General features: G+C 44.2%; 1 protein-coding gene across 1 annotated transcript; it reads left to right on the top strand.

The window, feature by feature from the left end:
* Positions 1-19385: 19385 nt before the first annotated feature.
* Positions 19386-69008, top strand: EEF2KMT (eukaryotic elongation factor 2 lysine methyltransferase). The gene is made up of 10 exons (XM_068246830.1): positions 19386-19522; positions 27507-27565; positions 32963-33056; positions 35114-35170; positions 38325-38405; positions 41155-41256; positions 43148-43281; positions 51310-51599; positions 66152-66301; positions 68893-69008. The coding sequence occupies exons 3-10, from the start codon at positions 32973-32975 to the stop codon at positions 68997-68999; spliced, it is 1005 nt and encodes a 334-aa protein (XP_068102931.1). The 5' UTR covers positions 19386-19522; positions 27507-27565; positions 32963-32972; the 3' UTR covers positions 69000-69008.
* Positions 69009-72089: the final 3081 nt, after the last annotated feature.

Genomic DNA, 72089 nt, shown 5'->3' with positions numbered 1-72089 from the left:
AATGTGACTGCACACCACGCTGAACAAGTATGGCCAGTGACGCACCCCTCATTGAATGTCTGTCATGTAGATCATCCCCAGTTCCTTCTCAGCAAATGGTCACTTTAAAGTGGAGCAAGGTGAAGGTTTTTTCTGTACATGTTCCATGTCATATTTTCTCCCTGATTTCCTTTTCTCTGACTTTCTTTTTTAATGATGAGCGCTGCAGCGCCACATTCTTTCTGCCTCCCCCAGTGTAAAGGTGGCCACGCACCATACAATGTTTTAAAATATCTTTTCAGTTAAATAATTGCAATACATTTTGCTGACTGATTGTAACATTTGAAAAAACTGAACCAATGTACCACACACATGTTCAAATTTCCCCTAATGATGAAAAATATGATTGAAAACTAATTTAAAGAGAGTCTGAAGCGAGAATAGATCTCGCTTCAGACCTCATAGCTAGCAGGGGCATCCGTGCCCCTGCTAAAACGCCGCTATAGCGCGGCTTAACGGGGGTCCCTGTCCCCCCAAACCCCCTCCGAGCAGCGGGGGAGCGCTTCCTGGTTGGGGCAGGGCTAACCGCCGCAGCCCTGCCCCATGTGCGTCTGTCAGACGCGTACCTCCGCCTCTCCCCCGCCCCTCTCAGTCTTCCTTCACTGAGAGGGGCGGGGGAGAGGCGGCGATGCGCGTCTGATAGACACGACTGGAGGCAGGGCTGCAGCCGTTAGCCCTGCCTCCAGGAAGATCAGCTCCAGCGACACACGTGCCCCTGCTATATATAAGACCTGAAGCGAGATTTAGTCTCGCTTCAGTGTCTCTTTAAAAATTGCTTGGGTTTGTAAGTAAATGGCAATCTACACTACACCATTACATTTTCATATTAATTGATCCGAAAAATCCAACAGTCCCGATTTTCTTTTATCGAATAAAAATATGAAATTTAATCAGATTTCTCAAATGAATGAAAAGAAAGCTTTCAATGTTTTTGCACAACCTATAGTTTTTATCGAATTGCTGTAAAATTGGATCATGTTATTGTATGGTGTGTGGCCACCTTAATGCAGAGCATTAGGCTCTCCCCTAGCAGGACCAGTTCTCCTCTTATACCACAGAACCGCATGTGTGACCAGTTGTGATTTCTTTGCACAACATTTCCCACACTCAGCAAATGAATAGGGAGTCTCACCAGAGTGAGTTCTCTCATGTTTTACAAGGTTTCCTTTATTGACAAAATATTTCCCACACTCTGAACATTTGCACAAAGACTTCAATTGAAATAAAAACGCAACCATTAAAGGGAACCAGAGACATTGGGGATTGCTCCCACGCCGCCATCCTCTGCTGCCTGGATCCACGGGTTCTGGGTCCAGTCATTTCCACGAGTCGGTCAGTCGGCCGGCAGACGCGGCCAAATGTCCGCATCACACGGGGCTCCCTCCATATATGTACGCATAAGGCTGCCTACTGCGCAGCCTCATGCGTACGGGTATTGAGGGAGCCCCTGTGATGCGGACAATTGGCCGCGTCTGCCGGAAGTGACGAGACCCGGTACCGCCAATACAGGAAGCGGAGGATGGCGGCGTGGGAGCGACCCAGGCTTATGGGGCTGGAAGAAGCTCCAGGTATGTATAAAAGATTGTTCTATTTTTTCTTAACGTTCCTCTCTGGTTCCCTTTAAAAAGTCATTGAATTTTCTTAATTACCTTTCATTACTTCAATGTTAAATGCAAACTTTTACTACAAAAATTTGCGGTAAAATGCAAACGGTTGTTATTTACCAGAGACTGTTCACTTGGCAAACTGTTCTGCCAACCCTAAGGCTGCATTTCCACTTGTGCGGTGCGGAATCGCCGGGAAATCACCGCAGACGAAATCGCATGCGGGTGCGATTTTGCATGCGTTTTTTCACGCGATTTCGCATGCGATTTCGCATAGGGTAGTAGGTGGGCGATTTTAACCATGTCACTGCCTGTGTAAATTAACATCACCTCCTATGCGAAATCGCATGCGAAATCGCGGGGAAAAACGCATGCCAAAATCGCATGCGATTTCCCTATTAGATACATTGTATGCGATTCGCTTTGCGGTGTGCGGAGAGCGAATTCTGACGGCTCTGCCATGCAGATTTTCCCCGCACACAAAAAACGCTCCGTACAACGCACAAGTGGAAACAGGCCCATGCACTTGTATTGGCTGTGCGAATCCGCATGCGGACAACGCATGCGGATTCGCTATAGTGGAAATGAGCCCTAACCATAAAGAGCCGATAATCATACCGGATGTGGTTTGGAGAAAATTCTGTACTACTTGATGATGAAAATTGTTCTGTACTATGAATCACATGTTGGTGGTTGCTTTTTAACATATTTGTAATATGTCCCCTTTTCTCCTTCTAACCTGACTGGCATTCAATTTCCCCAGGATTTCTGTGCAAAATGTAATCTAATTAATTTTCATAACCTTTTTTTCCTGTAACTTGCCAAAATGTGTCAAGCAAGGGTCTAGTGTAGGAGAGTATTAATGTGTATGCACGTCAATACTGTTCACAGCATGTTTTGTATTGACGTGTATATCCGTCAATACTGCCAGGGAGGCTAAAATGTGTAATAAAAACGTGTGGTGTCAATGTTCACCCATGACGTGACTTTCCTTTCTGACTATTGTGATACCATTCGTAGACCTGTAAACTCCCACAGATCCTCAGACTATAAATATCTATGTTCCTATAATCAAAAAGAGGGGAATCCTTACTTTAATATGTTCTCTACATACAAGTGCGAATCCTTATTGGGTCTGAATGGAAAGTTGTGCGCATGGACGTGCCAGACAACTGCAGTGTGTGGAAGCTGAGCTCACTGGGCTCCTGAAAGGTAAGTGGGTGTGTCTGCAGGTGGCTGCTCCAGACTGTAAGCATGCAGCTTCTGGGGTGCCATTCACTAACTAGTGTGCTATTAGCATATCAACGTGCTGATAACCACAGCCTGAGATAGAGTAAAGGGGCCCATACACTGGTCGATTTCAGCCAGTCGATTTTGTAAAGGGCTTTAATAAGAGCTTTTTCAGAGCGATTGCAATTTCTCACTCCCTGACGCAAGTCAGGAAGTGAACTCTTTGACCCGGGTAAAAACGCTAACGCAATCGCTGTACAAAGTGATTTTGTGAGCGTTTTGCGTGTACCTTCCATTGAGGCGCAATCACCTCAACAATGGTCCATGCACCGCTTTGCTGACCGCACAGCGCACGACCCGCGCAGATATGAACATTCTCATAGACATTCATTGCACAAGCGTTTGCCAGGTGATTTTTGAAAAGAGGATGAAAACGCCTCCAGTGTGAATGAGCCCTTAAAAAATGAGAAAAACGCCTCTAGTGTGAGCGAGCCCCCATGTGTCCCCCCCTTAGAGTGCCTTTATATGTTATGCCCAGTTATAGTGGTCTCTGCACTGTCTTCCCTCTATGCTGTGCCCTCTTATAACTGCTACTGTGCTGTGACCCCCTGTAGAGCCCCGTGTCTTGTGTCCCCATATAGTGGTTCTTACACTGTATTCCCTATATCACCCTTTACTAGCCACTGTGCCCTCTTATTGTGGCTATCCTTACTCTATTCTGTGGTAGTTAAGTGCTTCCCTTATGTTTTCCCCTGGTGGTCCACGTGACCAAGCGTCGCATAGATGCGAAACGGCCGTCGCCCCACCACTCTTAGCCGGACACCCACCTCCAGCACCAGCTACCCGGTCACCGCCGGTCACGTAAGAGTTGCCTGGCAACACTTGCTACTTTATGCAAACCAATTTATGAAATGCTGTCATCGCTTGCACAATAATATAGACTGTCTGCTTTGCCATTAAACCACGATTTTGGACGGAAGGTGCACGCTATCTGCCTTTTCTTATATACTGGTCCCCTTCTTTTTCCCTATAGGTTTTCTAGGCAGTCTTGTGGTGCCTTTCACCTATACAGATTCCCCTAGTGGTCTGGTTGTCCCTCTTCCCCCTTGTATACATTTCCTGGTAGTCTGCCGTATATATTTCTCTGATAGTTTAGTGATCCCACCTCCCGCTTTTATAGACTTCTGAGGTAGTCTTATGCCCCGCCCCCTCACTGACATACTTTAAATCCCACCTGAAGTGTGTAAAAAACATTTAAATAAGAAATATGGGGTGCCAGAGTACGGTGGAACCTTGGTTTGCGTGCATAATTCATTCTGAAAACATGCTTGTTACCCAAAGCGCTCTTATATCAAAGCAAAAATCCCATTAGGATTAATGGAAGCTCAGATAATTTGTTCCACAATCCAAAAACATTTATAGAAAAATATTTAATACCTGGTACTGTACTGTATAAAGTACAAGTTATTTTAACCACTTAAGCCCACATGGTTGAAATTTTTTTGCATCTGAGCAACTTTCACCTCACATTCATTTGCCAAAAACTTTATCACTGCTCGGCACAATGAATGAATCTACATCTTCTTTTTCCGCCACCAATTAGTTTTTATGTGGGTGATACATTTTGCTGAAAATTAATTTATTCTAAATCAATTTTAACAGGAATACTAAGAAAGAAATGGAAAAAAATTCATTATTTCTCATTTTGGCCATTATAGTTTGAAATTCATACATGCTACCGTAATTAAAACCCATGTACTTTATTTGACAATTTGTCCTGCTTATTACACCATTTAAATTATGTCCCTATCACAATGTATGGCGCCGATATTTTATTTGGAAGTAAAGGTGCAATTTTTCAATTTGCATCCATCACTATTTACAAGCCCATCATTTTTAAAAAATATATTAACCTTCTTGGCGGTTACGTTCGGGGTAAGCTGCGCAGGAGGTTTTCTCCGGCCCTGCTCGGCGGATTTTCTTAATTTGTGCGCCAGCACACCGATCGCCGCTATCCGTTGCGGCGCGCGCCCCCCCCCAGACCCCGTGCGCTGCCTGGCCAATGAGTGCCAGGCAGCGCCGAGGGGTGGATCGGGACTCCCAATGACGTCAGGACGTCGGTAATGTCATCCCGCCCCGTTGCCATGGCGACGGGGGAAGCCCTCCAGGAAGTCCCGTTCTTCGAACGGGATTTCCTGATCGGAGAAGCGGGCGGGGGGATGCCGCTGAGCAGCGGCTATCATGTAGCGAGCCCTGGGCTCGCTACATGATTTAACAAAAAAAAAAAAAAAACTGCCGCGCTGCCTCCTGGCGGAATTTTTCATACCGCCAGGAGGGTTAATATACTCCTTTGACATGCATATTTATAAAGTTCAGACCCTTAGGTAACTATTTATGTTTTTCTTTTATTTTTATTATTGTACATTTTTTTTTTTAAATTAAAAATTGTATGTGGGTAATTTTTGGTGTGGGAGGTAAACAGGTAATTTTTAATGTAAAAAGTGTGTATGTGTAATGTAAAATGTATGTGGGTGTAGTTTTACTATTTGGCCACAAGATGGCCACAGTCAAAAAGTCCTGGGAGTGATCGAGGTGATGAAGAGACGCTGTTGGCTTTTCTCCGGGGGGGGGTCCGATCTGTGAAAGGGATTTAAAATCCCTTTCACTGATCGATGGGCTAACGGCCAGCAGCGGGGGGGCGCACGGGGGGGCCCGCGGGAGCACGCGCGACCCGCGGGAGTGCGTGCAGCCTAACTGGACGAGAAATTTCGTCCAGTTAGGCTAAAGTGGTTAAAGGAGTCATCAGGCGATTATAAGGAAAATAAGTGCTACTTACGCGGGGCTTCCTCCATCCCCAAGCTCCCAGCATGTCCCTCGCTGCACCTCCACAGTGAGCCATTCACCTGTGAACCTTCCCGGTCCCCGGCGATGCCTTCAGGCCGACCTGTACTGTGCCTGCGCGAGCAGCGCTGTCAATCACCGCCATGTGGTTCGGAGCGTACTGTGCAGGTGCAGTAGTTTGGTACTCTCCGGTCCACGTGGCGGTGATTGACATCACCGCTTGTGCAGGCGCAGTACAGGCCAACCTTCAGGTCGGCCTGGCATCATCGCTGGGGACCGGGAAGCTTCACAGGCAAACGGCTCACCACGGAGCTGCAACGAGGGACATGCTGGGGGCTTGGGGCTGGAGGAAGCCCCGGGTAAGTAGCACTTATTTTCCTTATAATCGCCGGATGACTCCTTTAACTATAACAGAATCATTGCTATCTCTTGGCTCTCCTCAACCTCTTTTGTGTGTGACTTTAACAAGGACTTAATCAATGACAGTTGCATTTGCCTACTTCTGAGGATTTCATGAAAATGTGACGGCACACCACGCTGAACAAGTATGGCCAGTGACCCCCCCTCCCCATTCATCCATTCATGGCTCGTTCACACTAGGGCCATTTTTGTGCAATAATTTTCTATGAGAAACTACACATCTGATCAGTTTGTCTCCGATCCGCTCAAAAAAGCGGTGCATGGGCCATTTTTGAGGCGATTCCGTCTCAATAGTAGGTATAGGAAAACGCAAATCAAAGAGTTCACTTCCTGACTGACGTCAGGGAGTGAAAAAAACGCAATCGTTCAGCAAAAGCTCTTAGAAAAGCGTCCAACGCACACGTCCAAAACATCCAAAAACTTCCAACGCACATAAATCAAAAAACAAAAACGTGTCAAAAAACAGCCAATGCGTGATTGGAGCGCAATGTGAATGAGGCCTGAATGTCTGTCAAGTATAACATCCCCACCCCTCCTTCTCAGCAAATGATCACTTTAAAGTGGAGCAAGGCGAAGGTTTTTTCTGCACATGTTCCATGTCATATTTTCTCCCTGATTTCCTTTTTTCTGACTTCTTTTTTTTTTTTTTTTTAAAGATAAGCGCAGCAGCGCCACATTCTTTCTGCCTCCCCCAGTGTAAAGGTGGCCACTCACCATACAATTTTTTAAAATATCTTTTCAATTCAATAATTGCAATCAATTTTGCTGACTGATTGTAACATCTCAAAAAACTGACCAATGTACCACACACATGTTCAAATTTCCCCTAATGATGAAAAATATGATTGAAAACGAATTAAAAAATTGCTTGGGTTTGTAAGTAAATGGCAATCTACCCTACACCATTCAATTTTTATATAAATTGATCAGAAAAATCCAACACTCCCGATCTTCTTTTATCAAAAAAAACATGAAATTCAATCAGAATTCTCGAATGAATGAAAAGAAAGCTTTCAATGTTTTTGTACAACCAATAGTTTTTATTGAATTGCTGTAAAATTGGATCATGTTATTGTATGGTGTGTGGCCACCTTAATGCATAGCATTTCCCACACTCAGCAGAGGAATAGGGAGTGTCACCGGTGTGAGTTCTCTCATGTTTACCAAGGTTTCCTTTATCGGCACAATATTTCCTACACTCTGAACATTTCCACAAAGACTTTGTAAAGGATTGCGGAGATGCCACTGCGCGGTCTGGCGGCGGGGCGACTGTCTCCGCGTTCAGACCGGCGGTTTCCGCACAGCAGCATGCGTCTGGTTTGTCTGAGCCTTCTAGTGCACACAGATGGAGAGCTACGCGTGGGGAGGCAGGACCTTTATGCCAGGAGGAGAGGGATCAGCTCATCAGGTTGGTCAGCTGATCCCAGCGCAGACTGTCATTGGCTGAGCAGCGCTGGGTGGCGCTGAGGAGCGCTGCACTATATATAGATCTCGCTGGTCAGTCTCAGGTTGTCTGCCGTTGCGAATACATACGTGTGAGCACTCAGACCATAGTCAGATCCCACAGTGTGTTAGAACCAGGTGGACCTGGGAATTCACACTTAGCCAGATTACGCTTGTGTTATTAATGTGTTATACTTTAGACCAGTTCCAGGGTGTTGTGACCAAGGACCTTTCACCCAAGCTTAGGAATATTGTATTATTAATGTGTTATACTTTAGACCAGTTCCAGGGTGTTGTGACCAAGGACCTCACACCCAAGCTTAGGAATACTGTGTCATTGCTGTGTTATACTTTAGACCAGTTCCAGGGTGTTGTGACCAAGGACCTCACACCCAAGCTTAGGAATACTGTGTCATTGCTGTGTTATACTTTAGACTAGTTCCTGGGTGTTGAGACCACGGACCTCACACTCTCGACTAGGCCTTTGCTTTATCTGTTATGACCAATTGCTCTCCCGACCTCTCTCCTGCTTTCTGATTCGGTACCTATGCATATCTGTCTACCTGTTGCCAAACCCTGCCTGTACCTGGTTATCGAATCAGCCTTCTGTCTCTGCACCTTATCTGCTCGTGTGTTGCCGACCTGGCCTGGCCGACCCTTCTGGCTGTCACTCATACCTTGAGTGTTCAGTCTGTCTGTACTACCTGTGACACTACCACGCCAAATGTCAGGTAGCTGCAGAGACCTCCTGTTCCTCAGAGAGGCCTCTCTGCAGTCCAGTCAGGGTCTCTATCCCTTAGGAGACCTTTGGCTGCAGTATAGTCTGATTCCCAGTACTGCAGGGAATCACTGGCTCGCAGGTTATCTCTATCCCCTTTCCTAGGAGATAGTTCACACACAGCCAAGGGTCACCTGCTCCTCAGGTGGTCCATGCTCATTGTTATCAGCGTCCCCCGCCCCACGGGAGACAGCCTACTGTTGCACCAAAACACTTACACTTTATCAGGTGTCCAGAGGTTAGTCATACTTGTATTATTGGTACAGTTCTGCAGATCATCAATAATCGGGTATATATCTGTATTGTTGGTGATACTGCAGATCATCAATGATCAGATTCTCTCTGTGTGCTGACACCAATCGTTACAGAACGGCAGTCCTGAAAAACAAAATGGACGCACTCCACAGCCATCTTGATGCACTCACCACCTCGGTGGAGAATTTCATCAGAGTGCTGGACGGTCATCAGACCCAGATCACTGCCTTGTCTGGGTCCATACAGGTCCTTCAGACGGCTGTGAATTCAGTGAGATCTCCTCCAGTTACAGACTTACGTATGTCTGTACCCGAAAGGTTTTCTGGTCATAGATCTGACTTTCAGAATTTTAAAAATCAAGTAATGTCGTATTTTGAGTTGAGACCCAACTTGTCAGGAACTGAGGCACAGAGAATTACATTTATTAAGACCCTGTTGTCAGAGGATTCTCAAACATGGGCATATAGCCTTCAGGCAGGGCATGAGGCTTTGACGTCAGTCGAGGAATTTTTTAAGGCCATGGCCATAATTTATGATGATCCGGACATTGCCTCCACTGCTGAGCGGAAGCTCAAAACTTTGCGTCAAGGCAAGTATCCAGTAGAAGTCTACGCAGCTGAGTTCAGGAAGTGGTCTGTGTCAGCTAGGTGGGGGACATTTGCATTGTTAGACTGCTATTTTTCAGGGTTGTCAGACGCAGTCTCAGATTTGATGTTGGGACACCCTGAACCTAAGTCTATCGATGAGGCATTCGCCTTAGCAGTACGGGTTGATCGGCGTTTACGCTATCAGAAACAGACCCGGGGAAAGAACACTGTGAGATATGTCTCCTATGCCTCGCCTCCACCCGTGTCACCTCCACGAGAGCCAATGCAAATTGGGCAGTCAAAATCGCAGGAGAACAGAACAGCTCTGTTTATACTGTGCAGAGGTGGGTCATAAGGTGCAGAATTGTCCCAAGAAGTCGGGAAACGCTGCTGCCTAGGTGTAGTCAGAGGTAATACCCTAGGCGCGCAGTCTTTACCTCTAAATGATAATCGCTTGCTCCTTCCCTGTTCTGTCACATGGGAAGGTCAGACTGTTTCCACTGAAGCTTTCTTAGACTCTGGCTCAGCAGCCAATTTTATGGATTACGAGTTTGCAAAAAAGTTGGGGATTTCCATACTTCCATTGGACCAGCAGGTTTTGGTCACTGTAGTAGATGACTCTCCTCTGCAAAGTAGACATCCCCTGTCTAGGACCCCGGAGTTGGGGTTCAGTGTTGGGATACTACATAAAGAGAGTCTACAGTTTCTGGTCTTGCGTATGGCAACCTCCACCGTTATTCTTGGCATGCCATGGTTATAGCTTCACTTACCTCAGATAGACTGGGTTTCAGGTCAGCTAACGAGCTGGTCTACCCATTGTTATCACTGTTTAGCGAAAGTAACCGTGGGTAACACCAAGATTCAGGTTAAAGGTGTGCCAAGCCAATACGCAGAATTTGCAGACGTGTTTTGTCCCAAATCAGCTGATAAACTTCCCCCCCCCACTGTACATTTGACTGTCCCATCGATTTAAGATCTGGTTGTATGCCTCCCAGAGGTCACCTTTATAATCTATCTGGGCCTGAGAAACTGGCAATGCAGGAGTATATCAAAGAAAATTTGGCTAAAGGGTTCATCCGCCCCTCTCGGTCACCAGCAGGGGCAGGATTCTTTTTTGTAAAAAAGAAAGATGGAGGCCTTCGTCCTTGCATTGATTATCGAGGTTTAAACAAGATTACAGTGAAAAATCGTTATCCTCTGCCCTTGATTGACGATTTGTTCACTCAGGTTACTAACACCAAGATTTTTTCGAAATTAGATTTAAGAGGTGCTTACAACCTAGTTCGTATCAGGGATGGTGATGAATGGAAGACGGCCTTCAACACACCCGACGGGCACTACGAGTACCTGGTGATGCCCTTCGGGTTGTGTAACGCCCAGGCCGTCTTCCAGGAGTTGATTAATAAGGTGTTCAGGAAGGTGTTGGGGAAGTTTGTCCTAGTATATCTGGAGGATATTCTGATCTTTTCGCCTAATCTCTCGGAACACCGAAAGCATGTCAAGTTTGTCCTAGGGAAGTTAAGACAGAATCTGCTTTACGCTAAACTTGAGAAATGTCTTTTCGAAGTGACCTCTGTTGCCTTCCTGGGGTACATTATCTCTACGTCTGGTCTCTCTATGGATCCTGGTAAGGTTTCTGCTGTCTTGGAGTGGCCTCAGCCTGTGGGACTGAAGGCGCTCCAAAGGTTTTTGGGCTTTGCCAACTACTACAGGAGGTTTATAAAGGGGTACTCTACAGTGGTCTCGCCCCTCACCAATCTCACCAAAAAGGGGGCTTATACTTACCACTGGTCAGCAGAGGCACATGCGGCTTTTTCCACACTGAAAAAACTGTTCTGTTCTGCACCCATATTGAGACATGTGGATGTCGCCTTCCCCTTCATCGTGGAGGTGGATGCTTCAGAGGTGGGAGTGGGGGCTGTATTGTCTCAGCGTTCGGGTTTACAGGGTAAACTCCACCCATGTGCCTACTTCTCTCGTAGGTTTTCACCTGCAGAGAAAAACTACGATATAGGCAACCGGGAGCTTTAGGCCATCAAGTTGGCCTTTGAGGAGTGACGACATTGGCTGGAAGGTACAGAACACACTATCACAGTTTAAACTGATCATAAAAATTTGGAGTATATAGAGGGTGCCAAGAGACTTAGCCCCCGTCAGGCCCGATGGTCTTTGTTCTTCTCGAGATTCAGATTTGTAATTACGTATACCCCTGGTAGTAAAAACGTCAAGGCCGACGCCTTGTCCAGGTGTTTCGAGCCCGAGACGGTACAGCCCTCAGCCCTCTGAGACCATTCTACCTCAGAAGGTGGTTTTTGCAGCCGCTGAGACCTGGAAAGATTGGACAGTCACTCTGAGCCCTTATCAACAGGATGTCCCAGAGGGGAAGCCTTACGGGGTTATGTTTGTGCCACTACTTTTCCGTCTACAGCATTCTCACAAAAATGCTGGTCACCCTGGGGCCACCAGAACTCAAGATTTGCTGGCCAGATGTGCTTGGTGGCCTACATTAGCAACAGACTGTAAGGAGTTTGTAAGAGAGTGTGCAGTGTGTGCTAGGAGTAAACCTTCTCGTCAGGCTCCTGTTGGTACTTTACAACCTTTACCAGTCCCGAGTGAACCTTGGACTCACTTGTCCATGGATTTTGTGGGAGAACTCCCCAGGTCTGAGGGCAAGACGGTCATTTGGGTGGTAGTAGACAGATTCAGTAAGATGGCTCACTTTGTCCCCTTGAAAGGACTCCCCTCGGCCCAGGAATTGGCCGATCTCTTCATCCAGCACATTTTCCGTCTGCATGGCATTCCGGAAAATGTAGTGTCAGATCGGGGAGTCCAATTTGTGTCTAAGTTTTGGAGAGCTTATTGCCATCAGCTGGACATAGATCTTGCATTCTCATCAGGCTACCACCCACAGACCAATGGTCAGACCGAGAGAATTAACCAGTCCCTGGAACAATTTCCTAGATGTTATGTTGCAGATGCGCAATCCGATTGGGTAAAATTTTTGCCGTTTGCAGAATTTGCGCACAACAACCTGAAGAGTTCCTCTTCAGGATTTCCCCCATTCCAGATAGTGTCGGGAAGATCACCCAAGTTTGCCCCATTGCCAGTGGCATCTACACCATTCCCGGCCCTGGAGGACTGGCAGAGGGCTTTGAAGGAGATCTGGGGAATGGTTAAGAGAAACTCGGGGAAAGCCTTCCAGACCCAGAAAAAGCAGGCAGACAAAAGGCGGTCCGTAGAGTGGAAATTCTCTCCAGGGGACTTGGTGTGGGTGTCCACTCGGCATTTGGCCTTGAAGCAACTGTCACCCAAACTGGGCCCTAGATTCATAGGACCTTTTCCAGTGACCAGAAAAATTAATAACGTCACTTATGCTATTCATCTCCCAGCCAGCATGCGAGGCGTGAGATCATTCCATGTGTCTCTGTTAAAGCCGGCAGTGCACGTGGATTCCTCTCCCCCCCTGTGTTGGTTGATGACCAACCTGAATATGAGATTGAAAAGATTCTGGACTCTCGGTAAGTGCAGAATTCCGTGCTGTATCTGGTTCACTGGAAGGGATATGGTGTGGAGGAAAGAACTTGGGTGCCAGATTGTCGCATGCATGCGGAAGAATTAAAGAAAGAGTTTCATGACTCACATCCTGGGAAGCCTGGTGGGAAGTGTCCGGAGTCCACTCCTAAGGGGGGGGGGGGGGGGGGGAGTACTGTAAAGGATTGCGGAGATGCCGCCACGCGGTCTGGCAGCAGGGCGGCTGTCTCCGCATTCAGAATGGCGGTTTCCGCACAGCAGCATGCGTCTGGTTTGTCTGAGCCTTCTAGTGCACACAGCTGGAGAGCTACGCGCGGGGAGGCAGGACCTTTATGCCAGGAGGAGAGGGATCTGCTCATCAGGTTGGTCAGCTGATCCCAGCGCGGACTGTCATTGGCTGAGCAGCGCTGGGTGGTGCTGAGGAGCGCTGCACTATATATAGATCTCGCTGGTCAGTCTCAGGTTGTCTGCCGTTGCGAATACATACGTGTGAGCACTCAGACCATAGTCAGATCCAACAGTGTGTTAGAACCAGGTGGACCTGGGAATTCACACTTAGCCAGATTACGCTTGTGTTATTACTGTGTTATACTTTAGACCAGTTCCAGGGTGTTGTGACCAAGGACCTCCCACCCAAGCTTAGGAATACTGTGTCATTGCTGTGTTATACTTTAGACCAATTCCAGGGTGTTGTGACCAAGGACCTCACACCCAAGCTTAGGAATTCTGTGTCATTGCTGTGTTATACTTTAGACTAGTTCCTGGGTGTTGAGACCACGGACCTCACACTCTAGACTAGGCCTCTGCTTTATCTGTTATGACCAATAGCACTCTCGACCTCTCTCCTGCTTTCTGATTTGGTACCTATGCATATCTGTCTTCCTGTTGCCAAACCCTGCCTGTACCTGGTTATCGAATCAGCCTTATTTGCTCGTGTGTTGCCAACCTGGCCTGGCCGACCCTTCTGGCTGTCACTCATACCTTGAGTGTTCAGTCTGTCTGTACTACCTGTGACACTACCACGCCAAGTGTCAGGTAGCTGAAGAGACCTTCTGTTCCTCAGATAGGCCTCTCTGCAGTCCAGTCAGGGGCTCTATCCCTTAGGAGACCTTTGGCTGCAGTATAGTCTGATTCCCAGTATTGCAGGGAATCACTGGCTTGCAGGTTATCTCTATCCCCTTTCCTAGGAGATAGTTCACACACAGCCATGGGTCACCTGCTCCTCAGGTGGTCCATGCTCATTGTTATTGGCGTCTCCCGCCCCACGGGAGACAGCCTACTGTTGCACCAAAACACTTACACTTTATCAGGTGTCCAGAGGTAAGTCATACTTGTATTATTGGTGATTCTGCAGATCATCAATAATCGGGTATATATCTGTATTGTTGGTGATACCGCAGATAACCAATAATCAGATTATCTCTGTGTGCTGACACCAATCGTTACAGACTTAAATTGAAATAAAAACACAACCATTAAAAAGTCCTTGAATGATCTTACTTACCTTTCATTACTTCAATGTTAAATGCAAACTTTTACTGAAAAAAATTGCGGTATAATGCAAACGGTTGCTATTCGCCAGGAACTGTTCACCTGGCAAACTGTTCTGCCAACCCTAACCATAAAGAGCCAATGTTCAATTGTTCATACCGATCGTGGTTTGGAGAAAATTCTGTACTACTTGATGATGAAAACTGTTCTGTACTACAAACCACATGTCAGTGGTTCCTTTTTAACGTGTTTGTAATATGCGCCTTTTTTGCCTTTTTATCTCCCTGGCATTCAATTTCCCCAGGATTTCTGAGAAAAAGGTAATTAATTAATTTTCATAATTTTTTCCTGTAACTTGCCAAAATGTGCCAAGCAAGGGTCTAGTGTAGGAGAGTATTAATGTGTATACACGTCAATACTGTTCACAGCATGTTTTGCATTGACATGTATATCCGTCAACACTGCCAGGGAGGTTAAAATGTGTAATAACTTGTGGTTTTAATGTTCACCCATGACGTGACTTTCCTTTCTGACTATTGTGATACCATTCGTAGACCTGTAAACTCCCACAGATCCTCAGACTATAAATATGTTCCTAAGAAGGGCATCCTTACTTTAATATGTTCTCTACATACAAGTGCGAATCCTTATTGGGCCTGAATGGAAAGTTGTGCACATGGACGTGCCAGACAACTGCAGTGTGTGGAAGCTGAGCTCAAGGAGCTCCTGAAAGGTAAGTGGGTGTGTCTGCAGGTGGTTCTCCAAACTGTAAGCATGCAGTTTCTGGGGTGCCATTCACTAACTAGTGTGCTATTAGCATATCAACATGCTGATAACCACAGCCTGAGAGAGAGTAAAGGGGCCCATACACTGGTCGATTTCAGCCAGTCGATTAAGGCCTGGAACCCACTAGGAGCGATTTTCTGAGCACTTTGTGATTTGAAAAGCTCTTGCTAATGTAATGCTATGGGTGTGATCCCACTTGAGTGATATGATTTTATAAAAATCGCCCATAGCATTGCATTAGCAAGAGCTTTTTCAAATCACTAGTGCTTAGAAAAGGCTTCTAGTTGGTTGGAGCCCGAACACAAGTTACGCAGCTGAAGTGCACTTTTTAAAGGAAACCTGTAATGACTAAAAAAAAAAAAAAAAAAAAGAACCGATCCCACTCTGATTAGATGATTCTGATTAGAAGGGTTGAAATCGTATCATACTGTATATATCATATTAATGTATGGCAAGCCTTATACCAGCCACACACAGACACATATTTAAGGAAAATTCCATGTAGTGTCATTAATATTTGTATTTATAACACTTAAAGGAAACTGCAATGACTAACCCAAAAAAAAATTACTTGGGGCTTCTGCCAGCCCCCTGCATCCTCCCTGTGCCTGCACTGTCTCTGAACAATCCTCCGGTCCCCCGCCGCGGCTAAGTTTTTTTACTGCCAACTTGCAAGTTCCCGGCCACTGCGCCTGCATGGCCCAGGCCGCAGGGGCGTCCTCACTCACGTCCCCCTCGCCGGAAGCATTCTACACAGGCGCAGTATGAGGTTCTCTGATAAAGTGCCTGCGCAGGGCTCTCCCGGCGATGGGACTGTGAACGAGGATGAACGCGGCTGCTCAGGCGCAGTGGCCGGCGAGTTACAAGTCGGCAGTAATGAAACTGAGCCGCAGCGGGGGACCGGAAGGTCGTTCAGAGACGGCACAAACACCAGGGCGGCTGCAGGGGGCTGACAGAAGCCCCAAGTAAATGAAACTTTTTTTTTTTTAGTCGTTACAGGTTTCCTTTAAGTGTTATAAATACAAATATTAATGACGCTACATGGAATTATCCTTAAATATGTGCCCATGTGTGGCTGGTGTAAGGCTGGCCATACACTAATATGGTACACCTGATGTGGCAAAACGATTGATACCCCTTCAATAGGAATCTTATCAGAGAGGGACACATGCAGCACATCAATTGTCAATAGATTTCAGCAGGAAATCTATAAAAAATGTATCAACGTGCAACGCTATGGGCCGATGATCAACCCTCTGCTCCTGCCCCACCCGCTGACCAAAGGAGATTTTCTGTCCTATCCAATCAATAGTTTCAGTTAACTCTGGGTCAAAATTGATCAAAATTTTATTGATCTGACATGTTGGGGTAATCGTTTTCACTCTGATTGAATCTCCAAGGAATTGAATGCGGAGAATCATTGTGTATATGGCCACCTTAAAACAGAGTTTGCATTAGATGCAACAGCCCATGTTAATTGATGGGCTTGTTCACATTTAACTGCAATTCCGGTATGGGGGGAGGGACTTACTATATGCATTACTTTCCAGAACACCACATGTCCCTCTAAAGTAGACCTAAATAATAGAGTGGCATGAATAAATGTTTAAACACCAGCCTTTGGTGCCAGAAAATGCAGCTCTTGCTTTTTAGCCACGACCCCTCCTGGAGAATGCTACAGCAGTTTTCTGCCCTTCTAAAGGCTTTTCAGAGATTGTGCCGTAGGAGGGCAGCAGGGAGCTCTTATAGCAGCCCAGAGATGTTCCACTGAGCCAGTCAATCCTAGAGTGGAGGGGTGCAGAGAAAAGCAGTGTAGGGTCAACTACAGTAATCACAGTGACAGATGCAGTATGGTGCATACCGGAGGTGCCGCAGTGCTTCCCTCCAGCTTAACGCAGGACAGTCATAGTAAGTGGCACGCTAATTTTCTCTTTGAAAATTACACTTTATGTCCGCGGCCGCCTTAAACATCATTGTCTATTTTGTTTACACCGTGCAGTAAAATCACGTGTGGTTTCTCTATTAGTCATATTTTCATTCTAATTTATGGAATTTGAACATGTGATATAAGAATCCAACATAAACAGAGGAGAAAATAAACTATTCTTAGTAATGTTATAAAAAGAAATCTATTCTGACAGGTTACTCTGTGTACTTTTTGCATGGTCTTGATAAATCAGTCCCCAGTGTCCACAAGCCATGTACTCATTGCATATATTCTTTACTGAGCATTTATAATCTATACCCAGAAAGGGGAGCAGGAACCGAACCATATTGCTTACAATGCAAATTCAGGTATCCCATATAATCCTGAAGAAGTTGACAATTTTAAGCCTCTAAATAGGGTTCAAAATCTGTTAGCATATCCACCAGTTGGGAAACCATAACCTCCCTCACCTGTATGTCCTTGTTTCCCCACCAGCAGCCTATGCATGTGGGGGTTGCATAGTTATTTGGGTTGACATACGGCCATTGAGTTCAACCAGAAATTATACCACCAGCCTGCACCCATCACATATCCCTGTTGATCCAGAGGAAGGTGAAAAACCCTTACAAGGCATGGTCCAATGAGCCCAAAAAGGGAAAAAATTCCTTTCTAACTCCAGAAGACAATCAGATAAAATCCCTGGATCAACACCACTGGGTATTACCTAGTAATTATAGCCATGGATGTCTTTCAAAGCAAGGAAAGCATCTAAGCCCCCTTTAAACGCAGATACAGAATTTGCCATAACTACTTCCTATGGCTATGCATTCCACATTTTAATCACTCTTACTACAAAGAGCCCTTTCCTAAATAAATAGCTAAACGTTTTTTCTCCATGTGCAGATCATGTCCCCTAGTCCTTTGTAAAAACCTAGTGACAAAAATCTCATCCGCCAAGCTTTTAAATTGCCCTCTGACGTATTTATACATGTTAATTAGATCTCCTCTAAGGCGTCTTTTTTCACGACTAAATAAACCCAGTTTATCTAACCTTTCTTGGTAAGTGAGACCTAACATCCCTAGTATCAGTTTTCTTGCTCTTCTCTACACCTGCTCTAAAACTAGAATATCTTTCCTGTAACGTGGTGCCCAGTATTGAATTCCATATTCCAGATGTGGCCTTACTAGAGAGTTAAACAGGGGCAATATTATGCTAGCATCACAATTTTTTATTTCCCTTTTAATGCATCCCAAAATGTTATTAGCTTTAGCTGCAGTGGCTTGGCATTGAATACAATTATTTAACTTGTTGTCAATGAGTACTCCTAAGTCCTCCTCCAAGTTTGATGTACTTATCTGTATCCCGTTTATTTTGTATGTTGCTAGACCATTGGTACGACCAAAATGCATGACTTACCATTTTTCAACATTAAATTTCATCTGCTATTGATAGTCATCCTATACAGATCCTGTTGCAATATGTCACTATCCTCCTGAGAGTTGATGATTCTGCACAACTTTGTATCATCTGCCTGCAAAAATAGCAACATTGCTTTCTACTGCATATACTAGGTCATTAATGGAAAAAACAATTGAAGAGCACTGGACCAGGTACTGCCCCCCTGTGGGAGTGAGGGCACAGGACGGCTGCAGGGAGCTTGAGGAAGCCGAAGGTAAGGGATTTTTTGGGGGGAGAGACTTTCCATTCCTCCTTGGTGCCTGTCATTTCTGCGCCATACATGGTTAAAACTTTTTTTTGTGCCACTCGAGTCTGTATAATTATACTAGTACATGACCAATCCTGATATAGTAAACTTCTGATAGTCAGGGCATCTGAAATTAGGGGATTTTCCTGTATATATCTAGTCATTATACCTTCCCTGCCCTCGCAGTGAGGCATAAAATTCACAGCCCAGCACTTCATACCTAGTCCCACTTCCTTAGCTTGGAGTAGGCGGGTGTTCTAATTAGATGTGCTTTGCCAGTGTTAACTTGTGTAGCCTACCCTCTGGCTTTCCCCGTTACTTTTTCTACAGCCCTATTCATTCATCGCACAAAATAGCAATGCCCTGCCAGTTATGTGACGTTTCCGTCCAGCAGAAAGGCTGACATTCCTGCCCGCAACTGTGTCGATAGCTCCACAAGAGCAGCTGAGCTGAGGGATGGGAGTGTTTCAGTGTTCTACGAGGAGGCCACGTGTGTGCAGAATCAGATATGCGGGAGGGCTCTGAGGACGGAGGCGGGCATGTGGTTGTGGAAGATTAGAATATGGAAGGGCTCTGGACGGAGGCGGGCATGTGGAGTAATATGGGAGGGCTCTGAGGACGAAGGCGGGCATGTGGTTGTGGAAGATTAGAATATGGAAGGGCTCTGGACGGAGGCGGGCATGTGGAGGAATATGGGAGGGCTCTGAGGACGGAGGCGGGCATGTGGAGGAATATGGGAGGGCTCTGAGGACGGAGGCGGACATGTGGAACAATATGGGAGGGCTCTGAGGACGGAGACAGGAAGCTCTGTCGGGCTGTTGGCATCGATCTGATCTGAGCGCAGCTATGATGGAAGGGGAAGGAACATAACCCCGAATCGCGAGGTGTGTTTTCCTTGTTCAGGTCCAGTTCAGTCGTACCACGTGTCTGCTCTTCTTCACGTGTTGCTGTTTACAACTTTAATCTTTATCAATGGCTTGTTTTATGTAGTTCTTTTACTATACAGCAGTCTCTGTGTTCTGCAGTGCTTTATGGAGCTGACAGGAAAATCGATTTGCTTGATGTATGCTGCATACACACTTGAGATAAAAGTCTTTGGAAAAGGCAAGATCACAGACCAATTATACCCCATTCCATGTAGTATGAGAGCCATACTCTACACAGTCTATTCTATGGAGCTGCACTCCCCATCAGATAAAATCTTTGCAAGATGCTGCACACAAAGATGCCTGTACACATTCAAAAGATCATTATCTGCAAAAGATCTCTTCCTGCAATAGATCCATTCCTGCAAAATGCATTCATAGTCTATGAGATCTGCAGATCCTCATACACACCTTGTTTAACAGACTTCATCTGCAGATCTGGCAATCATCTGCAGATCTGAAAATCCATCCTGGTGGATCTGATCTGCAGATAATTGCCTGTTAAACAAGGTGTGTATGATGATCTGCAGATCTCATAGACTATGAATGCATTTTGCAGGAATGGATCTTTTGCAGGAAGAGATCTTTTGCAGATAATGATCTTTTGAATGCAGGGCCGGGCCGAGGCATAGGCTGGAGAAGCTCCAGCTTCAGGGCGCAGTGTAGGAGGGGGCGCAGAATTCATTCAGCTGTCATTTCTAATTGTGTTTGAAGCAGAAAGAAATAAGAAAAGGGGATACATGGCAGTGACTGCAAGCCATGTAACTAGATATTAAGGTGTTGGGGAGGTTGTGGGCCCTGTGGCACCTCTTAGTCTAATAGCAATCAGTGTGTGATGGCTGGGGTGGCAGGGATGGAGGGGCGCACTTTGGTGTCTCAGCCTTGGGTGCTGGAGGACCTTGTCCCGGCTCTGTTTGAATGTGTACAGCATTTTTGTGTGCAGCATCTTGCAAAGATTTTATCTGATGGGGAGTGCAGCTCCATAGAATAGACTGTGTAGAGTATGGCTCTCATACTACATGGAATGGGGTATAATTGGTCTGTGATCTTGCCTTTTCCAAAGACTTTTATCTCAAGTGTGTATGCAGCATTAGGATCAGTTCCCAGAGCAATCGCTAAAGTGCTTAACAATTGCGATTTTGCAATGTGATTTCCAGATCGAATTTTTTTTTTTTTTTAATAATGCTGGCTACACACCATGCGTTTCCGCGTTTAAAGCGTCCATTGATACGCGGCGATTCGATTATTTCCTACATGTTCGATGGATCGTTAGTTCGATTTGCCATACTTTACATGGCATTCGACCTAAAAATAATCGAAATGCGCTTGGAAATAATCGAATCGACGCATATCGACGGACGCGTGCGACGCGGAAACTCATGGTGTGTATTCAGCATAAAGCAATGTGCCTTTTTGCACATTAGTTGCATGCAGAAATTTATTTTCACCTGAATGACAAAATCAATTGCAGCAAGATTACTTATACAGTGGTTCTCATTGACTTGAATGAGAATCGCAGTCGCTTTCAAAGAGGGTCTCGGGCAGCGGTCTGAAGGAGGATGCGGGAAGCCTCTGGAAGGTCCAGAGTTCTAAGCTAATGTACCACTATGGTTAGAACTCCAGGTGGCAGAAAATAAATAAAATAGATACTTACCTAAGCATACTTACCTAAAAAGAGGCTTCTCACGCTTTAGAGACCACTGCTTTCCTGACCCTCTTTATATTCGCTACCATGCTCCTCTTCATGCTCAAGCGTGGCTGTACTGCATCTGTGCAAGTACAGCTCCATTGGGGCAGGCTGCACCATACTGTGCAGTCACGGCAACACTTGTGCATAAAGAGGAGCATGCCCATGATAACATATCATTATTTGGGTACCCCATCATTTGGGTAATTTTTGGTGTAGGAGGTAAACAGTTAATTTTAAATGTAATAATGTGTGTTTATTTAACCAGTTCACCCCCAAGGGTTTTTATCCTAACGGACCAGAGCAATTTTCAGTTGTCAGTGCTCCTCCCTTTTATTCCCTAATAACTTTATTACTACTTATAACAAGAAAATGATCTATACCTCGTTTTTTTCGCCACCAATTAGGCTTTCTGTGCATAGTACATTTTGCTAAGAATTTTTTTATTCTAAATGCGTTTTAATGAGAAAAACAGAAAAAAAAAGAAGAAAAATCATTATTTCTCAGTTTTCAACCATTATAGTTTTAAAATTAAACATTCTCCTGTGGATAAAACAAACACGTTTTATTTGCCCAGTCGTCCTGATTATTAAACAGTTTAAATTATGTCCCTATCACAATGTATGGCGACAGTATATTATTTTGAAATATAAGTGTTATTTTTCTGTCCTGTTTTTTTTTTATTCTGGCCATAATTACAAGCCCCTATGTAATAAATTAAAATTAATTTCCCCCCATAAAATATAAATTAACAAAACGGAGTCCCTAAGGCAACTATTTATTTATTTTTTTAGCTGATTTTTTTTTTTTACAAGTGTTTTTTTTTTTTTGGGGGGGGGGGGGGGGAGGGTTGGAAGTGTAATTTTATTAAGATCTGTATGTACTTGAAAATGAATGTATTTTGTAGGTGTAATATACTTTTTGGCCACAAGATGGCGCTAGTGAACACTCATAGGAAATGTTCACTTTTTTTTTTTTTCTTCACTTTATTTAATTGTTACATTTCCTGTTATTGTGAATGGACGTAGCCGCTGTTCGCGGTCACGTCCATTCACTCCAGGCACTGCGATTGGGTAGAGGACCGTTCGGTCCTCTTCCCCAATCACCCAGCACGGAAGCCCGGCGGTAGCGGCGCACACACGGCGGTAGCAGCGGCGGGAACGCGGGACGTATTAAAAAGTCATGTTGCTGTTAATAGCGGTAGGCATGACGTTTTAATACGTTAGAATGTCAGTAAATGGTTAATAAAAAAATGTATGTGGATTTAGTTTTACTATTTGGCAACAAGATGGCCACAGTCAATTTCTTTATTTTTTTTTTAGTCCTGGAAGTGAATGCTCTCGCTTCCAGAAAGTATAGGGAGGACAGGAAACTTTTTTTTTTTTTTTTTTTTTTCTCTTCAGAAAGATTGCGGCTTCTCAAAGAAGCCATCGGTCTTTCTGCCAGGGACTTAGATTAATGAATGAAACAAGTTAATGTTCTGGGGGTTCTCATGGCAATGGTGACTGCCAGGTGGATGTGGGAAAATGCCAGAGGATGGGAGCTTTAAAGGATACATCCAAGGAGAATAAAAAACAAAAAATCCACTTACCTGGGGCTTCCTCCAGCCCCTGGCAGCCGTCCTGTGCCCTTGCCGCAGCTTTGGTGGCTCCAGGTCTCCTCCGCTGCAGATGCCAACCTCGCCAGGTTGGTTTCTTCTGCGCACCACCGTGCAGGTCACGTGGTCGCGCTGACGTCATCAAGACTGTACTGCGCAGGCGCAGCAGTTCTGCACCTGTGCAGTACCGTCCTGATGACGTCAGAGCAACCACCCAGAAGAAGCCGACCTGAAAGCCAACCTGGCGGAGAAGACCGGGAGCTGCGGCGAGGGCACAGGACGGCTGCCAGGGGCTGGAGGAAGCTCCAGGTAAGTGGACTTTTGTTTTTTTATTCTCCTTGGATGTATCTTTTAACCTCCTTGGCGGTAATCCCGAGCTGAGCTCGGGGTATGCCGCCGGAGGTCGCCGCTCAGGCCCTGCTGGGCCGATATCAATTTTGTAAAAAGCAGCACACGCAGCCGGCACTTTGCCAGCCGCGTGTGCTGCCCGATCGCCGCCGCTCCGAGGGTCCCCCCAGCCGCCCGAGCCCAGCGCAGCCGGAACAAACAGTTCCGGCCGGCGCTAGGGGCTGGATCGGGCGGCTCTGACGTCAGGACGTCGACTGACGTCCATGACGTCACTCCGCTCGTCGCCATGGCGGCCTATCTTGTTACTTTCGATTGCCGGAGGCGATCGAAAGTACGCTTCCGGAGCGCCCTCTAGTGGGCTTTCATGCAGCCAACTTTCAGTTGGCTGCATGAAATACTTTTTTTTTAATTTAAAAAAAACCCTCCCGCAGCCTCCCTGGCGATTTTAATAGAACGCCAGGGAGGTTAAGCAAACCTAAATCAAGAAAAAGTTCTTACCACAAAGTGGTATATTAGCTTATTTTAAAACACCGTTCCATAGGTGTCCATTGTAACCCCAGAGCACCCCATCCTCCATCTTTGCTTCTGACGCTGGACCAGATATTCCCATCCTGTTATCAAACTCATCTGGGGCACTGCAGTGTCCTCCCCAGAATTTTTTCTCCAGCCGGGTGGCATGAAAAAGTAGGCGGATGGGGAGAGGTCAAAGAAGGCAGGGCCATGCTTTTCTGCACATTTCTGCTTACAGCAGAGGTGGAGTTGAGCAGATGACAGCCGGGTGGTCATCAAAACTAGCCGGGTGGAGCACCTGACTAAAAGAGCCTGGGGAGAACACTGGCACTGGTCATGTGCAAGTTCATGAACCGCCCATGCACAAGTGCTTACTTGTTCTAGTCATGTGTGGTTGGATAACTCCTAGTGCATTCCCAGTTTAGATGAGCTTGTTACTGGGTACTGAGCAATGCCCAGTTCATTAACTCTCACATGCTCAACCATATGCTCTTGTTAATTACAGTAGCTACTTCCAGTTGACAGGATCAGGAAGGGAGATTAAGGTTTTGTTCACTCTAACAAAGCAGATGGCCATTATTATTATTATTATTAATTATTAAGTATTTATATAGCGCCGACATATTTCGCAGCGCTGTACAGTGTGTGTCTATCTATCTATCTATCTATCTATCTATCTATCTATCTATCTATCTATATATATATATATATATATATATATATATATATATATATATATATATATAATCTATATCTCTATTGTCACTAACTGTCCCTCAAAGGAGCTCACAATCTAATCCCTACCATTGCCATATGTTTATATTATGTAGTGTAAGTACTATAGTCTAGGGCCAATTTTAGGGGGAGCCAATTAACTTATCCGTATGTATTTGGAATGTGGGAGGAAACCGGAGTGCCCGGAGGAAACCCACGCAGACACGGAGAGAACATACAAACTCTTTGCAGATAGTGCCCTGGCAGGGACTTGAACCAGGGACTCAGCGCTGCAAGGCGAGAGAGCTAACCACTAACTAACTACTAACCACTACTAACTAACCACCGTGCTGCCCGTACCATGTTTCAGAATGTAAAGCAAGCGATCGTAGACGGTCTGTGCTGATCCCATTTACTACAGTGAATGGAGTCAGTGCTGCGTTTTGCTGAAAATGCTTGTGTGATATCGCATTACACTGCTGCACAGTGCATAAAGTTCTGATGTTCTTGTGTATTGCACACCCTACGCACTGTAGAAATGCACATGGTAACGCGCACAGTAGAATCCCATTATAGTAAACTCTGATATAGTAAACCTCTGGATATAGTAAAATCAGTCCTCAGGTCCCAGAAAATGCATCTCCTATACATATAAAATGTATGACCATACATGATATAGTAAAATTCTGATATTATAAACTACTTTTCCTGGTCCTTTGGGGTTAACTAGAAATGGATTCTACTGTAGAGTGAGAACAAGGCCTAAAGGTTTCTGGAATAGGGGGAAAAGCAGAACCTTGGAGCCCACAGACACCTCTGGCGAGATGGTTTAGAGAGAATCTGAGGTGAGAGGGATATGGGGGCTGCCATATTTATTCCTATTAAACAATGCCAGTTGCCTGGCAGCCCTGTTGATTTTCTGGCATAAGTGTCAAAACCCTGGAACAAGCATATGGCTAATCCAGTAAAACCCGAGTCAGCTGAGTTGGAGTACCTGATCTGCTGCATGTTTGTTCAGGATCTATGGCTAAATGTACTGAGACACAGGATCTGGAGGGCTGCCAGACAACTAGAATCCTTTAAACGGAAATGAATATGGCAGCCTTCAGAGCCCTCTTACCTCGTGTTCCCTTTAACGTAAACTAACATACCACAATGAATGCACTGTTTCTGGCCATTTTGTTACCTTTAAACAGTGTGCACCAACCCTGTCCTCGAGGCCCACCAACAGTGCATGTTTTGTGGAAAGCCACACAGGTAGTTAATCAGCTCTGCTGATACACTAATTGCCCCACCTGTGATTGTGTGTGGTTTTTTTGCAAAACATGCACTGTTGGTGGGCCTTCGGGACAGGGTTGGGTAACTCTGCCCTAAAATATACACTCACTGGCCACTTTATTAGGTGCACCTTGCTAGTTCCAGGTTGGACCTCCTTTTGCTTTCAGAACTGAACATCTTAGATTCCAGGAAGTGTGTACTTACCTATGTAAACAGGGCTAAAGATGGGAGAAAGGATAGTCCTCTACAATTTTATGGAGCATTTACTGGCTACTGGACATCTAATTCTACAATACACTTAATTGGTTAAAACAAGTCCTCAGTCTTGCCTATAAACATACAAACCTAGTTCCTATTGTCAGTTTGAAAGGCCACTCTACTAGAATGGTCTCCTTTTGGGCAGAAAGAGTTTTCACCTCAGTAGTGCAAATTTGCAAAGCAGCAGCATGGTCATTCTTCAATACATTCTTTAAACATTATTGTCTAGATCAGGGGTGTCTATCTCAAATACAAAGTGGACCGAAATTGTACACTGGGACCTAGTCGCGGGTCAACCTCAATGTCTACTGGCCATCTTCCTCCCTTATAAAGTTTCCTGGTGTCTAGTAGTCCTCCTTCCCCTATACAGTTCTCTGGTGTCTAGAGACCCCCCCCCCCCCACCCTCCCCCTCACAGTTTCCTAGTGTTTAGTGCTTTCCCCCTACCTCCCCATATGGCTTCCCTGGTCTGTGTACAGTGGGCCAAACATAATGTGAAGTGGGGAAACCACTTGAGGGCCAAATTTAATGGCTCTGAGGGGCAAATTTGGCCTTCGGGCCGGAGTTTGACATGTATGGTCTCTAGATGTTCTAACAAACAAAGATCTGGCCTTTGAATGAAAGGTGTTGTCTGCTGTGCTCCAGTCCTGAGTGGGAATAATCTGGAATTTCTCCATCACCTTCATAGTAGGAAAATGTAGAATAAATCCTGCCATACACTGATAGACTCTAAACGATAGATTCCCCTCTGATCAAAATCCGATCAGAGGGATTTATTGCTGTCACACACTGCACATCAATTTTTTTAAAAAATAGCTTTCAGCATTAAGTTTATTAGAAATCAACAGTACCACTACCCTAGGCTTCTACCTGCTAATGCTGCTCTCTCCAGGGCCCAGCAGAGTATTGGCACCGCAGAGCGAAGTCATACTCGTATATCTGGCTGGCACGCTCCTTCCTGTGTGCTTTGCTGATCTCCTGGTGCCTATATCCCTTGACCCAGTGACATGTACAGGCACACGCCGGTCCATGGAGTATGGGCACCTGGAGATGATGGAACTTGGGGAGTTTTCTAGGCCACCTGCATAGACACTGCCACTGGGGTCTTGCCCCCTTTTGACCACGCATCTTTACTCTTATCGGTAAAGGGATTTCCATGCAGTCCTCCAAAGCAGGTCTAGTTCCTTTCCTTAGGTAATACCAGGGCTGTGGAGTCAGAGTCGAGGAGTTAGAGCAATTTTGGGTACCTGGAGTTGGTGTCAGTGGTTACTGAGGAGTTGGATGATTTTTGTACCGACTCCACAGCCCTGGGTAATACAGTAAGTAGGAATGGTGAATGTTTTTATTTTTTATCAGTGCAGTTTGAAAATGGACCAGTGTAACCCCACCTCTGCTTAATTTGATTAAATTGCATAAAAATTCATAATTCTGTATCAACTTGGAGTTATTTGCATTTCATAGTTTATGATAAGTTGTGCACATACATAAAGATGATATGCAAACATTTTGTGAGGATGTGACTTTTAAATCTGTGCTTCCTGTTCCTTTTAGGTGGGAGGAGCCATCCCTCTGTCCCCTGTTGTGGTGGACTTCATCAAGTCCCATTACTGGTAAGAGTCATTCTGAATTTACAAACATGATTTTACTTTGAGAAGAAGAAAAGTACAGTGTACTCAGCTCATGGGTGACCTAGAACCACTAGAAGAGAATAAGGGGCTTAAAGAGACTAAAACGTGATGCTAAATATTATTATGCCTTTTTAACCATTTCCTGGAAGATGGACATGTGTTTAGTGCAAATAGAATGTTTAAATAAAGGCCCATTCTGCCAAAGTGCATGCTCGCCACAGGAGCGCACATGCACACATCATTAGCACTCAGCCTATGGCGTGAGTTGGTTAAAATATAAGGTATTTCCAATTCACTTTTAAAGGACATCTGACCTGAAAACAAACCTGTAAAATAAACCCCATCTGGCATCTTTTGACACCCCTCAGGTTTCCCGTTCTGCAGCCACTCCTTTCCAAAATCTGGCATCTCCATATTGAAAATGGTGCTGTCAGCATCAAAATCTTCACCAAGGACACTTGGGAGTGGGTTTAGTGGGCCCAGAAGCCCGCCTCTTCCTATTTTAAAGTTTGACTTTCTCTGAAAGTCAAACTTTTCTGCTGTGAATTACAGGGACCGGGGGTAGCACACAGAGTAATGGACAGTGCACAAAGGTATGCACCATTGCACAGAATATACCTCTGTGATTAGATTAAATAATTCAAATTCGAGTCAGGTATTTTCCCATGATGCATCACTCCCGAATACAGGTGGTCCCTACTTACAAACAGGTTACATTCCAGGAATTTGTTTTCTAAATTGAGCCATGTGTTAAACATAGTGAAACTTGGATGAATGATTAGAGCATACTTAAACCCAGGACTTCCTCTCTGTTCTAAAAGATAAGCAACAGGATAATAACCTTTACAGAAAAACTTCCCCCCCCCTCTACTTACCCGGGGCTTCCTCCAGCCCCCTGCAGCCGACATGTCCCATGCAGCATCTCCGCTCGCAGCCGCCAGCCCAGAGGCCGACCTCTACTGTGCCTGCACAAGCGACGCTGTCAATCAAGTCCATGTTGTCCGCCTGTGCAGTACACTGCAGACAACGTGGACTTGATTGACAGCGCCGCTCACACAGGCACAGTAGAGGACGACCTCGAGGTTGGTCTCTGCACTGGTGGGGACCCTGGGTCAACGGCTGCGAGAGGAGATGCTGCGTGGGACATGTCGGCTGCAAGGGGCTGGGTAAGTAGAGCGGGGGGAGGGTTTTTTGCTTGATGACTTCTTTAAACTACTTACAACAGTCCATACAATACTAAAACACATAATAAAAATAAGCAATAACCAAAAACGGTACTGTACATATATTTTGTACATGGAGATAACTAAATAATAACGTGAAAGTTAGTGCTCGGTTGTGTTGTAGAATAATTCTGCTTGTCAACTCACTGCCCATACAATTCTCTGGGCCTGTTCACAGCACTTTGTTGTAATGGATTGCATTAGTCTAACTTACTACTTGCAGGCTTTGTATTAAAGCCTATTGTATGTCCAGTCTCCATTGCAGTTCTCATATGTGTTATGCAACTGACCACTGTGAATCCAGCCTGAGCCATTCGGTAAGCAGAAGACAGTCTGTATACAAATCCTCTGCTTATGCCACTGAAAGCCCAGACTGCTGGTATATAGTTAGCCTACTGCTTATAGGTATCAGCAGTTCACTCAGGTAGTCCCTTATATGTGTATGCCCCCAACTGAGGGAGCCCAATCCCTCTGAATCATATAGAAAAAAATGAGGAGTTGCAGCACACGGCTCTTTATTGAGCAACAATAAATCATATACAGGCACACGTTTCGGTCGTTCCACAACCTTCCTCAATGCCAAATGAATCAATACCTCATATGCAAATATATACCTGTGCAGACAGGAAATGACAATGGAAGTATCCACCCCTTAAAGGGAGACAAAAGAAATAATGTATACATTAAGTCATAAGTGTTAAATTCACACTTATCTCATCCAATTACAGTCCATAATCCAATTCTCTATGTCTGTGTCCAATCCATGTCGTCCAATTCACGTTTTCATCCCATAGCATATCACCTATAACATTAAAAAAGATGTGTCAAATATAGATGGAGGTCGAAGTCCCTATTCAAACCATGTGGGTGTAGGGACCCCAATTTGTGGATCCACATGACCTCCCTCTTTTTGAGGAGCAGAACCCGATCGCCCCCTCTTTTTGGTTTAGGTATATGATCTATAATCATGAATTTGAGATCCACATCTCTATGTCCCATGGAGCGAAAATGTCTCGCTACCGGGAGACCAGAAGTACCTCCCCTGACAGAGCTCCTATGCTGACAGATGCGGACTCGCACCTTCTGTGTGGTTTCACCGATATATTTCAAGCCACAAGGACAAGTCAGCAAATAAATGACAAAGGTGCTCTGGCAGGTGAGGAAATGTCTGATCTGAAAGTTCTCCCCAAAAACAGATCCCTTGATCATATGCTGGCATTCGCTACACGAGAGGCACGGAAATGATCCCTTGCGTTTTGGACCCAAAAAACTAATGGTCTCTGATACAGAGGGAGGATTGTAAGCCCTAACCAATCTACTGCCTATAGTTTCATTGCGTCTATAGGCAGGTATTGGAGGTGAGTTAAACTCAGGAACCTCGGGGTACGCACTGCCAAGTATGTGCCAGTGTCTCTTTATGCTGGAAAAAACTTTGTTGGAATAACTATGAAACTGGCACACAAAGGGCAGACGTGCACCTCGAGGAGCCTCTGAGAGTTTGTCAGCCATCTGCTGCCTTCGACTGTCAAGTACCCCATGATGATTTTGGGTCCAAAATGCAAAGGATCATTTCCGTGCCTCTCGTGTAGCGTATGCCAGCATATGATCAAGGGATGTGTTTTGGGGGAGAACTTTCAGATCAGACATTTCCTCTCCTGCCAGAGCACCTTTGTCGTTTATTTGCTGACTTGTCCTTGTGGCTTGAAATATATCGGGGAAACCACACAGAAGGTGCGAGACCGCATCTGTCAGCATAGGAGCTCTGTCAGGGGAGGCACTTCTGATCTCCCGGTAGCGAGACATTTTCGCTCCATGGGACATAGAGATGTGGATCTCAAATTCATGATTATAGATCATATACCTAAACCAAAAAGAGGGGGCGATCGGGTTCTGCTCCTCAAAAAGAGGGAGGTCATGTGGATCCACAAATTGGGGTCCCTACACCCACATGGTTTGAATAGGAACTTCGACCTCCATCTATATTTATGACACATCTTTTTTAATGTTATAGGTGATATGCTATGGGATGAAAACGTGAATGCACAGGTATATATTTGCATATGATGTATTGATTCATTTGGCATTGAGGAAGGCTGTGGAACGACCGAAACGTTTGCCTGTATATGATTTATTGTTGCTCAATAAAGAGCCGTGTGCTGCAACTCCTCGTTTTTTTCTAAATATATATATATGTATGTATGTATATGTGTGTGTGTGTGTGTGTGTGTGTGTGGAGGAAATAATTATTTGACCCCTCACTGATTTTGTAAGTTTGTCCAATGACAAAGAAATGAAAAGTCTCAGAACAGTATCATTTCAATGGTAGGTTTATTTTAACAGTGGCAGATAGCACATCAAAAGGAAAATCGAAAAAATAACCTTAAATAAAAGATAGCAACTGATTTGCATTTCATTGAGTGAAATAAGTTTTTGAACCCCTACCAACCATTAAGAGTTCTGGCTCCCACAGAGTGGTTAGACACTTCTACTCTATTAGTCACCCTCATTAAGGACATCTGTCTTAACTAGTAACCTGTATAAAAGACACCTGTCCACAGAATCAATCAATCAAGCAGACTCCAAACTCTCCAACATGGGAAAGACCAAAGAGCTGTCCAAGGAGGTCAGAGACAAAATTGTAGACCTGCACAAGGCTGTAATGGGCTACAAAACCATTAGCAAGAAGCTGGGAGAGAAGGTGACAACTGTTGGTGTGATTGTTCGAAAATGGAAGGAGCACAAAATGACCATCAATCGACCTCGCTCTGGGGCTCTACGCAAGATCTCACCTCGTGGGGTGTCAATGGTTCTGAGAAAGGTGAAAAAGCATCCTAGAACTACACGGGAGGAGTTAGTAAATGACCTCAAATTAGCAGGGACCACAGTCACCAAGAAAACCATTGGAAACCCATTACACCGCAATGGATTAAAATCCTGCAGGGCTCGCAAGGTCCCCCTGCTCAAGAAGGCATATGTGCAGGCCCGTCTGAAGTTTGCCAATGAACACCTCAATGATTCTGTGAGTGACTGGGAGAAGGTGCTGTGGTCTGATGAGACCAAAATAGAGCTCTTTGGCATTAACTCAACTCGCTGTGTTTGGAGGAAGAAAAATGCTGCCTATGACCCCCAAAACACCGTCCCCACCGTCAAGCATGGGGTGGAAACATTTTGCTTTGGGGGTGTTTTTCTGCTAAGGGCACAGGACAACTTAATCGCATTAACGGGAAAATGAACGGAGGCATGTATTGTGAAATCCTGAACGACAACCTCCTTCCCTCTGCCAGGAAACTGAAAATGGGTCGTGGATGGGTGTTCCAGCACGGCAATGACCCAAAACATACAGCAAAGGCAACAAAGGAGTGGCTCAAGATGAAACACATTAAGGTCATGGAGTGGCCTAGTCAGTCTCCGGACCTTAAACCAATAGAAAACCTATGGAGGGAGCTCAAGCTCAGAGTTGCACAGACAGCCTCGAAACCTTAGGGATTTAGAGATGATCTGAAAAGAGGAGTGGACCAACATTCCTCTTAAAATGTGTGCAAACTTGGTCATCAATTACAAGAAACGTTTGACCTCTGTACTTGCAAACAAGGGTTTTTCCACTAAGTATTAAGTCTTTTATTGTTAGAGGGTTCAAAAACTTATTTCACTCAATGAAATGCAAATCAGTTGCTATCTTTTATTTAAGGTTATTTTTTCGATTTTCCTTTTGATGTGCTATCTGACACTGTTAAAATAAACCTACCATTGAAATGATACTGTTCTGAGACTTTTCATTTCTTTGTCATTGGACAAACTTACAAAATCAGTAAGGGGTCAAATAATTATTTCCTCCACTGTATGTATGTATGTATGTATGTATATATATATATATATATATATATATATATATATATATATATATATATATATATATATATATATATATATATATATATATATATATATATATATATAATTATAATATATCTCAGTAAATTGGTGCGGCGGATATTTTCCATTGTTCTTGTACAAAAAAAAAAATATTTTTTTTTTCTACTAAACTTGTGCAAGCGTTAATAAAACCTATTAGATGCTATAAATAATTGTGCCTGGATTGTGGCTTTAATGCCGCGAAGCATAATGAGTAATATGGGGTTTTTTGTTTTTCATCTAGTGATCACCTTATGGATATCACTGAGAATTCGTTGTGTGCCACATTCCAGCAATCCTTCTTGTGCTGCAGGCGAGTTGGATCCTTGCCATGGCAGGTAAGATTCCTCCCACTTCAGCTTCCCTTTTTTTTACATGGGTAGGGTTTTCATAATTAATTTTTTTCCAGCCGGGGGGTATGAAAAAGTAGCCGGGTGAGGTGAGATGAGAGAAAGCTGGGCTAGCTCTTCTCTGCACAATTACGCTTACAGCAGAGGTGAGCCGATGACAGCTGGGTGCTAACCAAAACTAGCCAGGTGGGGCACCTGCCTAAAAAGGCCTGGGGAAAACACTGAATTGTGTTCTGCAACCCTGGACAAAACTGGTAATTCGGGACCATGGTTACCAAGATTACTTGTTCTCCCCAGAATTTTTTTCCAGCCGGTTGGTATGAAAAAGTTGCCGGGTGGCTTAAAAAAGTATCCAGGTGGGGCGTGATGAGAGAATGCAGGCTTGGTGCTTCTGTGTCCAACTCTGCTTACAGAATAGGACGTGGTGAGCCCATGACAGCCGGGTGCTCACCAAAACTAGCCGGGTGAAGCACCCGGCTAAAAGAGCCTGGGGAGAACACTGCTTGTGGGATATATTCATGTTTCCAGGGAAAGCGATTGACTTGGGAGCCATGAATTGATGCCAACTCCCCACCCCATTTTTTTTTTTCATTGTTTTTTTTTGTTACATAACTATGGGGTTGACTCTATGACAATTGTTAAAGAGGCATTGTAGTAACATACAGTAGACTGTAGTAAATTATTCAGTATAACTACTTATACAACATTTTTTCCTGGTTTCAGCATCAGAAATACTTGCTATTTCTATATAGAGACAAGACACAGAACATTTATATTGTGCTTTTACCCTGGCAGACTCAAACTCTACAGGGCTGCAGCCACTTAGGGTGCTCCGTGGGCAACCAGGATCATAAGAAAGCTTTGCCCAAAGACTCCCTACTGTTTTATGTACTGGCTTGAACCAGGTTTCGAACCTTTGTCAAAGGATCAAATCATATGTTCAGAGCAATAGCTGTATCCAGTTTTGCCCAATATTGGTATGCAACCCTGTCCTCCCAGTGATGTTTAGAATACCGCCCCTCCCCCAGCATTATGGCAGACAAGTTATATTTTATACTGGCTGTACAACTATCAGTAAACAACAAACCTCCCACAGAGATTACCTGCCAACAGTAAAGATGTTGCCACCTGTTATACATTTTAGAATGTAAATTGGGGTTAGCAAAGATTCTTCAATGGGCAAACGATGACTAATATTTACAGGTAGTCCCCGGTTAACGAACGAGATAGGGACTGTAGGTTCGTTCTTAACCTGAATCTGTTCTTAAGTCAGAGCACTGTGCCATCTCTGTCCCCTGTACCTACTCTGTGCCTCCAGTGTGTCCCTCTGTGTCACCTCTGCCCTTTGTACCCGTTTATACAAGTTTAAAAGCCATTTTTTCTTTGAATTTTTTTTAAATCGATTTTTTCAAAAACTACAAGTCCAATTTGAATTTTTTTTGGCTTGTTCCCATGGAAACACAGAATCCATGCCGTTTGTATTGGCGAGTCGTTTGTAAGTCGGGGACTACCTGAATCGGTACTTACACCAGCAGTGTACCGTGCATTGGGCAGTTAGCGTGACATGAATAATGCGCATTACGCTACTTGCATAACTCAATAACTTTGGGCCGTGCTGACTGCACAATGTGCTGCACTTGGCTGGTGTAAGTACAGGCAATGTTGCTGTACGCTTTCTGGGGATGGCAATAATAATGGTTGAAACTGAATCAACTCTATTAGGGGTGGTCAATGAGATGCTAATAATATCATGTTGATGCCGGATTTTGCACATTTTATATGTAAATGTATTTAGCTGGAAAATGGACCAATCGAATTTTACCTCACCATGATTTGATTGGTTCATTTTCAAGCTTGCATACAAAATTTGCATAATGCTGCATCAATTCGAAATCATTTGTATCTCATTGACCATTCCTAAACTCCATTGATTCATGTAGAGTTAAATTTTTAGTGTTAGTTATTTAGTACTATCAGTTATGTTGTGTATATAATATAGAATGTTTGTTTTTCCCTTTCATGGATTTAATTTGTATTTATTTTAGGAACTGGAGAACCTACTAACTCAGCAGCCATGTTTAGTTTTGAACATCTTGGAAAAGGTAACGAATGACTGAGTTTTAGGTTGATTGTGTAATGTTAAAGAGTACTTCCAATATAAAAGACCGAGCCTGTTATGTCAGAATTTGTCTTAATGATGTTGGACTGGGGGGAGGGGGTCTCGGGTTACTTACTTCTCTTGTTACCCAAGTGACACCCTGCCCCCTACTTGGCAGTGCAGTCGCAGCCATGTTTCCGAAGACTACCGAAGGTCTTTGGAAACCTCCTCCTGCGTTGCTGTGGCCCGCCCCCAACTTGTTGGCCACCAGCTAGGTAGCTGCTGCTGAGCTTGAAGTGGGCCACGGCAACGCAGAGCATTCCATGACTCCTGATGTAGGATCTCATTACTGCCTGCTGTGTGGATTCGGGGGGGGGGATGATGGCTAGGCCATCTGAGCCAGCATTGCAGAGGACAGACAGATTACACATGCAGACACAACTAGTATGCGATTTATTTTGAACCTTAATTATGGGCATTTTTTTTTTTATGATGGACATCTGCTAAACCTACCCCAATCTCCTACTGTAATTCTTAGGAATTATCTTATTTTGAAGTAAGTGGAGTGATGGATTGTTTACCGTATATACTCGCATACAAGCCGAATTTTTGATCCCCAAAAAGGAGGCCAAAAGTTGTGGGGTCGGCTTGTATGCGAGTCGTGTTGTGGTGGTCCGTGGTCAGTGGTCCCACGGGGGGAGCGGGTAGGGCACTATGCTAGGCACTATACTAGCTATACTGGGGCACTTTACTAGCTATACTGGGCACTATACTGGGTCACTACCTGTTAATACTGGGCACTATACTAGCTATACTGGTCACTTTACTAGCTATACTGAGGCACTACCTACCCATACTGGGCACTATACTAGCTATACTGGGACACACTGGGGGGATCACGCGGCCTGCACCAATCCAGCATTTCCTACCCCTGGCTTATATAGGGGTCAATCATTTTTTCCTAGTTTTTCAAGTAAAAGTGGGGGGGTCAGCTTATATGCGAGTCGGCTTATATGCGAGTATATACGGTATTTTGTGGAATGCCAGGCTCTCTCCAGCACTCTCTGAGAACCTGGCTGTTTATGGTGTGCCCCCTTCCTGCTCTTGACCCTTCTCTTCATATGGGACATGAAAGGAGGAGGGAGAAGTAGCCACCTGGATCCTACTCCTTTCCAGAATGCATTCTGAGAGGGAGTGTAAGTGGCAGCCTTGACAATGTTGTGTTACCAGTAGATGCTGTGGAAGAGTTAGTAGTGCTATGGCACAGCAGCCTATTTCCGGCATGGAGTGGGAAATTGGAAGAGCTCCGCCTACAGTCATTTGTGGCACTGCACTTCACAATAAGGTTCTTCAGCTCTCTTTAAATAGTACTTGATGTTGAGCTTTGATTTAATCTTATATTTTTTTATTATTTTATAAGTTGGACAAATGCATGCACCATGGTAGTCAAAAACCATTCTTATGTCAAACCACGGTCATCTTTGTAAATGTATAAGCAGTCATGCAATGGGAGGAGACAGTGGCGGCGCCAGGGGGGTGTTTGGGGGTGCTCATGCACCCCCTAAATTTGTCCAAGCACCCCCAAAGCACCCCCTGGCGTGAACTGACTTCAGGCGTCTAAGAGACGCCGAGTCAGTTCACAGCAGCAGCCCGGAGCAGCAGGCAGGGCTATGGTAAGATGACTTGGAGTCTGCAGTGCAGGGCTTCGGGCGGCCATTTTCCCGTAGCCCTGCTCGCCGGGTAATGCAGGCTGCTGCAGGAAGGAGGAGGATCGTGGGAGCTGAGCTGCGCGCCACAAGGAGGTTGGAAGAGGAGGAGGTCGGAACAGGAGGTCTTCTGACTAGGTGAGTAAATGGGTTTTTCTTTTCTTTTTCAGGTGGTGCTGCTGATTGTGGTCAGAACTGCTAAGCATTGTGCATATTGGGGTCAGATCTGATAAGGATTGTGCATATTGGGATCATATCTGATAACGGTTGTGCATATTGGGGTCATATCTGATAACGGTTGTGCATATTGGGGTCATATCTGATAATGGTTGTGCATATTGAGGTCATATCTGATAACGGTTGTGCATATCGGGGTCATATCTGATAACGATTGTGCATATCGGGGTCATATCTGATAACGATTGCGCATATTGGGGTCATTGAACATGTTTTTTTGTTCAAATTTGCTCACATTACGTGTATTTTCTTGAGAAAACCTGCACAATTATGTGAATTTTCTGGGGAAAGGGTCACCAAAACCTGGGACCTCTGTCTTTGCGTTGCACTTTTAAAGGGAACCCGAGGTGAGAATAATATTGAGGCTGCCATATTTATCTCCTTTTAAGTAATACCAGCTGCCTGGCTGCCGTGTTGGTCCTCTGCCTCTAATTCTTTCAACCATAGACCCTGAACAAGCATGCAGCAGGTCAGGGGTTTCTGACAATATTGTCAGAACTGACAAGATTAGCTGCATGCTTGTTTCTGGTGTAATTCAGTTCACTACTGCAGCCAATAGATCAGCAGGGCTGCCAGGCAACTAGAATTGTTTAAAAGGAAATAAATATGGCAGCCACCATATCACTCTCACCCTGGGTTCACTTTAAATTACAGTTAGCCCCGCCCTCATCTGGTCATGACCACGCCCATTTTTTCGCCGCAGCGCAGGTCGTCAGCTCCCCCGAAAATTGGTCCAGCACCTGCATAGAACCTCCTAAAAAAAATTCCTCAAGCCGCCACTGGGAGAAGAAATCCAGATCTCTGAGTTGCATAATTCATTGACTCCAATTCAGTACTCTTTTCCCAAAATGGCCATTTATATGTGTGTGTGCGTGCGTGCGTGCGTGCGCGCGCGCGCGCACACTTATATGCTTATAGCTTTTGGCAAAGAACTGTTAAGTAGTCATGGTCATGTCTAGGAGAACTCACAGAGAAGCATGTAATTTGCTTGATCAGCTGATAGATTTGCAAAGTTCTGATTTGCTGTGATCACTTCATGATTTAGCACATGATCTTGACTAGCAAATCAGAGACTTGCATATCTATCACCTGACCAAACTGATCACATGCTTCTCCATGAGTTCTAGACGTGATCATCACTACTGTTAAGTATAAAACTGTTATATAGAATACAATTTGTTGCATTTGAAAATGATTTTTTATATTTTTTCCTAGACTGTTAATCATCCTTTGACCCGAAAATATCCTCCCTCTTTGCAGTACAGAAGATTGTTTTTATTGGAGTTAATCAAAAAGGTGATGATTTTAGTGTTGTTTATTGTGTATTTGTCTTTGTTTATTGTACTAACACTTAGGAAGTCTAAAGACAAAATAAAAAATCAGTTTAACTTACCTGGGTCTTCTTGAAGCCCCCTGAAGTCATCCTGTGCCTGTGCTGTGGCAACCGTCACAAAGCTGGCCGACCACGCACATCCTCACCACGCTCCCGCTGCCAGGAGCAGTCTGTGCATACACAGTACGTGAAAATCGCTGCTGTGCATGTGCAGAGCGCTCCCGGCAGGGTAAGCGTGATCAGGGTGTGCACAGCTTACAGCCGTGCATGCGCAGTAGCCTCTGACTCGATGCAAGTGGCCAGCTTCAAGGCGGTCGCCACTGCTTGATGGATGGATTCGAAAGGATGGAGCGAGCACAGGATAATGGCAAGAAGCCCAGGTAAGTTAGATTTTTATTTTTTTTTGCTTTAGTAACCCTTTAACCAGTTCAGGTTCCTGGCAATTTTAACATTTCAGCTGTGTTGCTATTCATACAGCGATAATTACTTCATTACTTAAAACTTCCATTTGTCTATTTTGTAGGCATGTTACAGGAAAAAATGCAGAACATACAATATAATTTATAAAGTGTTTTTCTTACATAGGGCTTAAAGATAGATGTGTTTTAGATCTATACATAGTTGCGGTGTGTACTGTGTTACACAGGAAATAGTCAAGTGTTTGTAAATGCCTAAATAGGGGCTTTTAAAGAGACTCTGAAGTCTCGTTTTTTACCTGTTTTCGTCATATAATCCTGTTCTGCATGAATGCCCCAATAGATTTGCCGCATCCCCGTGGCAGATGGGTGATTTTATTACAGTTTAACAGCCCTGCAAACCTTCGGAGCTCGCAGGGCTTCTCTTCCTCGAAGAGGCAAAGCTTTCAGGCTGTAGCTCTGCCTCCTCCGCAGTCAATCTCTGCTGATCGCCGCCTTTCCCCACCCCTCTCATTCTTCCTTTCACTAAGAGGGGAAGGGAGGAGGCGGAGATTGATTGTGGAGAGGCAGAGCTACAGCTCAAAGCTCAGCCTTTCCAGGAAGTGAAGCCCTGCGAGCCAGGGCAGCACAATCTTCGACCAGCAAAGTCGTGGAACTTTGCTGGTCGCTTGCACAGTAATAAATCACCCATCTTCCACGGGGATGCGGCGAATCTATTGGGGCATTCATGCAGAACAGGATTATATGAAGAAAACCGGTAAAAAACGAGACTTCAGAGTCTCTTTAAAGGAAACCTAAACATAAGTAGCAGCATCACTTATACTTACCTGGAGCTTCCTCCAGCCCTATGTTGGCCATGGGCTCCCTAGCCATCCTCCCGGGTTGCTCCATTGTCCCCTGGTGAGCTCCAGTAATTTGGTCAGTTGTGCTCATTTTGAAGATCCACTCAGTAGTCTGCGATGCAGCTTGACATCACCGTTGCAATCCTATTTTTCAGTATGTGCAACCTATATAATGTGAAAGTAGCCTTCTACTCATCCTGCACATCCATTACATGCAACATACAGTAATTTCACTCTACATAGCCCATCACTTTGCTCCTGTGAAAAATATATACAACTGAAATTTGCCTGAAATTTAAACATCTGACCGTAAACAAACCTGTACCATAAAGATATGTACATAATACTCACCCCCTGTAGGCTCCATCTGGCACCTTTTGATGTTCCTCAGGTGTTCCATTTGGCTGTCGCTTCTTTCTGAAATTTGGCACCTCCACATTAAAATTAGCACCGACCCCCAAAGAAGCTTCTGGGTCAACATTTCTTCATTGTCACTGGACACTTGGGAGCAAGTTTAGTGGGGTGGGGAGAGGTGAGAAGAGGCATGAGTGGGATGGATGCCAGAAGCTTGCCTCTTAGTGTTCAAAAGTTTGACTTCTGCCAAGGATAATGTTGACTGGGAGGAGTGTGCAGGGCAACGAACAGTGCACAGAGGTACATAACAGTGGAATGATTCAAAGTCGGGTCAGGCATCCTCTAAGGTTGGCATGGCTGTAATTGAATAAAGTGATACTGCTTAAAGAGAATCTGTATTGTTAAAATCGCACAAAAGTAAACATACCAGTGCGTTAGGGGACATCTCCTATTACCCTCTGTCACAATTTCGCCGCTCCTCGCCGCATTAAAAGTGGTTAAAAACAGTTTTAAAAAGTTTGTTTATAAACAAACAAAATGGCCACCAAAACAGGAAGTAGGTTGATGTACAATATGTCCACACATAGAAAACACATTCATACACAAGCAGGCTGTATACACCCTTGCTTTTGAATCTCAAAAGATCATTTGTGTGTTTCTTTCCCCCGGCAGCTATCTTCCACTGAAGTGTCAGGCTGTTTTTTCCTGCAGAGTGCAGACAGCTCTGCCTGTATGTAATTCCTCAGTATGTGAAAGCCCAGCCAGCTCAGAGGAGGATTTATCCAGCTTGTAAAAGATAAGAGAGAAGAGAGAAGCTGTCCTAATCTAAATAATACACAGGCAGTGTGCAGAGAGGGGCCTGGAGGGGAGAGATGCATCACAGAACCACAACACTGAAGAACTTGGCAGCCTTCCAAACACAGGCTAACAAGTCTGACAAGAGAGAGATAAGTTGATTTATTACAGAGATGGTGATAGTAGAAAGTGCTGCAGTAAGCCAGAACACATTAGAATAGCTTTTGGAACTTGTAGGATGACAAAAAACAGGATGCAATTTTTGTTACGGAGTCTCTTTAAGGCATTTTATTGTTTATTTGTAGCATGAGAAATCTGGCGCTGAACCTTTGGATGATTTATACAGTGCTCTTGCTGAAGTGTTAAACTCAGAAGAAAACACAGTGTGCTACAAAAGCTACTTTCTAGTAAGTGGGTTTATAGTTGATTATTATGGAGTTGTATTTTTTTCACCTGTTTAATTATTTGAAATGTGAGTAAAGGTTTTGGTGCTTGCAGGTAAATTTGTTTATGGAAAATTACTTTTGGGACCTTCCTATGTGGCCACACTGTCATTGTAGGCCTGATGGTATCGTTCCTTAGCAGTAGCTGAATCGGCAAGACAAGGGGAGTTTTTCAGGGACAGAAAACCTTAAAGGATACCCGAGATGACATGTGACATGAAGAGATAGGCATGGGCCTAGCACACAAATAACTATGCTGTGTTCCTTTTTTCTTTCTCTGCCTGAAAGAGTTAAATATCAGGTATGTAAGTGACTGACTCAGTCCTTACTCGGACAGGAAGTGACTACGGTGTGACCCTCACCGATAAGAAATTCCAACTATAAAACACTTTCAACTATAAAACACTTTCCTAGCAGAAAATGGCTTCTGGGAGAAGGAAAGCGATAAAAAGGGTCAATAGTTTATAGATTTTAGCTCTGGCATACTTCAATGAATGTGTAATCGAGCAAAAACAATAAAACAATTAAAACTTAAAAACATTAAATAAAGCTGTGGAATATCTTAAAAAGTCATTTTTAGGAGAAGGAAGATGGATAAAATCGTCTATTTCATTAGTTTATTTTCGCCTCGGGTGTCCTTTAAAGTGGACACGCTCTTCTGCAGTTTTGAGCGATTTGACTCTGAAACACTAGAACCCATTTTGAGAGATACTGGATTCTTGCTGAAAAGACAGTCTGAGAAATTCTCACTAACTTTCCAGATAAACCTCAGTTGGAGTGTCCAAAGGCCCCTCCCTGCCAGCTTTCCTGGGATGCAACTGGCTCTTCCAAGAACTGGCCCAAGCCTCTTCTGGTTGGCACAGTCAAAGAAACAACTACCGTAGTTGTCACTGAAAACCATGTGCATCCCTGGGACACCTGTAAGGCAGATACGTAAATATGGATATTAGGTTTAATGACGCTGATGTCCTGCCTTCATCAGGAGTGTAGTTGTTGAATCAACACATTTAAAGGAAACCTGAAGTGAGAGGAATGTGGAGGCTGACATGTTTATTTCCTTCTAAACAATACAAATTGCCTGGCTGTCCTGCTAATCTTTGGCCTCTTAACACTTTTTTAGCCATAGACCATGAACAAGCATGCAGATCAGATGTTTCTGACTGAATTAGCTGCATGCTTGTTTCAGGTAGTAGTGATTTCACTACTAATGCCAGAATGATCAGCAGGACTTCCAGGCAACTGGTATTGTTTAAAAAGAAATACACATGGCAGCCTCCATATACCTCTCACTTCAGGGTCGTTTTATGATTAAAAAGTACCAAATAATTGCATGTATAATGAGGGAAAATGGATGAAACTGGGGGAAGAGTATAGTGTAAGTATACAGGAAGAGGGGGAGAGAAAAGGAAAGACTATCAGGAAGTGAAAGTGTGGGGGGGGAAGCAGGGAAAAACATGGTGGGTGAAGTAGGGGAACGGGAGTGAACGTGCAAGAAAAAAATGAATATTGGATGATTAAAATGTCCAAAAACTAAATAGATTGTTGTGTGAAAATGTTAAATTCTACATAGAATATTTTTTTCCTTCAATCAACAACGGTTTTCTTCAGGGCTGTGGAGTCGGAGTCGGGGCAATTTTAGGCACCTGGAGTCGGAGTTGGAGTCTGAGTCGTGATTTCATAAGCCGAGGAGTCGGAGTCAGAGTTGGAGTCGGAAGATTTTTGTACCGACTCCACAGTCCTGGTTTTCTTTACTAAAATGTGTCATTTACTTTTTTTAAATAATCGTATTAATCTAATGCATATTTTGGCAAACACTGAAACCTCATTGGAACAAAGACTGTTATTTCTTTCGCAGCCATCAGGGGATGCTGTAACACTGTGTGAAAACATTGCCATCATATCTGAAGGGACAACAGGCTTAGTGACATGGGAAGCGGCTCTCTATTTAGCAGAATGGGCCATTGGAAATATAGATGTCTTCAGAAATCGGTGAGATAGTCTGTTCATGCTGTATCCAGCCTTGTTTACATGCATATCCTGATTTTCTTTCTCTGATTTCAACTGTTTTATTTCTCTGATTCCATGTAAAGTATTCTTATTGAAAAAAAGTATATGCTGTTCATGTAAAGTAGTTTCTTTTTAACACATGGATATATAATTATCTTCTTTTAAAAAGTAAAAAACTAACCCTTTGCAATCCTATATATCCCTGCGTCATCAGTGTCCGTGTATTCTCTCTATTGCGCATGTGCGCAGCACGGCCTGGGACAGGAGCAGGGTGTTCCAGGGGGCTGGCAGAATGCCGCACGGTGGGCGGGTGCGGCGGCGATGACTAGAGCCATTTTGAAACAATCATTCATAAGACAAAAATAGTAAGATATGTCATTTCCTTCTCTGGAAAAAGTAAGTATGCATCTAACTTGTATTGCATTTTACTGCTGTAAAAACCTCAAGTAGGGATTTCTTAGAACTGTCTAAACTGCCATGACTTCAGTTGGGCTTTCTCTTTTTCTACATTCTTACATGCAGAATAGTTTTCAGCCAAGAGATGTTTTAGGTGTTTTTTTTTTTTTCCTGCACATCCAAAGTTGATAGGTTTTGGATCCATGCTTTGACTTGGCTATTTCTGAACTCTCCCGTTTTTGTTTTTTTTTACAATTCCATTGTGCATTTTATGGATTTTTTTTAAAGTCCATTGTCATTTTGTGAGTGCTACTTTGAGTTTAGGCTGGATAGAGAAAAAAAAAGAAGAAAACAGGGACACCGGGAGCCCTTCTGGTGTAATATCGTCGGGTATTAAAGAAAGAAGGAGAATCTGAGTATATTATACTCACAAGTGTAGGTTGCTAGCAGAGGCAACCACTCATATAGGCATGTGGAGAAATCCCGTCTCCACTCAGTCTTGTAATGGTTGGTCGCTGCTCCTTCCAAAAAGAAAAAGACTCACTATACCAAGGCGTAGTGAGAGCCCCATATAGTGGGTTGGTTCGACTGGATACAGTAGGGTTAGGAGGCGCCTGTATTCGTGTAGTATATATTTGGATATATGTTATTTCCTCTTAGATTAACTCCAAAAAACAATAATAAGATTCTTGCCTACCTTGTATAGGAAGACATCGACTCTTAATGAATTTATGATATTTATTTTCATAAAGCACCTCAGACGACAACGCGTTTCGCGGCTCAAACTGCTTCCTCAGGTTAACAACAGGGTGCTCAATAGGTATCTGTAAAAGGTTGGCGCCCAGGATTTTACAGAAACGGGTTGTCTGAGGTGCTTTATGAAAATATCATAATTCATTAAGAGTCTATGTCTTCCTATACAATGTAGGCAAGAATCTTATTATTGTTTTTTTGGAGTTAATCTAAGAGGAAATAACCACATATATCCAAATATATACTACACGAATACGGGCGCCTCCTAACCCTATTGTATCCACTTTGAGTTTAGGGTTCCCACATTACCCTTAACAGTACTGTGAAGGATTTATAATAGATTCTTTGATAGTGAGCTGCCTAGTCCTGAAACAGCAAAGTTACCCCAAACCACAACATTCATCACACCATGTTTTACATGTGCACAGGCCCTAACGCTAAATTATACATAACTCTATTAATTATCCCTAGTAATGACAATTCCTAACTAGCCTTCCTGATTTATCAATTAATGCAATTGTCTCCAATGGATGATTAATGAATTGCAGTTAATTATAACTTTATGCAAATTTTGTTGGAAAATTGATTATAGCAACAATTTTGCAACTCAACATGAAAACCTGCCAGCTAGCTACTAGACAACAGTTTACTTGAGTGTGGTGAAAAGTAGTGCAGGTTCACTGTGCTCTCCTTAATTGTCCAGTAGTATGCAAGAAAATATGAAATAGAAAATTCTGTGCAGGGAAACCTTCACAGTGCATCCCCTTTACTAGAGTGAGTAAAGTATAGGAAAGAATCACCCCCTTATTATATATATTTTTATCAGTTTGCAGCCTGAATTGAAGACAGAGACACACACATCACACATTATTTCCAGCTGTATTTATTCAAAATCATTAAACAAATTATACATTTCAACTCTGTGAGCTGTAACTGATCACCTTACCCATTACACACCAAACCAGTTGGCTTACACCTTTGATCAGCTGTAATAATTTAGATTTGTTCATGTTAAAACAGTTAATCTGGTAGCATTCCAGTGCTTGGTAGAGCAACTTAAAGGGACCATGAGCTGTGTCTTAAAAAGAAAACTGGACTTACCTGGGCTTCCTCCAGCCCACCGTAGCCTGCAAGGTCCCCGTCATCCTCAAGGCCCCCTCTGTGGTTCTGCTGGCGGCTCTGGTAATGTGCCGACTTCAGGCGAAGTGCTCACCCCCACTGTGTACCTGTTGCGTCATCACGCCGGCGACCGTAAGAGTCCTGCGCATGCGCGGTTCAGTCTTTAGAGAACCGCACATGCACAGGACTCTTACGGTGGCTGGCATGAAGACACGACGGGTGCGCAGCAGGGGCGAGCACGTGTGACTTCACCCAAGTCGCCGCATTGCCAGAGCCACCAGCAGGACTGCAGGGGGGGGGGGGGCTACCAGGAGGATGACAGGGAACAAGTCCCAAGTAAGTCCAGTTTTCTGTTATGTGACACCACTCAGGGTTCCTTTTTAAAGAGGAGCTCCAGTGAACATTTTACTGTTGGCAGGTGATGTAGCTGCTGCATGGTTTTTGGCAGTTGGAAACAGCTGTAAGCAGCTGTTTCCCACAAAAGTTCTAACGTTTCTTGTGGGAGGGGTTTCACCACAATATCAGACATACAGCGCCCCCTGATGGTCTGTTTGTGAAAAGGAATAGATTTCTCATGTAAAAGGGGGTATCAGCTACTGATTGGGATAAAGTTCAATTTTTGGTCGGAGTTTCATTTTAAAGCAGATGTTTAACTATGAGTGGCAAGGCACTATTAAAAAATCTCATTGATAGAGGGCAGGACAAGTTGTAAGAGGAAGAAATGCAGCTCCTGCAGCATTTTGGGATACTTACTCTCCTTGTGCCCCTAAAGGTTCATCCAAGGCAATTCATTCAGGCTAACCTCCCCCCTACACAGCAGCACCTTTGTCATCAGTGCGGACTTAAACATCCTGGTCCTCAAGAGCCAATAACAGCTTCCCTTTAGCCTTTTGGCTGACTTCTCTAACAGGAGAAATTGGGAACTTTCTATACCGCCTGAAATCCTTTTTAATCTTGACATAATGTATCTGGCTTATGATGTTTCTGACAATCTCTGTACAAGCTTAAAACAACCCCTGAAATTATTTATTTATTTTACTTTATGTAATGAATTGCGGAGATGCCGCCGCGCAGTCTGGCGGCGGGGCGGCTGTCTCAGCGTTCAGACCGGCGGTTTCCGCACAGCAACATGTGTCTGGTTTGCCTGGGCCTTCTGGTGCACACGGATGGAGAGCTACGCGCACGCGCGCCAGAAGACAGGACCTTTATGCCAGCAGGAGAGGTGTCAGCTGATCAGGACGATCAGCTGATCCCAGCGGAACTCCTGATTGGCTGAGTGGCTGAGGGCGGTGCTGCGGAGGGCTGTAGTATATATAGATCTTGCTTGTCAGTTGCTGGTTGTCTGCCGTTGCGAATACTTACGTGTGAGCATTCAGACCTCAGTCAGATCCTATAGTGTGTTAGAACCAGTTGGAACTGGGAATTCACACTTAGCCAGATTCCGCTCCTTGATTTTTACTTTGTCATTACTGTGTTATACCTTAGACCAGTTCCAGGGTGTTGAGACCGAGGACCTCACACCCAAGCATAGGATTACTGTGTCATTACTGTGTTATACTTTAGACCAGTTCCCGGGTGTTGAGACCACGGACCTCACACTCAAGCATAGGATACTGTGTTATGCTCTAGACTAGTCCCCGGGTGTCGAGACCAAGGACCTCACACCTCAGACTAGGATTGTGCTTTATATCTGTTATGACCTCTGGCTCTGTTGACCTCTCTCTTGCTTTCTGATTCGGTACCTCTGCCTATCTGTCTACCAGTTGCCAACCTTGCCTGTACCCGGTTACCGAATCAGCCTTTTGTCTCTGTACCTTATCTGCTCGTGTGTTGCCGACCTGGCCTGTCTGACCCTTCTGACTGTCACTCATCCCTCGAGTGATCAGTCTGTCTGTACTACCCGTGACGCTAATCCACCAGGTGTCAGTTAGCTGCAAGGACCTCCTGCTCCTCAGAGAGTCCTTCCTGCAGTTCAGCCAGTGGCCTCTACCCCATAGGAGCCCACTGGCTGCAGTACAGTCTGATTCCCAATCCATCTGGGAATCCTTGGCTGCAGTACAGTCTGATTTCCAGTACATCAGGGTGTCACTGCTACAAGATTATATCTATCTCCTCCTCTTAAAGAGATAGTCCCTGCACAGCCAGAGGCCACCTGCTCCTCAGGTGGTCACTGGTTGTAGTAGTATCTGTGGCTCTCGCTCCACGGGAGATGGCCTCAGTTGCACCAAGCACTTACACTTCATTAGGTGTCCAGAGGTTAGTCATACTTGTATTATTGGTGATTCTGCAGATCATCCATAATCAGGTATACATCTGCATTCTTGGTGATACTACAAATCACCAAAAATCAGATACTCTCTGTGCGCTGACAACGATCGTTACACTTTATTAGCAAGAAGCCTATGGATAGTTTAGGTCAGGGGTCCCCAAACTTTTTCGGTCAAGGGCCAGATCAACCTACTTCAGACTGCTGGGGGCCAGAACATACATAAAATGATATTGAAAACCATTACACTGAATCTAGGTATTGATTCCCCCCCCCCCCCCCCCCCCCCCCCCCGGTCATGCCGGAGGAGTAATCCCAGCAGCAGCCATTCAGTCATGCTCCACCCAAAGAAACTTTGTGCGTCATACAGTGAAGCCTACCCAGGTGACAAGCTGACATCCAGTTGGACAGCAATGTCACCTGATACAGAATTGGATACCCACGGGCCGTAGTTTGAGGACCACTGGTTTAGATGCTTCACATATGAAGATACACGGTTCCATTGCTGGGGGTCCTATAGAACAAAGGTGCTCATGCACAGAGGAAAAAGGCCATGCAAGAGTGCCTTCTTTCTAATGTGCCTGCGCAAACCGCACATGCACAAGCATGGTACACCTGCTCATTCATGGCCGCACGCGCACACTGAATAAAAAATGTCCAATCGAGGGACCCATCGATGATACAGTATGGCGTACCACACTTTAGGATTGCTTTAAAGGACTACCATTACCATTGTGAAAACTTGTATTTATAAGATGTCCCAGAGTAAAATGCACCATAAATTGTTTTTTTTTTTTTTAATGTCACAGTAGGTAGTACAAATCCTATAGATGTGACAGGTTTTGGGCTAGCACATCTCTTGATGAGGGATTCTCAGGGTTTTATTTATTTTCCTCCAAAATGATGGAGGTCAGCATCTTTGTATAGATCCTTTCCAGGGAGTGCTTTTGTAAATAATAATGAAAATACAGTATATAGAGAAACAATCCTGAGGAGATGGACTAGTCAAAAACCTGTCATATCTCATATATGTCCTACATCATATCTCATTAAATGTGTTATTTTAAAGCATATCTGAATGGACATGAAGTGAAGAGATACAAATGGGTGTATATATAGTAACCAGCCTGCTTAGAATCTGCCTGTGTTTTCCTTTTTTTTTGCCTTTTTTTTCTTGTTTGCATTAAAAGAGCAGAGTTATCAGTATGCAAATTAAGCCATGGAACAGCAAGCTGCCCAGCAATCCTGAGGAGTAAACGGAAGTAACTTAGTTTTATCTTGGTGAGCACACACTGCTGGTAACAAACAAGAGCTAGAAAGCGGGGGTTTTTTGCATTGCAAAATGCAATCAGAAATGCAATGCAATTTCACTTCACTGGATGCTAGGAACACTAGGAGAAAACACAGAAAAGGTGCAGCATGCAGGACTTTTGTGATCATGCAAAATGACATTGTCATAACATCGCACTAGTGTAAAAGGGTTCTTGTGATTTTCATTATTTTACTACTGTCATTGCATTTTGCAATTTGCATGCAATTGGAAAACGCAGCAAAATTGTGTGTAGTATACAACAACCCTAAATGTTCATTATTACTTTTAATTGGTAGCTGAAAGAACCAGATTTGATGTCACGCTGACATAGCTGCAGTACAATGCGCAAAGTTAAAATTTAGCTCCTTAAATTGAAAATAAAAATATGAGATTGCAGGAAGTTTCAATATACTGTTGCTAAAATGCATACAATAAATTATATGATAATTTTATTTTCAGTTCAGGCTTGCTTTAATAACTGGTAATCACCTGTATGTGCACGGTTTGTGTTGTGTGCACGGTTTGTGTTGTATGCACGGTTTTCTTACCTTGCTATAGGATAAGTATCTAGCAGTAGACCTCAGTTTCTGATATGTTTGTATGTACGCAATGGGAAAGGTTGTTATTGTAGCAGCTTGTTAAATTTAGCTCTTTTTTTTTCTCAAGCAGTGTAAAATCTTCCTGGGCTCAGAGCACTTCACACACTTATGATGAGTTAATGTAATGTTTGGTGAAGCACTATACCCCTATGTATTTACCAGTATAAATATAAACGTTGTCCATTTGCTGCCTGTGTTGCTGTAGAGATGTACATAAGTGAAATAAATAATGGCAGATCAGATGCAGGCATTCATCTTAAGATTCAACCCTATTTGCTGCTAACAAAAGAAACCTTTTAAATAGCTCCGCACTTGAGCTCCGTGTATCTCCTTTCCAGTTAAAATTCACAAATATAGCCTAGACATAGGAATAAACAAACATTGATTGCCATTTTTTCCATTTCTTCTCTTGTTTATCATCAAAACCATGAACCCACCTACTGCATTAGGGGCAGAATGCCAAAGATAATTGCACATTCCGCTCTTCTAAACACTCCTTTCTAAGAATATGTCCATCTCTGATGATTGCAAGGTCCATTAAATTATTTGATAAAAGCAGTCTGTACTTAAAGGACAACTGAAGTGAGAGGCATATGGTGGCTGCAATATTTATTTCCTTTTAAACAATACTAGTTGCCCGGAATCCTGCTGATCTTTCATGCATCAGTCATATCTGAATCACACACCTGAAACAAACTTGCCTCAAATGCATTCAAACTTAAAGGATGTTCGAGGTAAAGTGAAGTGAAGCCCTATATAGTATCCGCATGGTATGCCTGCAAATTGGTCCAACCAACCTTTGAAATGGATCTATTCTGGCCTGCATATGGGCATTCTCTCCTTGACACCTGGCCTCGCTTCCAGCATTTTTATGATCGTCATGGTCTGGAGACCATGGTGATACTATGTAAGGCTTCACTTTTTATCTATTTTTTCACATAGGATATTCTTTTAAGGGACCCTGAGCAGACCCTTAAAATGAAAATCTGCACTTATCTGCAGCTTCTTTTAGCCCCCCATAGCCTGCGAGATCCCGTTAGCCCGGTGACTTCAGGCAAAGTCGTGCGCAACTGCGTCCATCGCCATAAGCGTGGTTCTCGAATGACTGAACAGCACAGGAAGCAACGGACGTGATCGAAAAGGGTGCACGACGGGCCACGCATGCGCAGCTGCGTACCGCTTTGCCTGAAGTCACCGGACTAACGGGTCTGCCAGCGTGACCACTGAGAGCGGACCTAGAGGACTCTGAGGGACCTCGCTGGGGAATGTAAGGTGGGAATGATGTGTTAGGATACAGTGTGGCTGAACCTTCATTTGACTTGGGCAATCAGTAGGTGAATGTAACAGTAAGGACTGGCTGTCCCTAGTTCATAGTCCTTATTCAAATTTATACATAAAACAGTTTTTCAAATATTAATGCACTGAGATTGTGCACAGGAAGCTGATCTATTTGAAGTGTACATCTATCTGTAAACTACCAGTCTGGTGGTTTTGAAAATAAATCTTAAAACCACATACCGGTGTGTTCATGCTGTTTTTGTTTTGCTTTTCCGTTTGGCTTTCAGAACCATTTTAGAACTCGGAAGTGGAATTGGTTTGACTGGACTAGCCATTTGCAAGAGCTGTTTCCCAAAGAAATACATATTCAGTGACTGTCACCAGATGGTACTCCAGCATCTCAGAGACAATATTTGCTTGAATGGTTTTGTGCTTGGCAAGGAACTTGAGAGCCAAGAAGACACTGAAAATACACAACATTCAGACATCGCTCAGCTATCTGTTATGGAACTGGACTGGGATTCCATTACGGAACAACAACTTTCACGCCTTGAGGCAGATGTGATAATTGCATCAGGTAGTAAAACAGTACAGGTTTAAACGGAAACGTCTGCTTTTACCATGTTGTTTTAAAAAGTAAATTACTGTCATGTAGTGTACTTTAAAGTATATTTAAATGGTACTGTACTTAGCAGTAAGTGCTTAGCTATCTCCTTCATCACTGTCCGTAAACCTTTTATAAACCTGACCAGTACCATTGTAAAGCTACAAGTATTTAATGTCTTGCTTCCCCTAGGTAAGGGCTCGTTCACACTAGGGGCGTTTTTGAGATTTTTTTTTTTAAGCACTGGCGATTTTCAAAATCTTCCTGAAAGTGCTTGTGCAATGATTGTCTATGGCAAAGTTCACATCTGAGCGGTTTGTTTCCGATCCGCTCAGATAAGCGGTGCATGGGCCGTTTTTAAGGTGATTCCACCTCAATGGAAGATATAGGAAAAATGTAAAATGCTCACAAAATCGCTTTGTGCAGCGATTGCGTCAGCGTTTTTGAAAATAAATACATTGTATGTATTTTCCGGGTCAAAGAGTTCACTTCCTGACTTGCACTCGGAAAAAGTGCTTAGAAAAGCGCTTTTAACAAAACTGCATCATCCACCCAAGCGCTGGGAGTTGGAAAAAAAACGCCTTTAAAAAAGCACAACGCAAAAGGGACACACGAGCAGAACGCAATGGGAACGAGGCCTGAAAATGGAGTGGCCAGCCTCCTCCGCTTGTATTCACGAGATTTCCAGCAATAGGGGGTGCATAAGTAACGACCGCATCGGGGCCCTTGGGCCAGAGGGGCCCCGAAGGGTCCACTCTCTATCTCAATATTAGCTCTCTATTGATCCTGTGCTGGTAATAATCACTTCTATAGATGCCTTGAATAGTAGTAATCCTTAACAAACTGTTCCCCATCCCCTTCTTGCACCTCTGACACTGTGGTTGTCCTTGGCAGGTTTTGGTGCGCCGCATCAATTGTTATGTATGGAGTGCTTGGGGCACCCCATGTTAAACTTGCATCGGGGCCCATAGCTCCTTAGCTACATCATGGTCTCCAAAGTTCTAGTAATGTTGTCACTCTGGGTTGTTTTTAGCTCCTGGAGGTGGGCTAACACACAGTGACTTATGGGAGGAGGTGCAGCATGAACACAGCTCTAACAAAGCATTAACTACAAATCGTAGGACCCCTACTTTAATGGGCATCCTCAATAATCCCACCCTTTCCCTTGCCTACCCCTGGTGATCCTGGCTGCCTGGGGGCCCATCTTGCAAGGGTCATAAAAGAAATGTGGACATCTTCATTTTCACACCCGTAACAAGTGTAGCCACAAAAACTCCTGGTCTGAAGGATGGATCTCTTTACCACAGGGATTGGAGTAGTAGTTGTGGCTCCCTTACAGCTCTGTAGTTGCAGAGGCTGCTCCACATTGGTTACGCCCCGATGACCTGGACTAAAGGGCAGGGGCAGCTTCATGAAAGTTCACAAGAATGCTGCTGTGTATAAAACTGATTAGAGCATTTCACACTAGTGGTTGGGGGCAGCCATCAAACAAGTGTGGATACTGCGCTAATGAAAACCATTGCTTGTCATGTCTGGAAGGTAAATGCCTCTTCTCAGAAAATAGTGAATTGGGTTTAATGTTGTTTTAGTGCCATACAAGAGATGCCTTCAACCACTCAAAAATGTTAGGCTCTCACACCAGAGCAGCAGACAAGCTGTCAACACACCACTGTCAGCTGTCCTTGTGAACATAGCTGTATGTTAGGTTCTCACATCAGAGCAGCAGACAAGCGGTCAACCCACCACTGTCAGCTGTCCTTCTGAACATAGCTGTTAGGCTGGGTGCACACATATAGTGGGATGCAAAAGTTTGGGCAACCTTGTTAATCGTTATGATTTTCGTGTATAAATCGTTGGTTATTACGATAAAAAATGTCAGTGAAATATATCCTATAGGAGACACACAGTGATATTTGAGAAGTGAAATGAAGTTTATTAGATTTACAGAAAGTGCACAATAATTGTATTTATAGTTGTAGCGCTTCAGATTAACTTTAAAATCAGGCTGCAAGATATAAAGGGGGTTAAGCCCTCCACCCCTACGTAAGAGAATTATATATAAAAACAATACCTGCGCCAAAAAACAGTCAAATACCGTAATTCTTTATTTAAGAACCAATCAGAATAAATTAATTACTAATCAGAATAAATTAAAATTCACCTAATAGATGCTACTAAAGGAAGAATGACACCTTAATGTTGGATAAAATCATATTGATACTACCACCAATACACTCCTGTATGATTCCACACTCTGGCGTTTTCTATCTGCCTATATTGCTCTATCAGGATGTCCACTTAAAAAGTTCTCATTAATAGATCACAATCCTCTTTTCAATATATCCTCTTTCTTCAGCTGTATGCTCTGCAGAATATATCACTTTTCACAGTCACTATTAAACGTTCATCCACTGTGTTGAGTAAAACTTGCAATAGTAAATAGAAATCATTGATACTTGCGGGGGTGTATTTCACCGAGGCTCACTTATACGTAATGGTCCAGGAGAGGGGAGAGAATAACAGAGTTCCCGTAACTTGCAGACATTCCTTTGCCAATCTGTTTGGGTCCGGACTGTGGAAAACGGCGGAAGCTTAAGCCGTAAGAACGCCCGGGTGAGTCTTCGGCCGGGACTCATTACCGTTGGAATTTTAGAGGAACCCCGATGTCTGCAAGTTACGGGAACTCTGATATTCTCTCCCCTCTCCTGGACCATTACGTATAAGTGAGCCTCGGTGAAATACACCCCCGCAAGTATCAATGATTTCTATTTACTATTGCAAGTTTTACTGAACACAGTGGATGAACGTTTAATAGTGACTGTGAAAAGTGATATATTCTGCAGAGCATACAGCTGAAGAAAGAGAGGATATATTGACAAGAGCATTGTGATCTATTAATGAGAACTGTTTAAGTGGACATCCTGATAGAGCAATATAGGCAGATAGAAAACGCCAGAGTGTGGAATCATACAGGAGTGTATTGGTGGTAGTATCGATATGATTTTATCCAACATTAAGGTGTCATTCTTCCTTTAGTAGCATCTATTAGGTGAATTTTAATTTTATTCTGATTGGTAATTAATTCTGATTGGTTCTTAAAGAATTACAGTATTTTACTGTTTTTTGGCGCAGGTATTGTTTTTATATATAGTGCACAATAATTGTCTAAATAGAATTAGGCAGGTGCATAAATTTGGGCACTGTTGTCCTTTTATTCATTCCAAAAATTAATTTCAAAACCTTTAGAACTAATTATTGGAACTCAAATTAGCTTGGTAAGCTTAGTGACCCTTGACCTACATACACAGGTGAATCCAATTATGAGAGAGTATTTAAGGGGGTCAATTGTAATTTTCCCTCTTTTAATTTTCTCTGAAGAGTAGCAACATGGGGGTCTCAAAACATCTCTCAAATGACCTGAAGACAAAGATTGTTCATGGTTTAGGGAAAGGATACAGAAAGGTGTCTCAGAGATTTCAGATGTCTGTTTCTACAGTTAGTAACATATTGAGGAAATGGAAGACCACAGGCTCAGTTCAAGTTAAGGTTCAAAGTGGCAGACCAAGAAAAATCTCGAGTAAACAGAAGCAACTAATGGTGAGAACAGTCAACCCACAGATCAGCACCAAAGACCTACAACATCCTCTTGCTGCAGATGGAGTCACTGTGCATCGTTCAACCATTCGGCGCACTTTACACAAAAAGATGCTGTATGCGAGAGTGATGCAGAGGAAGCCTTTTCTCCGACCACAGCACAAACAGAGCCACTTGAGTTATGCTAAAGCACATTTGGACAAGCCAGCTTCATTTTGGAATAAGGTGCTGTGGACTAATGAAACTAAAATGGAGTTATTTGGGCATAACGAGGGGCGTTATGCATGGAAGAAACACAACACAGCATTCCAAGAAAAACACCTACTACCTACAGTAAAATATGGTGGTGGTTCCATCATGCTGTGAAGCTGTTTGGCCAGTGCAGGGACTGGGAATCTTGTCAAAGTTGAGGGACGCATGGATTCCACTCAGTATCAGCAGATTGTAGAGACCAATGTCCAGGAATCAGTGAAAAAGCTGAAGCTACGCCGGGGCTGGATCTTTCAACAAGGCAACGACCCTAAATACTGCTCAAAATTCACTAAGGCATTCATGCAGAGGAATGTTCTGGAATGGCCATCTCAGTCCCCAGACCTGAATATAATTTAAAATCTGTGGTGTGAGTTAGAGAGCTGTCCATGCTCGGAAGCCATCAAACCTGAATGAACTAGAGATGTTTTGTAATGTGGACTGGTCCAAAATACCTTCAACCAGAATCCAGACTCTCATTGGAACCTACAGGAAGTGTTAAGAGGCTGTAATTTCTGCAGTAGGAGGATCTACTAAATATTGATTTCATTTATTTTTTGTGATGCCCAAATTTTATGCACCTGCCTAATTTTGTTTAAAGGAGTTGTCAGGCAAACTATAGTAAAATGAGTGGTACTTACCGGGGGCTTCCTCTAGCTCCAAGCTCCCAGGATGTCCCTCGCCTCAGGTCCGTCCCAGTCCCCGGCGATTATGTCCAGAGCGACGTGGAGGTCGCTCTGTACTGCGCCTGCATGAGCGACGCTGTCAATCACTGCCACGTGGCGGTGATTGACAGCGCCGCTCACGCAGGCGCAGTACAGAGCGACCTGGAGGTCGCTCTGACGTCCTCGCCTGGGACCGGGACGGACCTGCGGCGAGGGACATCCTGGAAGCTTGGAGCTGGAGGAAACCCCGGGTAAGTACCACTCATTTTATTATAGATTGCCTGATGACTCCTTTAAATAATTATTGCACACTTTCTGTAAATCCAAAAAACTTAATTTCACTTGTCAAATATTACTGTGTGTGTTTCCTATATGATTTATTTAACTGACATTTTTTTTATCGTAACAACCAACAATTTATACAGGAAAATCATGACGATTAACAAGGTTGCCCAAACTGTAACATAACATGAAAGGCTGCAGTTTATGTCATGTTTTCATGTTGTGTGCGTTTTTGGTGCGTTTGCATTTTTATTTTTTTACTGCAGATGAGTTTTTCAAGCGTTTTAATGTGTTTGCGGTTCACGTGTACAAAATGCATATGCGTTTTGTATGCATTTTTCATGCATTCCCATTGACTTTTATTACGTGCATTTTTATGCGTTTTTGCATATTATGCAACAAAACCAGCGTTTTTGAAAACGCACGCATATGCGTTTTTTATATGCATTTTTTTTCCCTGCGGGCCATAAACTTCCATTAGCAGTAAAAAACGCAGCATTTTCCGCAACGCTAGTGTTTCTACTATGTGTGCACCTAGCCTAAGGCCCCATACACACATCAGACTATAGTCTTTTGAAAATGAAAGATCACAGACCAATCTTACCATTCTTCATGTAGTATGAGAACCATCCTCTATACAGTCTTTTCTATGGAGCTGAACTCCACATCAGAAAAAAATCTTTGCAAGATGCTGCACACACAGATGCTGTACAGACACAAAAGATCAGTATCTGCAAAAGATCTGTTCCTGTCAAAAATCCATTCCTGCAAATTGCAATGATAGTCTATGAGATCTGCATATCATCATACACACATGATTTAACTGACATTCATCTGCAGATCAGATCCACCAGGATGGATTTTCAGATCTGCAGATGATTGCTTGATCTGCAGATGAATATTAGTTAAATCATGTGTGTATGATGATCTGCAGATCTCATAGACTATCATTGCAATTTGCAGGAGTGGATTTTTGGCAGGAACAGATCTTTTGCAGATACTGATCTTTTGTGTCTGTACAGCATCTGTGTGTGCAGCATCTTGCAAAGATTTTATTCTGATGTGGAGTTCAGCTCCATAGAAAAGACTGTGAAGGTATGGCTCTCATACTACATGGAAGGGGGTAAGATTGGTCTGTGATCTTTCATTTTCCAAAGACTATAGTCTGATGTGTGTATGGGGCCTAAGACTCTGTATGGTATTAAATTACCTGATGCTTTCAAAATAATTTTGAGTTTTACCCTCCAAACCTTATTCTTAACCTCCTTAGCGGTAACCCCGTGCTGGACACTGGGTAAGCCGCTCAGGAGGATTTCTCAGGCCCCGCTGGGACGATCTGCATAATTTTTTTTTATACACGCAGCTAGCACTTTGCTAGCTGCGTGTTACTTACGATCGCAACAGGGACCCCCCCCCCCGAGACCCGTGCGCTGCCTGGCCAGTCAGTGCCATGCAGCGCTGAGGGGTGAATCGGGACCCCCTCTGACGCCCCGACGTCGATGACGTCATCGCGTGCGTCGCCATGGCGACGGGGGAAGCCCTCATGGAAATCCCGTTCAGAACGAGATTTCTGGATGGGCATACGTGCCGGCGGCGATCGGCGAGTACTGGGGGACGCCGCAGGGAGGGGGGGAAGCATGTAGCTAGCGCTAGGCTAGCTACATGCTAAAGAAAAAAAGTGAAAAAAAAACCCTCCCACGGCCGCGCAGCCGCATTCATCATACCGCCAGGGAGGTTAAGGCCCCTTTTATGCTTAATCAGTTACTCTCAGTTTTAACTGTAAGAAAACATATTTTCAAAGTAATGCCCATGTTTTCCTATGACTTAGTTCACACTGTACACATTTTAACTGAAAGCTTTTTGACAATGCACTGCTATGGAAAAAAAGCACACTGACGCACACTAACGCATACCAACGCATTAAGTGTAAAAGAGTCCTAACCCTTATGTACACTGGCTTGCATTAACTGCTGCTGATCTCTGCTGTGGAATAAACAGAGCTCATGTATTCTATTAGGAGAGCATGAGTTTGTGTTATTCCTAAAGTAACTTTCCATATGTGTCAATGGCAGCACAGTAGGGTTTAGCCCTGCCTCCTTAACCCCATTAGGACCTTAACTATAAATCACTCCCTACCACTCCGCCCCCTAGTCTTTTTTTTGTCCTCGCCATTACCTCATCTTAGGACCAAGTATAATGCTGCACCTCTACTCCTACCTATGCACCTCTGCCATACAGGTTCAGGCTCTCCTGTATGAGGGCCAATCCGAGCTAAACGTAAGGATTGGCAGCCTGCTGGTCACAGGAGAACATATGGCCTTCATCTGAGCAATGCTCATACGTATGCCCTTACCTGCGGGCGCATGGCCAGGATGCCCTGTGTGGCTAAACGCCGCCGAAGACAGCGTCAGGTAGGCACTAATTCAAGGTACTCCGGCAACTTCCGGTTTCCGCGTGTGGGAGTTTCCGGTTGACGCCTGGTCGGGTCGGCGTGCGCTCCGGAGTGCGTTCCAGTAGGGAGCGCGCGGCGGCCAATGACATCCGACTTCCGGCCGCCTCCTATTGGTTGGAGGTGCGGCTACGTGAGGAAGTGGGTGTCCCAACACGGAGGAACAGACTGGTATATATATATATACCATACGAACACACGCAGGGCTGTCACGCTGAATCTGCACGGAGACTCCTCACGTTATACTTACCATGGATGATCGTAAGAGTACCATTCTTTTTATCTATTAATATGTGCTGGTATATATATTATTGAACTGAAGACACTGTATGGCATAATTTCCTTACAGACTTGGAGTACACAAGCCAGACGCTGGGCAATGACCATATTCCTGTAGAGGATCAGATCCAGGTGGTTAGGTAGGAGTATGTAGATAGTATATAGAGTCAGGTAAGCCTATTTCTGTTTCAGGAAAAGAGCTAATCTGACTGACATCTGTCTTTCAGATCACGGGAACAAGAGGCGAGATGGTCAAGAGGACCTAGTGAAAGACCAGGAAGGGGGGAATACTACTATTCCTATAGAAGATATTCACCCCCCAGATACAGTTCACGCCCGAGGGAGCGTTCCAGATCCAGGTCTAGGTCCAGAAGACGTGAATACAGCAGGTCACCTAAAAGACGGCAATCACAACAGCCACACACAACAAGAAAGAAATGCTGGGCATGTGGCAAAAACGTTGCTCCAGGAAAATTAGTTTGACAAGATTGCTTTATGGAAATGCCAAGACAGACGGAGCAACCTAAAGATATTTCGAAAATGATCAAGGAGGCAGTGCAGGAAAGTATGACTGAATATATTGCCAACGTGCCTATGGCAGATACGCCACACAATATAGAGAACCCGGGTGCTGTACAAACATCGGATACGGAACCGGACATGCAGGATGTTGGATTCAATTTTAATCTGGTTCAGCCTTTCATAAGCTCAATAAGAGAAGCATTAGAATGGCAGGAAGATCGGACGCAAGAAGAACCGGGGCCTAGTCAAAGGCAATACTTTGCGCACTTAAAAAAGTCAACAAAACCTTTTCCCCTAATTAAAGCTGTAGCGGACTTATTCCCGGAGGAATAGAAAAAAGTAGATAAAGTGTCAGTGTCAAATAAATTCAACAAATTATACCTGATGGAGGAGGGCAGATTAACTTCACTTGACGAATTACCAAAGGTAGATGCCTCGGTGATAGGTTTGGCAAAGCATGTAACATTGCCAAAAGAGGATTCTGTGGGATTTAAAGATCCCCTGGAAAAGAAGATGGACGCAGAGTTAAAGAAAAGTTATCTTTTATCCGGAGCAGCATGTAGACCGGCTGTAGCCCTTACTTCAGTGTCAGAGGCAATGAAGTCATGGATACTTAATGTAGAAGAAGCAGTCAAAGCCAACACAGAAACAGACGCAATAATTGCTGCGCTAGATGACTTAAAACTGACAGCAGACTTTATTGGGGAAGCCTCCGTAGACATAAGAAGATGCTCGGCCAGGTCAATGCTTCACTCGGTAGTTACCAAGAGGGCTTTATGGTTAAAGAACTGGTCAGCGGATCCCTCTTCTAAACAACAGTGGTGTTTGACGGCAAAACTTTATTCGGAGAAGAGATGGACACGGCAATCCGCAGAGTGACAGGAGGCAAGTCTGGCATGATCCCGCAGGACCATAAAAATAAAAAAACAATTTTTTTCCAGAGGAGCTCTTTCCAGCAAACCCGCTACAGGGGGGCGGCCTATAGACCCGGCAGAGAATATAGGAGAACGTGGCAAAGCGCTCAGACAACACTTCAGAATTTGAACAAGCAAAGGAAAACCCAACAACCGACCAAAAGCCAGAAGGGTTTTTGATGGTTACTCTGTCCAGACACAACCAGTGGGAGGAAGACTGCAATCCTTCAGCAAAGTCTGGATGGAAGAGATCAACGATCACTGGCTAACACAAACTGTATCAAAGGGTCATCGATGGAAATTTCTCAAGAAGCCACCAGACATTCTCAACGTCACAAAAATACCGAGGTCGCATCAGAAGCAGCAAATTCTAATGCAGTACATACAGGAACTATTAGACAAAAATGCAATCGAAGTAGTACCGGAGGAAGAGAGAGAACGCGGAGTTTACTCCCCACTATTTTTTGTAAAGAAAAAAACAGGAGATTTACGCCCAGTGATGGATCTCAGGATCCTAAACTCATACATAGACCTAAAACGGTTCAAAATGGAGACGTTGCAGACGATTACCCAAGTAGTCATGATACAGGACCATGCAATTTCAGTAGACCTTCAGGATGCTTACCTGCATATCCTAATACATACAAAATTCAGGAAGTATCTACGGTTTACGGTAGGAAAGAGACACTTTCAGTTCCGATCATTACCCTTCGGAATCTGCACGGCACCTCGCACCTTCACAAAGGTGTTGGTAGCACTGATAGAACGTCTAAGGCTGAAAGGACTCAGGTTGTACCATTATTTGGACGATCTTTTGCTATTACATCAGGAGAGCGAATGCATTATGGCACACAAACAGATACTCCTGGAAGAGCTACAGATCTTTGGATGGAAGGTGAATGTTCCCAAGAGCCAGTTAACTCCATCCAAGCATTTCCTATTTCTAGGGGCAGAATTCCACATGGATCGCAACCAGATAGGGCTCCCAATAGACAAGCAAATCAAGATACAGAGCTTGGCAAGGAACATGATATGTGCAACATCTTTGACAGCGAGACAATGCCTCAGTTTTCTGGGAACTTTAACTTCAACCATCCCAATGGTCAAATGGGCACAGTGGCACTGTCGACAGTGGCAGAAAGGCCTTCTACATCAGTGGAAAAGCAAGCGCTTAAACCAGCAAATACTTATTACCCCGACTATGAGAAACAGTGTTTTTTGGTGGACAGACAGGGAAAATCTCAGCAATTCTATGCCTATACAAATCCTGTCACAGATCACGATTACCACAGATGCCAGCCAGAGAGGATGGGGAGCGGTGATGAACTCCCAGGCCATTCAAGACAGATGGTCCCTCCATCAGAAACACACATCCTCAAATATAATAGAGATCAGGGCAGCGAAGATGGCATTGGACAGGTTCAAACATCAGTTGAAACACAAAAATGTAGTCTTGCGCATGGACAATTCCACAGCAGTGTCTTATATCAGGCGACAGGGGGGTACGAGATCAACCACACTACTTCAGGAGGTGACACCGATCTTCCAATTAGCAGAACAAACTTTCAACACACTCACAGCAGTATATGTCCCGGGCCCGGAGAATCTAAAAGCAGACTTTCTCAGCAGACACGACATCAACAACGAGTGGTGTCTGAACAAAGAAATCTTTCAACAGATATGCCAACAACTGGGAAACCCTCAATTGGATTTGATGGCAACCCCGAGCAATACGCAGTGCAAAAACTTTGTTTCAAGGAGGTACACACCAAAAGCCCTATCAACGGACGCCCTGCTGACAGAATGAAATTTCGATCTGGCATATGCATTCCCACCTACTCCACTAATTCACAAACTGTTAATGAGGCTAGCCAAAGAGAAAGTAACTCTAATAGCCATAATCCCATACTGGCCAAGGAGACCATGGTTTCCGTTGTTATGGCAAATGAAGCTTCATCAACCATTAATACTTCCTACAATTCCGGACCTGCTGACGCAAGGCCCGATTTGTCACCCGAACCCGTCCAGCTTGAAACTAGCGGCCTGGAAATTGAAAGGCGGAAACTGGAACGCTTAGGCTTTTCAGGTGAAGTCATAAATACAATGCTAAAGGCCAGGAGACCGTCCACAAACAACCAATATCAAAGAGTTTGGACTAAATTCACGGATTTTTCAAAAGAACACAAATTTAATCCACTAGACCCGGAAATCACGCAACTCTTACAATTTTACAAACCGGAATGGATAAAGGCTTGGGCTACCATTCCTTAAAGTGTCAAATATCAGCAATATCGGCACTGACAGACAAAAGATGGGCGCTAAATCCAGTAGTGATGCAATTCATGAAGGAAGTGATGAAAGAAAGGCCACCGCGCAAAACACTTTTTCCCAAATGGGATCTGCCGTTGGTGCTAAAGAACCTATCAACTGCACCTTACGCACCATCTAAAGACTGTTCATTAGTAGACTTGACACATAAGGCAGTATTCTTAGTGGCAATGTCGTCCGCAAGAAGAGTGTCAGAGATACAAGCGCTAGGATACCAAGAACCGTTCTTAACTTTTTTTCCGGATAGAATAGTGCTGAGACCAATCCAGCATTTTGTCCCCAAAGTCTCTTCACTTTTCCACTTTAATCCGGAATGGACATTACCTACCCTTATGGGAGAACAGGATCTTATTCCTCATCCCCTAGATGTAGGAGATGTCCTTAAGAACTATTTAATAAAAACGGAAGAAATAAGACAAACGGAGAGACTCTTTGTTGTCCCATCAGGCTACAGAAGGGGGCAGCCGGCCTCCTCAAGGACGATAGCCAACTGGATTGTCACAGTAATTCAGAAAGCCTACAAAGCCAATAAAATGACTCCTCCACAGCAGATTTCAGCACACGCAACAAGGGGTGTGGCGGCATTATGGGCTGCATACAACAAAGTATCAGCAGAAAAAGTGTGCCAGGCGGCCAGTTGGTCGTCTGTCAACACTTTTATGAAACACTATAAAGTTGACCCTGCGGTGAATTCAACCAGACAGTTTGGTCAAAAAGCTTTGAATATTCATGTAGAGAGTGTATGAATAAATTTTGTTCAGCATTACACCTCATCCCTCCCTGTGTATTATTTGCTAGTTAACTCCCTACTGTGCTGCCATTGACACATATGGAAAACGGAAAATTGAATACTTACCTACCGGTAATTTTTTCTTTCCAGATGTGTCCATGGCAGCACAACGCTCCCACCCTAGATTCGGTAATGCCGAGTTAAAAGACTAGGGGGCGGAGTGGTAGGGAGTGATTTATAGTTAAGGTCCTAATGGGGTTAAGGAGGCGGGGCTAAACCCTACTGTGCTGCCATGGACACATCTGGAAAGGAAAATTACCGGTAGGTAAGTATTCAATTTTCCGTTATAAAAATGCTTGGCATGTACCGTGTTCTTTTAAAAAGTTATGAATTCAGGTTTTTTTTTTTATTTGACTCTTCCCCATGAAACCTGTGTGTGCTGGCTGTGCTTGGCCCTGCCCCATTAGAGACAAGTGCCATAGCATTATGTATAAGAGATGTAGAGTGCCACAGCATGTTTCGGTAAGGGGGCGCGGCTAAGCACTGGAAGTAGGCACACATGAGGTCTCTGAGGGCAACTTGAATAATGAACCACATTAAATCATTATAACTTTTTACAGCAAGAGAAGACAGTACATGCCTTGTGTATTTTAGGCTTTATAGTTGCTTCATAATTACCTTTCACACTGAATTTGTTGCGTTCCAGCTCAGCATATACAGTATCATCGCATTGCAAAATAATGCAATGATATTTCTATGGTAAGTGCAGTGGGTGAATGAGAGCTGGTGAGGCACTGATACTTAAAAGCCCTTTGCAAAACAGCTGTCAGGCTCTTGTACCACCACTGCTTGATACCACTGTGTCTACCCACCTGGAATAAAGGGCTTTTGAGTGCCTCACTATCTCTCATTCTTCCATGATTGCTGCTGCATGTACAGTAAGCATGTACAGGTGGCTTCAGGGCTGGCGCTACCATAGAGGCTAAGGAGGCAGCTGCCCCAGGGCCCCAGAGCTTGTAGGGGCCCCCAGTGGCTACAAGAGGAAAAACATTTTTTTCAAATCGGCCTTATAGTTCCTGAGAAAATCGATTTTAAAGTTTCGAAGGAAAAAAGTATACTTTTAAATGCGGTAAATGTCACTTTTTTAGTAGCAAACCTAACGGTAGTGTAATTTTACATGCATCAAACGAAAGCGCAATAAATTTCCTGACGGGGTTTCCAGGGGGTATACGCAGCCGCAGCGCTTTGGCCAGGGATCGCTATACAGCCGCAATATGGCTGTATGAAGATCCCTGGCATTTTTTCCTGTTTTCTCCAAAAAAAAAAATTATGTTTAGAGTGTGGGGATTTTTTTTTTTTTTTAAATTATGTGGGGTCCCCCTCCTGAAACGTTTTAACCCCTTGTCCCCATGCAGGTTGAGATAGCCAGAATGTGGAGCTCCGACCGGATTGGGACTTCACACCCTGACTACCAGCTGCAAAAAAGGTCCCCTAATGCCGATTTTTGTTCCGGGGTGTATGTTGGGGGGGGGCCCCCCAGGTTTATTTTGCCCTGGGGCCCCATTGTTGCTTAAACCGGCCCTGGGTGGCTTACACCGGCTGATCCATCCCTGCTGCATACTAGTGGTGGTGCATACTCTACTCCTCATGTACACATCGAGTGAGCAGGGCCCATCAAATGAACGCATAGTATGCTGTGCATGTATCAGAAGTTTGCATTTACAGTGGTAGTGAAGCATACTTTCATTCTACTGTATGTCTTACTGTATGATTCCTATCGCAATGTGCATAGTGTGAAAGAACCCTTCAAGTTATATGTAAAGAGTTGTTTGTGTATGCAGTACAATATAATCATTCCACATGTTACTTAACACATGGACTTTTTAATGGTATATTAAGTATTAAAGTTGGTAGAATTCATTGGGGGGAAAAATGCATCTTACTGGCTATCTAGATTAGGGATTAGATTGTCATATCCTCTGAAGGACAATTGGTGGCATGAACTTGTTCAGTGTAAGTGCTGAAGAAAATGCCAAGGTTTTATAAATGCTCAATAATTATGAATATAGTAGATTAGATGAGGAAAAAAAGGAAAAGTTTAGCAAGTCAGGGACCACACCACTTTGTGATTTACCAGGAATATCTTCTCAGTACTTAGCAAAAAATTGTATTTTTCATGTAGGTGTTAAAAGTGTTATATTTGTAATCTTCTGATCAATGACCAGTCAGGCACAACTGGCCATTGGTGAATACGTATAGACTGTCATGTTTTTTGCTCAGCATTCTCCCCAGGCTCTTTTACCCAGGTGCTCCACCTTTGGTGAGCACCTGGCTGTTAGCAGCTCACCACCTCATCTTCCTATGCTGTAAGCAGAGTGGTGCTAGCCCTGCTTTCACGCAGGTGTGCCCCACCCAGCTACTTTTTCATGCCACCCGGCTGGAAGAAAAAATCTGGGGAGAACACTGTTGCTGTATTGAAAACTAAAACAAAATCTGCTTCTGTTGCTTTTCAGATGTTGTGTATGACCCGGACATAGTAACTTCATTCACAAAAGTCCTCTGCAAGCTTTTGCTGTGTAGAAAAGTAAATCGCCACCCAGAGCTCTTAATAGCATCTACTATTCGCAACTCTGAAACATACAAATTATTTCAAACAAAGCTAGGTAAGTTGGTGTTTAGGTCACTCCGGATGTAGCTTGGGCATTAAGGAGCCCACATTTTAAATGGCAATAAATATGCACTTTTTGTTTCTAATCACGATGGAAATCTATCAACATATGAACGATCAATGTTTTTCTTTTGGAAATACAAATTGCTACAATGTACAACAAAGTAATTCTACTTTCACTCAACTACACTGTATTGCCTGATAATTAATTTGCCAAATACATCTTTTCAAAAGGACTAATCTTTCCTGTGAAGCAGCTCTTGATCCGCACCACTTCAGAAAAAACACGGTTTCGTTTGCTTATAAAGGTTAAAATGCTGTGTAGCAGCTACAGCCCTCTGTTTTCAGCATTGTGCCCTTTTACAAGCCCCCCAGCAAATATCATGCAACGTCACAACTACCGTATTTTTCGGACTATAAGCCATTCCTGACCATAAGACGCACCTAGATTTAGAGGGAAAAAAATAATTAAATCTGGGGCATCTTGTGGATCTTCTAACCCCCCACCTATGTCCCCTTTTGTCTTTCTATGTGTCCACCTCCATGCCCCTTTGTGTAATCCTGTTTCATCCTCCCTTCCTTTATACCCCCCTGTGTCCTCTATTGTCTCACTTCATCCCCATGTCATAGTTCGGAAGCATACCCTGTATGTGCCGTGTCTTTCTTTGTGTCCTCCTATGTATCCTCTGTCCTCCTTCCTCGTCTTTCTTTATCCCTCTGTGTCCCCGCTTACTCCTTTGTCATCCTTGTTCCCGTGTCAAACGTCCCCTTAGTGCCGCCCTGTGTCCTCCTTTGTGTCCCTTGTCCCAGTTACATCTCCCACGTATCCCCTCTGCTTCTCCATCCTGTGCAGAGTGCACTCACCTAAACCATGGAGCCCATGGCAATCAAAGACTGCTTCTCCCTCTGTGCAGCCTGCATTCACATAACCTATAGAGCCCCTGGCATCAGAGACCTCTTTACTTCCTCCTTGTTCTTCTACTGCCAGTCGTGTAATGACTTGACCCGGCGCTAGAGAAACAATGAGGAAGAAGAGAGGTCTGTGATGCTGGGGGCTTGATGGGTTAGGTGAGTGCCCACTGCACAGAAGTAGCGGGGAGAATTAGTCTTTGATCGCTGCAGGCTCCATGGTTTAGGCGAGTGCCTGCTGCAGGGGGGAGTGAGGGAAGAAGCACGGGGCAGAAGCGGAGGAGACTGTCCCACAAGAGCCAGCAGCACCCCAAGAAAGGCATCCCCATCACAGGTTATCTGCGCTGTGTGTTAATTGGAGCTGATGGTCTCGAGGGCAGGACCATGGCTCCCAATAGGGCCAAACACTGCTACAAAACGAGTGCAGTGATTGGCCCTATTGGGAGCCCTCGAGACAATCAGTTCCAATTAAGGCGCAGACAGCCTGTGATGTGGATGTCTTTCCTGGGGTGCTGTGGGACCAAGGAGATGCAAGCCTTAATTTTAGTATTAGGGATGGGAGCTACAAGTCTGCAGGACTGCTTCCTCTTGGATGGAATGGACGCTATGACATCTATTTAGGAGACAAAGAATTTTATTGGTGCCTATGCCCCCAGTGAGCATATTACTTCTACCTGTAGAGATCACCCAAGTCATGTGTTGGTTGCAGTCAGTGATTATCTCCAGAATGCAAACAGATGAAATCCGAATGACTTCAATTCGGATTTCTTCATCCTAATTAATGCACCTGAGCATGTGTGCGGGGTGGGGGGGTTAAACTTAGCAGGTGTCTTCTGTCATCCGTCCCACGGCGCCGCCCACGCTGCTTTCCAAGCAGTGTAACGTGACTACAAACACTTCTTCCTTCAACACGTAAGGAGGAAGTATTTATAGTCACGTGACGCTGCTTGAAACGCAGCATGGGAGGCGCCGTGGGACAGATGAAGAAGACGTCTTCTGGGTAAGATAAACACCCCCCACCACCACCACCACACACACGCTCAGGTGCATTAATTAGGAGCATGAAATCCAAATCAAAGTCATTTGGAATTCATCCGTTGCTCATCCCTGGTTGCAGTTTCTGTTTAACCATTTCACAACTGAGGGGTTTTACCCCTGAAACACCAGCGCGATTTGTTTACCTTTCAGCGCTGCTTGCATTCTAGAATTTATGTACTATGATTGGTTATTGGGGACTGGAGAGTCCCCATAACCAATCATAGTACTGCAAAGCCAGGGTGTGTGTGTGTGTGTGTGTGTGTGTGTGTGTGTGTGTGTGTGTGTCGCGCGCTGCACGTTTGTTTACCTACATTGTTTTGAATGAAGACGGCTTTTGTTTGAAGCAGTCTTCATTCTACTCGTAATCGGTGAGGCTAATTGGATTTAGGAATAGGAACGCTTGTTCCTAACATCCAATTAGTCACCTGCTGTGCGGGCTGGCTGGAGTGTGAGCGAGAGTTCCCTGCCCACTCCCAGCCAGTAAACAAACAAGTGCGCTTTTCTCAGTCCCTGGGGGTGAAGCGGTGCGCAGAGGGACGGAGAAATTTAGCACTGGGGGGGTGAAGTGGTTAAGGTCTGAACTAGATGTGTTCTATATTTTGCAAGATATTAATTTAAATGTTTATTTATTTTTTTTAGATGACGCTGGGCTGAAGTGGCAAATTCTTGATGATCCCAAAAGAAGCATATTTTCATACCAGTCAGACTGTTTGATACAAATTCTGAATGTAACATTAAAGGTATAAATATTTTAATACTGGTTTGAGTGAATGCAATATTTGTTGGCCATCCTCAACCATGTTTTTGAAGTACATGTAAAATACTTACCAGAGATTCCCAGTGTTAAAAAGAAAACCCAGGCTAAGAACAAAAATAAGATAAAATGGCTTAGTTCATTTAAAGGACAACTGAAATAAAATACTGAGGCCACCATATTCATTATCTTTTAAACAATACTGGCTGCCTGGTATCCTGCTGTTCTTTTATGAATCAGTAGTGTCTGAATCACAAAATAAGCATGCAGCTAATACAGTCAAACGTAGTTTGAGCTGCATGCTTGTTCAGTATCTATGGCTAAAAGTATTACAGGCAGGTGATTTGCAGGACAGCCAGGCAATTTGTGTTGCTGTGTAAAAAAAAAAAAAAAAAAATTATATATACAGGTCCTTCTCAAAAAAAATTAGCATATTGTGATAAAGTTCATTATTTTGTGTAATGTATTGATAAACATTAGACTTTCATATATTTTAGATTCATTACACACAACTGAAGTAGTTCAAGCCTTTTATTGTTTTAATATTGAGGATTTTGGCATACATCTCATGAAAACCCAAAATTCCTATTTCAAAAAATTAGCATATCATGAAAAGGTTCTCTAAACGAGCTATTACCCTAATCATCTAAATCAACTAATTAACTGTAAACGCCTGCAAAAGATTCCTGAGGCTTTTAAAAACTCAACCCAGCCTGGTTCATTACTCAAAACCGCAGTCGTGGGTAAGACTGCTGACCTGACTGCTGTCCAGAAGGCCATCATTGACACCCTCAAGCAAGAGGGTAAGACACAGAAAGAAATTTCTGAACGAATAGGCTGTTCCCAGAGTGCTGTATCAAGGCACCTCAGTGGGAAGTCTGTGGGAAGGAAAAAGTGTGGCAGAAAACGCTGCACAGCGAGAAGAGGTGACCGGACCCTGAGGAAGATTGTGGAGAAGGACAGATTCCAGACCTTGGGGGACCTGCGGAAGCAGTGGACTGAGTCTGGAGTAGAAACATCCAGAACCACTGTGTACAGGCGTGTGCAGGAAATGGGCTACAGGTGCCGCATTCCCCAGGTCAAGCCACTTTTGAACCAGAAACAGCGGCATAAGCGCCTGACCTGGGCTACAGTGAAGCAGCACTGGACTGTTGCTCAGTGGTCCAAAGTACTTTTTTCGGATGAAAGCAACTTTTGCATGTCATTTTGAAATCAAGGTGCCAGAGTCTGGAGGAAGACTGGGGAGAGGGAAATGCCAAAATGCCTAAAGTCCAGTGTCAAGTACCCACAGTCAGTGATGGTCTGGGGTGCCATGTCAGCTGCTGGTGATGGTCCATTGTGTTTTATCAAGGGCAGGGTCAATGCAGCTAGCTATCAGGAGATTTTGGAGCACTTCATGCCTCCATCTGCTGAAAAGCTTTATGGAGATGAAGATTTCATTTTTCAGCACGACCTGGCACCTGCTCACCGTGCCAAAACCACTGGTAAATGGTTTACTGACCATGGTATTACTGTGCTCAGTTGGCCTGCCAACTCTCCTGACCTGAGCCCCATAGAGAATTTGTGGGATATTGTGAAGAGAAAGTTGAGAGACGCAAGACCCAACACTCTGGATGAGCTTAAGGCCGCTATCAAAGCATCCTGGGCCTCCATAACACCTGAGCAGTGCCACAGGCTGATTGCCTCCATGCCACACCGCATTGAAGCAGTCATTTCTGCAAAAGGATTCCCGACCAAATATTGAGTGCATAACTGAACATAATTATTTGAAGGTTGACTTTTTGTTTTAAAAACCCTTCTTTTAATGGTCGGATGAAATATGCTAATTGTAACGATTGTGGAACTTTCTCCGTGATCAGCGCACAATGCGTGCGCTGACACGGCGGAGACCCTCCACAAGCGTATATTTGAGGACACCCAGGCTAGGTGCTATGCACCTGCAGAGGGCAATTCCCTCCGGCAGATGGCGCTGTGGAGTGCAGGCGAACACAGTCGCTGCACAGCCACAGATGCCAGATGGGAATTGTACAGATCCAGGACAAGGTACGATCAGGCAGGGCTGGATAGCCCACAAGAAACAGAGCAAAGGGACAGAACCAATGTGTGTCCACCAAACTAGTCGCCACCCAGCGACGGTGAACACACAACGGCGGAAACGAAGTGGGAATGCAATCGCAAGAATGGCGATTGCCGACAGAGACACAAGACTGAGCAAAACAGGGCACGAGGGTAGCAAAGGCACAGCAAATAATACAATGAGGAGATACGGAAAACAACAAACGCTAGCTAACCGTGAACACCGCACTCATTCGCAACAGTGCACGCGGTTATGCGCGGTCTCCAGGTGATAAGCACAATAGAGACAAGCACGCCTAACTAACCATTAACAGACAAACATGAAACAGAGGATGCGAGCGCTTGCTTAACGGTTACCTCACCGAGCCTCCAGCAAGCGTAGCAGACAAGACAGACGCACGAAAACAGGGACAAGCGAGAGATAGGATCCACAGCACTAGCGAAAAGTGGCTAGCGCGATCCCAGGAGACAGAACAGAAGGATCCACAGCGCTAGCGAAAAGTGGCTAGCGCAATCCAAAGAGACAGATCAGAAGAGATAGTTGGTAGCAACCGCTGCACCAGCTATACTCCAAGAACAGAGATCAGAACCATTTCCTGTCGACCGCCGTTGGGACAGGACAATGGCAACAGAACAAACAAACAGATAATACAACCTGACTGGGCGCCTAAAGCAACCCCCAGGAATTAACTATACTAGATAGCAATGGCTGACACTCCAGCAGTGTCCATCAGGAACAGACCATGGAAGGGAAATGACCAGCAAAGCCTTCTGGGAAACATAATGCTCTTATAGTGCCAGTCATCAAAGAAGGCAGGTAGGGGATTTGCATAACGAATGTATGCAAATTCTCCAGCAAGAGAACAGACCAGCAACTTGCAATGGAAAGACAGGTCTCTGTTCCAGAGACCTGCAGCCCACAGACTAGAGGAATGGACAAACAGCTGTCTGCCTGTGCAGCCAGCTGAGCGGATCATCACACTAATTTTTTGAGATAGGAATTTTG

This window comes from Hyperolius riggenbachi, chromosome 7, assembly GCF_040937935.1.
Source record: "Hyperolius riggenbachi isolate aHypRig1 chromosome 7, aHypRig1.pri, whole genome shotgun sequence".
Taxonomy (NCBI): domain Eukaryota; kingdom Metazoa; phylum Chordata; class Amphibia; order Anura; family Hyperoliidae; genus Hyperolius; species Hyperolius riggenbachi.
This window is presented reverse-complemented; position numbering and strand designations above follow the sequence as displayed.

Excerpts from the sequence above, each read along its gene's own strand:
- EEF2KMT (XM_068246830.1), top strand. The coding sequence starts at position 32,973 with ATGGATATCACTGAGAATTCGTTGTGTGCCACATTCCAGCAATCCTTC. Across the intron at positions 33,057-35,113 it reads TTGGATCCTTGCCATGGCAG|GAACTGGAGAACCTACTAAC; the intron begins GTAAGATTCCTC and ends TATTTATTTTAG. Across the intron at positions 43,282-51,309 it reads ATAGATGTCTTCAGAAATCG|AACCATTTTAGAACTCGGAA; the intron begins GTGAGATAGTCT and ends TTTGGCTTTCAG.